General features: G+C 38.7%; 3 protein-coding genes across 3 annotated transcripts; all 3 read left to right on the top strand.

Moving 5' to 3' along the window:
• Window positions 1-4,678: 4,678 nt before the first annotated feature.
• On the top strand, window positions 4,679-5,629 carry LOC130869750 (vomeronasal type-1 receptor 4-like). The gene has a single exon (XM_057762165.1). It carries the CDS (start codon window positions 4,679-4,681, stop codon window positions 5,627-5,629), a length of 951 nt encoding a protein of 316 aa, XP_057618148.1.
• A 16,597-nt stretch (window positions 5,630-22,226) lies between these two features.
• LOC130869752 (vomeronasal type-1 receptor 2-like) lies at window positions 22,227-23,171 on the top strand. The gene has a single exon (XM_057762167.1). The coding sequence runs from the start codon at window positions 22,257-22,259 to the stop codon at window positions 23,169-23,171; it is 915 nt and encodes a 304-aa protein (XP_057618150.1). The 5' UTR covers window positions 22,227-22,256.
• Window positions 23,172-38,281: 15,110 nt separating this feature from the next.
• On the top strand, window positions 38,282-39,235 carry LOC130868242 (vomeronasal type-1 receptor 1-like). The gene has a single exon (XM_057760505.1). It carries the CDS (start codon window positions 38,282-38,284, stop codon window positions 39,233-39,235), a length of 954 nt encoding a protein of 317 aa, XP_057616488.1.
• The last annotated feature ends 32,854 nt before the right edge of the window (window positions 39,236-72,089 follow it).

Genomic DNA, 72,089 nt, shown 5'->3' with positions numbered 1-72,089 from the left:
GTGGAGCCTCATTGCCAAGGACAACACACACACAACTCATTGAACATGGAGAGGCATTCTGGTGCCTACATGGAGTTTTCAGCCCTACATTATAGTCTCTTTGGATGGGGAGGTAATCTGCAGCACACCAAAACAGAACCGTGGATGCCAACTAAGCCATTAATTCTTTGACCTGCAATCCATGATGCCTGCAAAATAAGCTAGGAAAATGGTGGCACAGACCTTCCGAGAATAGCCAATCAGTGTCTGATTTGACCTAAGGACCACTTCATCAGAAGGAACCCATACCTGACCCTGCTGGATAAACGAAGAACCAAAGACTTGATATTCCAGAGTCCTAAGGTAAAACCAAACTATGGGTCTTAAAACTCAATAAAATGATTATTCATGATATTCTGTTATGCTCATAGATTAGTGCCTTATCCAGTCATCATCAGAGAGGTTTCCTCCATTAGTAGTTGGAAAAGATGGAGAAATTCATACCCAAACATTATGTTGAGAGAGAGTCTAAATGGAGGTCTCCGTCATATCCTTCCCCATTCAGAGATCAAGGAACCCTATGGGAGACAAAAATATTGTAAGATCCAGAGATGATGGAGGACTCCAGTATAACAAGGCCCTCTGAATCAACTAAGTAAGCACATTTGAACTTAGAGACTAAAGCAACAAGCACAGAGTCTGCATGGGTCTACACCCTCTGTGTTTATGTTGTAACTATTACCATAGTACCTTTATGGGCCTCCTGAATATGTAAATGAGTGGGTCTGATTCTTGTACCTTCTCTTGGAGCTCTTTTAGTTATCTAGTAGCTTGGCTGTTCAAATTTGATAGGGTAATCTTCATTTTATCTTTTTATATTTTATCTTATTATGTTTTGTTTTTATCTCTTAGAATCCTGTTTTTTTCTAATGAAAGACAGAAAGAGAATTTATCTGGAAATGGGGCAACACAGAGGGTTAGAGGGAGGGGAACTATAATCAGGATATATTGTATGAGAAAGAATCTATTTTAATAAAAATACTTTTAAAAGTAAGATACAAAAGAACTGTGGAATATACAATTTTAATGACCTTGAATGCTAGTTACTAACTTTGGAAATCTCCCAAGATAATAGGTGTTAAAGAAAAGCTGCCATGTCTATCTAAACCCAGACAGAGCCATATAACAGATCTGTGCCCCACGCCACCCATTCCCTCCCCTGTGTGGGACTTGTGTGGCTCTCCTTGTAAAACCCAGTGTACTCTAAGGACTCACAGAAAAGTTTTTCTCATCTCTTTAATTGCTTATGTGGATTTGCTGTCTTAATCTGGGTTGTTTTCATTTACAACTAAGTGAGCACGGTTGTTGAGAAGGTATTCTTAATCCCCCATGCAGATGCTGTTATGAATGTAGAATTGAAAGTTATAGGTCCTGTGAGGAAGAAGACCAAAGAATTATAAACCTGTAAGTGAGGGACCTGAGTCTCATCTCATCAAGACAGACTCAATTGTGGACTACAATGCTATTTTAGTCTGGTTTCACAGAGCACACTGTAAGTACATTTTCTCTTTTTACTAAATCACAAGTGACCAGAGTATCTATAGTTAAAATAAAATAAGAAAAAGTCACAATTGCTAAGTATTATTGCCAAGTAAGATCCTGAAAAATGTTTTCACATGGAATGGGAACTATTTCTTGTTGGCAAAGGAGGGAGTGTCCTCTGCCTTTCCCACTCTGTGCAAACTGATGCCTCCAAAAGGCCCCTTCCTATCTTGTGATAGCAACACCACTCATTTCTATATAAAATATAAATATACATGCAAATGAAAATGAAAATGTCCAGATAGATAGAGAGATACACACATACATTTTTGATAGATGGAGAGAGGATGGATGAATGGATGGAAGGATGGATGGATGGATGGATGGATGGATGGATGATAGGTAAATACATGATAGGTAAAGAGAGATAAATACATACATGAAAGATATATATATTATGATAGATATATGATATATAGATAGGTAGATAGTAGATAGATAGATAGATAGATAGATAGATAGATAGATACATGATGTATGCGTGATACATCTTTCATAGATAGATATGTAGATTCATGGTGAATAGATAGATGGATAGATAGACAGACAGACAGATAGATACATAGATAGATAGATAAGTTGCTGGAGGGCTACAGGGATGGATAGATAGATAGATAGATAGATAGATAGATAGATAGATAATAGATGATTGATAGATAGATACACAGATACATAGATAGATAGAAACAAAGGTACACAGATACACAGGTAGATAGATAGACAAACGGACAGACAGACAGGCATGTAGATATATGAAATAGAGAATATAATGTATGTTTGTGGTATATTGCTTATTTATGCATACTGACCAGAGGAACAGTTGGATGTTCTTCTGTATCCCTCTCTGTTTATTTCTTTAAACAAGATCTCTATCTGAATCAAGAGTTTGTGTTCTTTCCTAAGCCGGTGGGCAACAATGCAGCAATGTCATGAAAGTTCTGTGATCTGAGCTCTGGTCCTCCTAACTCATGTGATAAACACTTTTACTCATTGTACCATCTACCCTGCCCCCATGTCATCCATATTGAATTCTGCTCTTTTTCGCCTCTTCTTTGGTTAAAAGCTATTAACACTTCTTTTCAATTTTATTTTCATTATTTTTAATTATATGTATACATGGAGAGACATGTGCACAAGTGTGTAGGGGAGCAAGCAGAGCCCAGAGGAACCAGATTTTTCTAGGAGCTTGAGTTCCTGGTAGTTGTGAGACACCCAGTGTAGGTTCTACAAAAAGACCCCAGATCCTCTTTAAGATCAGTAAGTGCTCTTAAGTACTACTGACCGTATCTTCAGCCCCCAAAGTTACCAAGCTTAAAATCAGAGGAGAGTATGTCAACACTGCCTTACTAAAATCATTTAGGTAACCCTAAGGGATATCCTTTCTTGAGTAAAGAAATTGCACTAAAACAGAAGCTTTTGTGTGACTGGAAGGACAGTGTGCATATTGAACAGCATGCCTCACACACAGTAGGACTGGCTCTTTCTTCCATTGCAGACTGAAACAGAAACCCTGTGTAAATTAACACACTAACAGAGAATTCTTCCAGTTAGTTTTGCAAAACTTTGAGGCAATAAATACCCTTGGCATCAGCTTAAGGGATGCAAAGAAAACACAGTTTCTATTATCCTCAGCTCCTCATAGTGAGAACTGTGAAAACTAGACTTGATTGAAAACTGATAAAAGGGAACCTTTGCTGATGTCGTCTGAAACTCAGGGGACTTGTAGAAAAATGAATTCAGGGTTCAAATAAAAAGGTTATAGAGAGTCCAGTCACTTCTAGAATCCCAAAAAGAGCATCATGGACTGGACCGTGCTCAAGCAAGGAGCACTGAGAGTGACACAGAGCAGGAAGGCATTCTGGGAACTGTTGCTTCTGAGTACTTCCCTCTGTATCTGAATCTTCTGCAGCTCCCTTGATGCCCAAGCTGAAAAACACTTTTCTGGTTTTGCAAAATGAAATTATGAAGAAGTTTTCTTGGAAGCATGTCAGGTAGACAACTAGCATTCAGTTTCGGGGCTGGGTCTTTTATCAAATTTTCTCCATGTTGTGAAGACATTTTGTACAAAGCCATCTGTCTACTGATGAACTTTTGTTTTAGATCTTTCATTTTTCTCTTTATATATTCCATTTCCCATTCTTTTGAATGAATTGCCTATTATAGACTGGTGAAATGACTAATCAGAGATATGGTATTTATCACAAAATCTACCTCATTAGAACTGTTTTGTTTGAATATGGTGTCTATTACCTTATTGGATTTTCCCACATTGCTCAATAGCCTTACAGTTGTTGCCCTGTAGAGCAATATATTTTGTCTTTTTCCCTTCTTCTTGTCTGATTTCATGCTAGTGTACTGTGTTACGTCTCTTGTTCTAAACAATGTATTTGATTGCTCTCTTGTTACCTCACAACAGCTCTTTACAACAGAAGGTCTATTAAGCACGTATGTGGATTAGAATAAACTTCTGTGGTGACAAGAAGAAAGAAGAACCACTAGGAATGTCTTCTGATACCAGGAGCATCTTCCTATACCAAAATCTTCTTCACGTGCATGTATTCATGACATTATGATGAGGAGATGTATTGAAAGCTGGACTGACAAGACTTCTCAAAAGATGGCACCAGTTCCCCTGGAATTGGAGATCCAGGCAGCTATAAAATATTATGTCATTTCTGGGAACCAAACTGGAGTCCTCCACAGTAACAGCAAATGACCTTAACTGTCAATCCGTCTCTCCAGGCCTGATGTACCACATTTTTAATATCCATTGATCTAATGATCAGCATCTAGGCTAACACAATCATTGATATTGTAATAAATGTACAAGCATCTCTTCAGATAATAATCTTCAAAATGAGACATGCAAAGACACCAATAATGAGCTATACGGATGTGATACAGTTTTATTTATGGAGAAGTTTGAAAACTTGAGGCACCTTAAGGGTATCTGTCATAAATTTTGCTATTACTTCATCAAAAGTGTGGCTGATCTCATTATAAATATGCATCAATGTATGAGTGTGAGATAGTGAGTGATACAATTTGAACCTTTAAATTTAATACATATTTAAATTTCCTCTTTCTGAATGTACTGATGAAGTTAAATTTGTTTATCTTGGGGAAAGAGAATATGGTTCCTGCAAATTTGCCAATGGGGATTTTGTTCTTTTCTCAGACCGCTGTGGGGATCTTGGGCAATTGGTTGATACTTCTTTCTTATGGTGTGTCTGAATTCACTGGAAAAAGTCTGATGCCCAAAGACCAGATTTTAAGGCATCTGACTTTAGCCAATTCCTTGGTTATTATCTCAAGAGTAATTCCTCACATAATGGTACAGCTGGGCTTGCAATATCTCCTGGATGACCTGTTATGTAAACTTACTCTCTACAGTAACCGGGTGTCCCGGGGCATTTCCCTGCACTGCACCTGCCTCTTGAGCTGTTTCCAAGCAATCACAATCAGCCCCAGCAACTCCAGGTGGATGAAGCTGAAACACTCAGTCTCCAAGTACGTGGTTCAGTCCTGCTCACTCAGCTGGTTTGTTCATATGCTTCTAAACAGCAAAACAGCTATAAATGTGATTGGATCTGGTACTAACAGAAACTTCACCAAGAAAATCAAGTTGGGGTACTGCTCAGCATTTGTTTCTGGCAATACTGTAACTGGACTATCTCTGTCCTTGCTGTGTTTCACTGATGGTCTGTGTTTGGGTCTCATGGTCTGGGCCAGTGTCTTCATGGTGAGAACCCTCCATAGGCACAAGAGTCAGCTACAGCATATCCATAGTGCCCAACATTCCCTCAGACTTTCCCCTGAAGACAGAGCAACAAAAACCATCTTGATCCTTGTGTGCACCTTTGTCCTCTCCTACTCAATGTCCTTCATATTAGTTATCTATACTGTGATAGTTGACAATCCAAGGCTGTGGATAATCAGCATATTTACATTACTAGACACGTGCTTCCCCACATTTTGCCCATTCATCCTTGTCCCTAATAACAAGTCTGCTCCCAAGAATCATTTTCCCTGCTGTAGAAGAAGGTAATTTAATGTGGTTACTTGTGTGTTGTGATGAATTCAAATATTCTTTTATCCATTATTAAATTTAGACTCACCCATGACTAGGTGTTATTAAGCAAATCAGTGACAGTTGACATTAAAAGTTGTGATAACTTTTGTCTAAACAGTTCTATGAGGTTAAGATACTTTTTTATTTTCATTACAAAAGCTATGAAATTAGGTATCACCATGTACTGAAGAGTATCTTAATCTTACAGGTGTTGAGATAAATTTTTCTGCAGGAATAGCCTGGACTCTTGTCCCACTGCTGCAACTTAATGAGAGAACAGATGGGCAAAGAAAAATCTAAGATCTGTGTCATACTGAGAATAAGATGTTTGTGTGATCAACGAAGCTGTATTTATTAATTTTTTGACTTCACTGATGCTCTGCATCCAATCTTATGGCCTGGGCTTTTAACTCCACTTTCAGATTCCTCTATGGAAAGAAAAATTAAGTGATGCCTATTTATGTGTCTCTTGTTTCCTCGATTGTCACTGGAAGCCAGAGACATCCCTAGCCACCCCAAACTTACCATGTACCATTGTCACCTCCTATTCAGTTGCTTCTACCCTAGTATTCTGTATGACAGCCTATGACAACCCAAGCCTATGGAGATTAACCTGTACATTTCTATAATCATGTCTCCATAGGCTATCTCATTGTATCTTTCTTCAGTATTGATTGAAGAGCCTCTAGGTTGTTTCCAGGTTATGGCTGTTAGAAATATTGCTGCTATGAACATAGCATTTTGATTTGCATTTCTTTGATGGCTAAGGATGTCAACAGTTCATTACGAGTCTTTAGGCCATTTGAGATTCTTATGTTAGAAATTCTCTGTCTAGTTCTGTACCCCATTTTTTCATTGAATTATTTGATACTTTGATGTCTAATTTCTTGAGTTCTTTATATATTTCAGAGATAAGTCCTGTGTATGATGTGGGGTTTGTGAAGATATTTTCTCATTCAGTAGGCTGCTTTTTTGTTTTGTTGACTGTATCCTCTATTTTATAGAAGCTTCTTAGTTTCAGAAGGTCCCATTTATTTATTGTTTCTCTCAGTGTCTGTACTACTGGTGTTTTATTTAGAAAGTAGTCTGCTGTGCCCATGCATTGTAAGCTACTTTCCACTATAAAAATGGCAATCCTACCAAAAGCATTCTACAGATTCAATGCAATCCCCACCAAAATCCCAACACAATTCTTCAGAGGCTTGAAAGAACAATATTCAACTTCATATGAAAAAGCAAAAAACCCAGGGTACCCAAAATAATTCTGTACAATAAAGAAGCTTTTGAAAGCATCACCATACCTGGCATCAAGCTCTATTACAGAGCTACAGTAATGATAACAGCTTGGTACTGGCATAAAAACAGACAGGTTGACTAATGGAATTGAATCAAATACATTGATATTAATCTACACACCTATGAATACCTATTTTTGACAAAGAAGCTAAAATTATACAATGAAAAAAAGAAAGCATCTTTAACAAATGGTACTGGCATAACTGGATGTCAACATGTAGAAGAATGCAAATAAATCCATATCTATCTATATATATATCCATGTATAAAACTCAAGTCCTAATGGATTAAAGATCTCCATATAAGTCTGACAAACTGAACCTAATGTTTTGTTTTGTTTTGTTGTTTTTCTGTAGGAGGGCTACAGATATTTTAATTAATCTTGTAATCTGCCACATTACCAAAGCTGTTTATCAGCTGTAGGAATTCCCATATATGCTATTAAATGATCTAAAAATAGTGAAAGTGTGACTTCTTCCTTTCAAATTTGTAGCCACTTGATCTACATTTGTTGTCTTATTGCTCTACCTAGAACATTAAGAACTAGGTTGAATAGATATGGAGAGAGTGGACAGCCTTGTCTTGTTCCTGATTTTAGTGGGATCACTTTGAGTTCCTCTCTATCTAGTTTGATGTTGGATGTTGGCTTGCTGTATATGACATTTATTATGTTAAACAAAGTTTTAACAATGACTCAAGGTTAAGTTAAGATGTTTTTGTTAATGAAGTTGAGGTACAACATCTTGGGGAACAATTTAAAGTTCAGAAAAACACACTTTTAATAGTTGAGCAAGGGTCTCATTGAGTTCAGGAAGCAAAACCAATGGCAACCTGGCTATTTCTGGCTGATGTACCTTTCTTGGTCATGGGTTGGTGATCAAAGGTGATGATAAATTCCTTATATTTATTTCTGCCCCCAGCTTCCTTACATGATTTAACAAAAAACTCTTGATGAATGTTAAGGTGTTTTATTTCTTTATAAGATTACTTTTTGAGATTAAATAATAAAGTGATAAGTCATTTCTTTGTAACAAAAAATGCAACCTACCAATAAAAGAACTGTCTGAGAAAAATACCTTGCTTGCTTACACTTAGTTAATTTATAACAAATTGCTTGTGCATGAATATATGTGTCTTCTTGGGGATAATTCGATTTTTACCCATAATACGTAAAATGTTTAATCATGTAACTGAAATGAGAAACATGTTGTTTTTCACCTGTATTCATTGTAATTATTCACTTGAAAGGTAGAGTATAACCACATTGCAATTTGTATAATACTTAAAAGATTTTGCTGGGATATAAAAGCAGTAAAGGAAAATATAAAGATAGTGAGATGATTGAGAGACCCTAAAGGTATGTGTGTGTGTTTCCCTTTTTGACCAGCCCCACAAAATTAAGTGTCCTCTTTCTGCTACCCAGACCCAGAGAGCCTACTGAGTGATTAGTCTGCAAATTTTGTTGCTCCCCTTCAGGTTCTGAGCTGCTACAGACTGGTCCTTTCAACAGCAGTAGATACATGAGAAAAAAGCACATAACCTTATCTGAAAAAAACCTTTTTCTCTTCTGAAATGAAGGAAATAAGAATTTAAACAAGGATCAAGTTCATTTAAATCCATAGTAATAAATTTTATCCAATATAAATTAAATGGTTTCCTACCATGATTTTACATTTTATACAATTCACATCTAATCATATATAAGTCTGAGCTAATGGGCCAATCATTTTATAGCTAATGTAGACCTCTGTGTGATTCCTTTTAGACTTAACGACTGTGGGAACTGGGCAGAACAGAAACCCCAACAACAATAGTTTTCCTTAGTTATTACAAAATATTAAGTAGATGTAAATATTGTAAGTGTAATTCTTGCTTGATACCTGTTTTGTTATATGTAATTTTACTATGTTAAAAATAAAACCATCCTCTGTATTTGAACAGAAAAAAGGAAATGGTGTGGGAAGTCCTTTTGTATAGGTGTTGCTTTTATTAGTTAATGAATAAATAGTTTCTTTGGCCTGTGATAGGGCAGAATAGAGCTAGGCAGGAAAACTAAACTGAATGCTAGGAGAAAGTAGGTGGAATCAGTGAGATGCCATATAACCACCAAAGGAGAAAGACATGAGCTGCCTGTCAAAACCACGAACCTCATGATAAGATAGAAAATAATAGAAATGGATTAATTTAAGATATAAGAGCTAGCAAGGAATACACTAGAGCTATTGGCCAAACAGTATTGGAATTAATATAGTTTCAGTGTGATTATTTTGGGTGTGGGCAGACAGGAACCTAATGAGCATTCTCCACCAACAATAGTATGCCTCCCATGTAAAATAGATGAAGAATATATAAATTGGATAGTTGTAAATTGTTGGGTTTTAGACAACCTGATACAAATTGGAGCCATTTCAGAGGAATGAGCCTCAGTTACAGAACCACCTCTGTAAGATTGTTCTTCAATCTACTCTGTGGGAATATTTTCTTGACTAAAGATTGATATGGATGGTCCTAGGCCATTCTAGAAAATTCTACACATGGGTGGTTGGTCCTGGGTTCTAGAAAAAAACTGACTGGGCAAGCCTTAGGAAACAAGCCAGAAAACATTATTTCTCCATGGTTTCTACCCCAGTTCCTGACTCCAGGTTCTTGCCCTGACTTCCTTTCATATTCATGATGTATTGTAATAGGAGAGTGTACTCTAAATAAAGAGTTTAATCCACTAACGAAAATAGAATGATTCCACAAAACTAAAATACAGAGCCACCATCTGAGAACATATGTTCAAAAGATAAGACTGCATACAATGTTACACAATAGAAATGCAATATTGTTCTTTTTAACTCTGATTTTAAACACTTGTTATTTCTATTACTTTCCATACAGTCCAGTTTTGGATAGCAAAAAAGCCCTGGAGATGTAGCTCAGTGGTAGTTTGTTGCTTGACCTTAGGGTCAATCCACAACTTGGGCAAACAACACCACTCAGTTACGTCTTGGGGATGCTTCTTGCATTCTCTCACCATTAAACAGTCTTCTCTCATCCCAGTAGCCTAAGTGACATACAATAAGAGTGTTAGAAATGGATAATTTCAATTCCTGCCTCTCACAGCCTCATATCTATACTTTGAACAACATCTCCAAATGAATTAAATATTCATTAAACATCTAAGGCAATCCTCATTAATGTTATATGACATGAAATCTCTCCAAGATGCAGAAATCAAAATTGATCTTGTAGAAGTCTTCAGCAACAGTCAGTCTAGCCAGTGATCACTGTAGAATAAGAATGTAAGTAGAAACCAGGAAATGAGGCAAATTCAACTTAAGAACTCTTTTAAGTAGAGAGGTTCTCAGCTCTTCTAGTATGGGTATCATGGTTACAAAGACTTATACAATATCATTGTTGACCAAATAGACCAAAGAATACAAATCAAGGAGGTGAAGTTTAGCTGAGAGACACATAAGGACACTATAATCATGAACAAGCAGGCTACCTTTTTCTCTAACCTTTTTCAATTTTGTGAGCTCCTAACTGTCATTTAGTTGGCCTATGTTTGTTTTATTCTTTATTTGTTTTGTCATTGAATTTATTGCATCATCTTCTCTTCTCACTTGATAGCTTATATTTTGTTTTGCACTGTTAGTAAGCCTATGTCTGTAGAGATGGCTCAGGTCATAAAAAGTTTGACACACAAGCATGAGGGTCTGAGTTTGGTCTCCAGAACTTTAAAATGACATCCAATTAAAATGATCCCCACTTTAAAATGCCAGGCAATCCAGACCCAAAAGAAAAAGTTACTTGGGACTCATTGGGTGTGCTGGCTAGTTTTATGACAATTCAACACAAGCTAGAATCATTTGAAAAGAAGGACCATGAACTAAGAAAATATCTTTTCCATGCTGGCTGCAAGCAAGATTATGATACATTTTCTTGGCTGATAATTGATATGAAAGGTTCCAGGGCACTGTGTGAACTGCTTCCCCTGGGCTTGTGGCTCTAAGTTAACAAGCCATGAGAGGAAGCCAATAATAAGCACTCATCCATGGCCTCTACATCAGCTCTTGTCTCTATGTTTCTGACCTGTTTGAGTTTCCTACCCAGACTTCCCACTATAATGCACAGTAATATAGATTGAAATAAATGTTTTTCACTCACCATGGCAGACAAAAGAACTTGGTGTAAAACAAACAAATGACTAGTCACTTTTAATTCCACAATTATCATCTAAGCCTCTAATATGTCCACTCTGAAGATTAAGGTCATTGGAATGAAGTTCAAGTACAACCACAGCTACTTTATCAGCTAACCTCAGCCTGGGATATATGAAATGGTGTCTTAGAAAACACTGCCATTCAGGAGGGACAGTGGGGCACACATCTTTAATCCCAGCACTCGGGAGGCAGAGGCAGACAGATCTCTGTGAGCTTGAGGAGGCCAGCCTGGTCTGTAAGAGCTAGTTCCAGGACAGGCTCCAAAGCTATGGAGAAAGCCTGTCTCAAACGACCAAAAAAACAACAAAAAAAAAAAAAAACAAAAAAACAAAAAAAAAAACTGCCCTGGGCCCCTTCAACTCATGCTGCAGGGGCTTCTTTGTTCCACACATCCATGCCTCCCCAAAGCCTGCCCTATTGTCTGTGAGGTCCTTGGCCCAGGAACAGTGCCTACTCCTGCACTGAGGCTATCAACCCAGAGGGGAAAAATTCCTGCTCCTACGCTGAGGAGATCCACCCAGAGTCAGTCACAGCATAAATTGGACCAAGATGCCAAAACTCTCCTGGCTGCATTTGAAGGAAGAGATGGACAGGTATCAATGCAAGAATTCCTCCAACAACCTGAAAGGAAACATGACATCACCAGATTCCAGGGATCATGCAACAAGAAGATTTGAACACCCTATTCCAGAAGAAGTAGAAGAAATCGACTTTAAAGGTAACATTATGAAAATAATAGAGGACCTTAAACAGGATGTGAAAAACTGCTGTAAGAAATGGAGAAGACAAACAAAAAGGTAGAAGAAATGAATAAATCTCTCAAAGATTCCCAAGAAAAATAAGATAAAGCAATCAAACAGGAAATGGAAACAGCTCAAGATGTTGGATGCCCCAATGTTACAGAAGAACTTTGGGTGACTGTCCAGGCAGTGAGATGTATCTGTCAATTTTAGAGTTTTGGAAGTTGCCTACAATATACTTCTTGTTAACTTAGGTAATATTGTATCCTTCTGGAGACTTTGATGGAGCTGAAGAATAGATCATTATAGTTTTCTTTAATTATGAAAAAAGATAAAGTAGATATAAATATTGTAATGATAATTCTTGCTTGATACCTGTTTTGTTATGCAATTTTACTATGTTAAAGTTAAAACCTTCCTTTTTATTTAAACACAAAAGGAGAAATGGTGTGGGGAGTCCTTTTGTATATGTGTTGCTTTTATTGGTTAATGAATAAAGCTGCTTTCAGCCAATGGTTTAACAGAATATAGTTGGCTGGAAGAGATATATAGAGAGAGCATAGGTGAAGTCAGTGAGACACCATGTAGCCACCAGAGGAGAAAGATGTGAGCCATCACCAGGAAACTTACCTGTAGACCATGGGCCTCATGGTAAAATATAAAATAATAGAAATTGGTTAATTTTAATGTAAGAGCTAGCTAGAAATATGCTATTGGCCACACAGTATTGTAAATAATATAGTTTCAATGTGATTGTTTTGAGTCTAGGTGGATGGGAAACAAATGAGCAGCCTCCTCCAATATATGAGGCTTCAGTTACCCTGATATTCAAACAATGTAAACACCCAAAAAAGAAAGAAAAAATTAAAGACCAATTTCCCTTATAAACATAGATACAAACATACTCAAAAAATTCTTGCAAACCAAATTCAAGAAAATATCAAAAAGATCATCCACAATGATCAAAGGTATTAAGCCATTTGGCCAAGCATAGATAAGAATAATTGGTTAATTTAAGTTGTAAGAGCTAGTTAATAATAAGTCTGAGCTTATAGGCCAAGCAGTTTATAACTAATATAAGCCTCTGTGTGTTTCTTTGGGACTGAACAGCTGCAGGACTAGGTGGGACAGAAATTTTCATCTAAACATAACCAACATCAACTTAAATGGAGAGAAACTCAAACTGGTTTTACAAAAATATCGAACAATCTCTCCATATTATTCATTGTAGTACTTGAAATCTTAACTAGAGCAATAAGATGCCCGCAGGAGATCAAGAAAATAAAATTGGAAATGAAGAAGTCAACATACCTTTATATACAGATGATATTAAGTGACTCTAAAAATTTCAGCAGAGAATTTCTCTATAGATGATCAACATTTTCAACAAAGTAGCTATATACAGAATGAACTCACAAAAATCAGTAGTCCTGCTATTGAAATGACAAATGGACTATAAAAGAAATCACAGAAGCAGCATCTTTCACAATAGCTTCAAATGATTAATCTTAGGGTAACTCTAACAAAGAAAGTAAAAGACTTATATGACAAAAACTTAAGTCTTTGAGGAAAGAAAATTGAAGAAGATATCAGAAATTGAAAATATCCCAAACACTGATATATCAGTAGGATTAACATAATAAAAATGATCATTGTATAGATAGCAATCTACAGATTCAATATCCTCCCCATCAAATTCCAACACATGAATTATTATCATCATAATTATTATTATAATTATTCTCTCATATATTACATCACAAAGACAGTTCCCAATCCATCTGCTCCTCCAAGTTCCTGCACTCTTTTCTTCCCCAAATTCACTCCCCCTTCATTTCCCTTCAGAAAAGAGCAGGCCTTCCAGGGATATCAACTGAACATGCCATATCAATTTATAGTAAGGCTAGGCACAAACCCTAAACCCTCATTTGAAGGGTGGATGAGGCAACCCAAGTAGGAAGAAAAGGTAACAAGAGAAGGCAAAAAAGCAAAGACACCCCCTATTACCACTGTTAGGAGTTTCACAGGAACACTAGGCTATAAAACATGAAATATTTGTGGAGCACAGATAGATGGAACTAGAAAAAACCATCCTGAGTGAGGTAACGTAGACTCAGAAAGATGAACATGATATGTACTCACTCAAAAGCAGATACTAGCTGTAAAACAAAGATAAGAAGGCTATAGTCCATGATCCTAGAGAAGCTAAATAGCAAGGTGAACCTTAAGAAAAACATACATAGATCCACCTGCAAAAAGAGATTAGATAAGATTTTCTGACAAAATTGGGAGCATGGGGGTGATGAAGAAGGGAGGGCAGATGGTGAAGAGGATGGGAAAACAAGAGGGGGAAGAGAACTTGAGGGAATGAGACAGACAAGATGGAAGGAGGACAGAGATGAGAGCAAGGGATGAGATATTTTGATTGAGAGATCCATTAAGGGTTAGCAAGAATTCTAGTACTTGAGAATTTCCCAGGAATTCACAAGGATGACCCCAGCTAAGACCCTAAGCAATAAAGGAGAGGATGTCTGAACTGGCCTTGCTCTGTAGTCAGATTGATGAATATCTTAAATGTCACCATAAAACTTTGTTCCACAAACTGATGGAATCAGAGCAGAGTCCCACAGCAGAGTACTGGGCTAAGCTCCCAAAATCCAGTTGAAGAGTTGGAGGAGTGAGACTATGAGCAAAGAGGTCAAGTCCATGATGGGTACACCCATTGAAACACTTTACTGAGCTCATGGGAGTTCGCCAACTACAGCTGGACCGGAAAAGAGCCAGCATAGGACCAAACTAGGCCCTCTGAATGTGAGTGACATTTATTTGATTGGGGAACACTGTGGGACACTGTTATTGAGATGAGGATTTATCCCTACTGCTTGTGCTGGCTTTTTGGGAACCCATTCTCTTTGGATGAATACCTTGCTCAGCCTAGATATAGTAGGGAGGGCCTTTGATCTTCCCCAAAGAAATGTGACTTACCCTCTCTGAGGAGTGGGTGGGGGTGGGGATAGATGGTAGAGGGAGGGAATGGGAGGAGGGGAGGGAATGGGAGGAGGGGAGGGAATGGGAGGAGGGGAGGAAATGGGAGGAGGGGAGGGAATGGTAACTGGGATTGGTATGTAAAATGAAAAAGATTGTTTTCTTTTAAAAAATAAAATTAACTGAAAAAAATATGCAGAGAATCTATTTCAATCTCATACAGGCTCAGACAGGAGAAGTCTGTACCGACTGTGAAAATGACAACCCTTACCTACACAAGGAATAGCAAAAAATCCAGAACAATCCTGAACAATAAAATGTCGGCTGGAGGTACTACCATTCCCAATTACAAGTCACAATACAAAGTTATGAAAGGAATCATGGCATTACCAAAAAAAAAAAAAAAAAAAAAAAAAAAAAAAACAGAAATGTTGATTATCAGTTAGAGAGCCAGACAGAAGTCTGCACAGTATGATCACATGATTTCCAAAAAGAAGCCAGAAATATACACTGGGAAAAGATTGCATCTTCAACACGTGGCTCTGGTCCAACTGGATGTCTGTACAAAGAATAAAAATAGATTCATACCTATCGTCCACTATAAAAGTCAGTTCCAAATGGATAAAAGACTAAAGGATAAAGCAAGACACATTGAATCTTATAGAAGAGAAAGTGAGGAATAGCCTAGAACACAGTGCTGCAAGAGAAGACTTTTTGCACACAGCAGTGTTAGCACAGGCACTAAAATCAACAATTAAATAATGAGACCTAATGATTCTGAAAAGGACACCATCATTCAGAAAAGTGGCAGCTTGCAGAATGAGCAATGGTTTTTACCAACTCCACATATGATAGAAGGTTAATATCAAAATACATGGAGAGAACATGAGAAACTAGATGTCAAAATACAAAATACTCAATTAAAATATGGGGTACAGATCTAAACAGAAAATTCTCAATAAAAGGAATTCAAATGACTAATAAACAATTAAAGAAATATTCAACATTCTCAGCTATAAGGAAAGGGGAAATCAAAACTAATTTGAGATTTTATCCTACTCATGACAATAAAGCTAATATCAATAACACAAGGGACAATTAATGCTGAAGAGAATGGGGAATAAGGGAAACACTTCTTCATTGCTGATTGGAGAGAAAATATGTACATCCACTATGAAAATCAATAGGAGAGTTCCTCAGAAACATGAAAATTTATTTACCTCAAGAAACAGTTGTATCACACGTGGGTATATACCAAAAGGACACTCCATTCAGCACAAGGACACTTGCTCAACTATGTTCATTGAGACTTTATTCATAATAGACAGAAATTAGAAAAAATAGATGTCCCCCAGCTGACAAATGGATAAAGAATATGTGGTACATCTATACAATGGAGTATTACCCAACACTTAAAAACAGTAATGAAATTTGCAGGCATGGATGGAACTAGAAAAAAAAGCCATCTGGAATGAGGCAATGAGACCCAGAAACACAATTATGGCATATATTCACTTATAAATGAATACTAGCCACTAAGTCCATTATAGCCAAGCTACAATCTGTAGACCCATAGAGGTTAGGTAAAGAGGAGATTATTAATGGGGGGAGGGGGCACATGGATCTCTCTGCAAATGGGCAATAGAATTGACTTTTCAGGCAGACTGGGAAAGGGTGGAACAAGAGTGAGGGGTACCAGATTGGAGGCAGCATGAAGTGTAGGGAGAGAGTGTGGAGAGAGACAGCTGGAATGAGGAGTATTTGGGGAGTGATGGAAACCTAGTGCAGTAGAAACTTTCTAGAATCTCTGAAGGTGATCCTAATAAAGACTCCTATTGATGGGTGATAAGGAATCTCAACAGACCATCTCTCACAGCCAGGGAGGCTTCAGGTGGCAGATCTGAGTAAAATTCAGCTGAGTTGTTGACCAAAGTGGTTCTATGGAAATTCCCAAACAACCCAAGCTGTTGTTAAGATAAAGAGTTGTAGCTCTTCAAACACTGACAGTGGAGCCTCATTGCCAAGGACAACACACACACAACTCATTGAACATGGAGAGGCATTCTGGTGCCTACATGGAGTTTTCAGCCCTACATTATAGTCTCTTTGGGTGGGGAGGTAATCTGCAGCACACCAAAACAGAACCGTGGATGCCAACTAAGCCATTAATTCTTTGACCTGCAATCCATGATGCCTGTAAAATAAGCTAGGGCAATGTGGCACAGACCTTCCGGGAATAACGAATCAATGTCTGATTTGACCTAAGACCCACTTCATCAGAAGGAACCCATACCTGACCCTGCTTGAGAAACCAAGAAGCAAAAACTTGATAGCTCAGAATTCTAAGGTAAAACCAAACACTATGGATCTTAAAAGCTCAATAGAATGATTATTCATGATATTCTGTTATGCTCATAGATTAGTGCCTTATCCAGTCATCATCAGAGAGGTTTCCTCCATTAGTAGATGGAAAAGATGGAGAAATTCACACCCAAACATTATGTTGAGAGAGAGTCTAAATGGAGGTCTCCGTCATATCCTTCCCCATTCAGAGATCAAGGAACCCTGTGGGAGACAAAAATATTGTAAGATCCAGAGATGATGAAGGACTCCAGTATAACAAGGCCCTCTGAATCAACTAAGTAAGGACATTTGAACTTAGAGACTAAAGCAACAAGCACAGAGTCTGCATGGGTCTACACCCTCTGTGTTTATGTTGTAACTATTACCATAGTACATTTATGGGCCTCCTGAATATGTAAATGAGTGGGTCTGATTCTTGTACCTTCTCTTGGAGCTCTTTTAGTTATCTAGTAGCTTGGCTGTTCAAATTTGATTGGGTAATCTTCATTTTATCTTTTTATATTTTATCTTATTATGTTTTGATTTTATCTCTTAGAATCCTGTTCTTTTCTAATGAAAGACAGAAAAAGAATTTATGTGGAAATGGGGCAACAGGGAGGGTTAGAGGGAGGGGAACTAAAATCAGGATATATTGTATGACAAAGAATCTATTTTTAATAAAAATACTTTAAAAAGTGAGATACAAAAGATCTGTGAAATCTCCTATTTTAGTGCCCTTGAATGCTAGTTACTAACTTTGGAAATCTCCCAAGATAATAGGTGTTAAAGAAAAGCTGCCATGTCTATCTAAACCCAGAGAGAATCTTGTGCCCCACCTCACCCATTCCCTCCCTCAGAATGGGACTCGTGTGGCTCTCCTTGTAAAAACCTGTATACTCTAAGGACTCACAGAATAGTTTTTCCTAACTCTTTATAATTGCTTCTGTGGATTTGAGGATTTGCTGTTTTAATCTGGGTGGTTTTCATTTACAACTAAGTGGAGCATGGTTGTTGAGAAGGTATTCTTAATCCCCCATGCAGATGCTGTTATTAATATAGAGCTGAAAGTTACAGGTCCTATGGGGAAGAAGACCAAGGAATTATAAACCTGTAAGTAAGGGACTTGAGTCTCATCTCATCAAGACAGACTGAGCTGCTCACTACAATACTCTTCTACTGTGGTTTCACAGAGCACACTGTAAGTACCTTTTCTCTTTTTACTAAGTCTCGAGTAACCAGAGTATCTATAGTTAAAAGGGAATAAGGGAAAGTCATGATTGCTAAGTATTATTGCTAAGTAAGATCCTGAAAATGTTTTCACATGAAATGGGAACTATTTCCTGCTGGCAAAGGAAGGACTGTCCTCTGCCTTTCCCACTCTGTGCAAATTGATGCCTCCAAGGAAGGGGTCCCTTCCTATCTTGTGATAGCAACACCACTCGTTTCTATATAAAATATAAATATACATGCAAATGAAAATGTCCAGATAGATAGAGAGATTCAGACATGCATATATTATAGATAGATGCACAATATATGTATGGGTGGATCAATGATATGTAGATACAAAATAGGAAAAGAGAGATATATCCATACATGATAGATATATAGATGAAAGATAGAAAGATAGATGATAGATATATGGTAGAGAGAGAGAGAGAGAGAGAGAGAGAGAGAGAGAAATATATTTGCAGACACAGCTTCTCCAGCTCCCCTGATGCCCAAGCTGAAAGGCACTTTTCTGGTTTTGCAAAATAGATTTATAAAGAAGTCTCCTTGGAAGTATGTCAGGTAGACAATTAGCATTCAATTTCTGGACTGGGTCTTTTATCAAATTTCCTCCATGTTGTTGAAGACATTTTGTATGGAACCATCTGTCTACTGATGAACTCTTTGTTTTTTGCTTTTTCATTTTCTCTTTATATATTCAATTTCCAATTTTTGAATGAATTGCCTATTGTAGACTGGTGAAATGACTAATCACAGATATGGTATTTATCACAAAATCTGAATCAATAGAACTGTTTTGTTTGAATATGGTGTCTATTACCTTATTGGATTTTCCCACATTGCTCAATAGCCTTACAGTTGTTGCCCTGTAGAGCAATATATTTTGTCTTTTTCCCTTCTTCTTGCCTGATTTCATGCTAGTGTACTGTGTTACGTCTCTTGTTCTAAACAATGTATTTGATTGCTCTCTTGTTACCTCACAACAGCTCTTTACAACAGAAGGTCTATTAAGCACGTATGTGGATTAGAATAAACTTTTGTGGTGACAAGAAGAAAGAAGAACCACTAGGAATGTCTTCTGATACCAGGAGCATCTTCCTATACCAAAATCTTCTTCACGTGCATGTATTCATGACATTATGATGAGGAGATGTATTGAGAGCTAAACTGGCTCAAGACTTCTCCAGAGCCCCACTGAAAGAGTAAAAGAAACCTAGCTCTGTGCAAATGAACAGACTTGGCAAGGCCAATCTGCAGCTGAGACCAGGGCCTAGAAAAGTTAAAGTTGTGGTTCCTGGGAACTTGGTTTTTCTTCCTGGAAAAAAAAGGGAATGATCAGTCTAGGGTAACTATGTGCCTGAAATGTGATGTTTTCGAGATAGTCTGTGCTCCCCTTTTACAACTCTGCCTGATCATCTTTCTTCTGATTTCATCCCCATTCTCCCCTGAATTAGCATATAAAATGGTGTACTTTACTTTTCAAGAAGTTTGCTTGGCACAAGACATAGCTTGCACAAGACCTCCTAATCCTACCGATTCTACCTTCTTATCTCTGATCCCATGGACTTTCCTCCTCAGGACCCTGTCAAGGAACAGCACCTGCTAGGTCAGGGCAGAGATGTTCTCTAGTTGGTTAGGGAGATGGTCTTGGATTGGCCTTGCAAAGACGTTACCTTGACACAACCTGACTCTCATAGTCTCGCTCTAGCCCTCTCCCTCCCTCCTTTTATTCCCCTCTTTCTCTGTTATATTTTTAAGTTGGCCCCTCAAAGACAGATTTGTTCAAGCATTGATACAGTATTAACCCTAATACTTGCAATACAGTTATTCACTCTGTCTCTTTAACTGACTGTTAGCTCTGTCTTGCTAACATTTTATGTTATTTTTTCACGTTGCAGAGACACTGAGATTATAATGTGCACCAGCAGATCATTGTAATAACTCCTCATGTGTGAGGCTCTGGATTCAGACAGACGCCAGCATCTGATGATATTGTGTGGAATATGTTAATGCTTTCCAGCTGGGTGACGACAACTTACTTATAAAGTTCATATTGTATATCTGCTGGAAAAAATGTCATAGACCTATAGGAAAGATAATCTTTTTCACCCTTACTATATTAATGAAATATGAACATAAAGGACTATATTCCTTAAAAAGCATTAAAAGTAAGCCTTTCTTTTTATCAAATTCAACTTTTTTCTTCACTCTCACAACTGGTTGACCACATGTTGGAACATGGTATGTATCTTGATGGATTATGTAACTTGAGATAAGACAGACATTTGGTCTTACTGATTTCTTTTTCTGGTAAAAATTCCACCAACGCTTGCACAGATATATGTGTTCACCTGTTATGTGTGGGACACACAAACAATAACTGAGGGTGAACAGTTGTGTTCACCACTTTTTAAAAGGATATAGGAGCATGTTTGGAATTCTCCATTTCTATCATCATTGCCACAATACAGGGTTTCAGCCACTCTCAAAATAAAATCTTTTAACAGGAACTGCTATTACTAACAGACCTCCAGACTACACACACACCACCATGAACAACAACATGCTAAGCTGTAGTATGATCTTTATGGTTTTCACCAACAGGAAGAAGACTACTTGATCTGTGACTGTCAATCATTTACCATTCACTGCCAGAAGCTTGTATCATTTCCATGTGATCATCATCCCTGTAGCACTCCATTGCGACAGCATGAAAGCTTCCTGTACAGACTAACCAGCATGCACTTGTGATGTTTTACAAAACTGTCATTAGCTTTGGATGGTTCTCGTCTCCCTCTCTGCATTCCCCTCCTGTACTCTTCTACCTTCAGAGACTGCTTTTCTGCTTTGACTTTACAGGTGTGTTCTACTGGCCAACCTTCACATCTACAACTCCTCTTTTCTTTCTCCTGAGATTATCTTTATAATTTCAAGCCTTATATCCACACTATCACAAACATACACACACACACACACACCTATACACATACACATATATTATATATTAATATAATATGTTAAAGCTGAGACCTGGTAATGAGAGAGATCATGTGGTATTTGTCTTCCTGAATCTGGGACACATTGTATAATATAATAAATTCCAAATCCAATAATTTCTTTACAAATTCATAATATCATTTCTATTAGCAGGTGAATAAAATTATGTTCTATATATGTGCTACTTTTTGCTTTTTATACATTTATTTATTTAATTTTGTGTGTATTGATGTTTTGCCAGAATGTGTCTGTGTATCAGGTGCATTCCTTATGCACTCAGAGATCAGAAGAGGGCACCAGATCCCCTGGAATTGGAGTTCCAGGCAGCTATAATGCACCATGTGGTTTCTAGGGACCAAGCTGGAATCCTCTGTAGAAGCAGCAAATGCTCTTAACTTCTGAGCCATCTCTCCAGGCCTGATGTACCACATTTTTAATATCCATTGATCTAATGATCAGCATCTAGGCTAACACAATCTAATTGATATTGTAATGAACGTACAAGCATCTCTTCAGATAATAATCTTCAAAAATGAGACATGCAAAGACACCAATAATGAACTATACATATGTGATACAGTTTTATTTGTGGAGAAGTTTGAAAACCTGAGGCATCTTAAGGGTATCTTTCATAAATTTTGCTCTCTATCCGTATCAAAAGTGTGACTGATCTTATTATAATCAATGTTTGAGAGTGAGATAGTGATACAGTTTGAACTATTAAAGTTTAATACATATTTGAATGTTCTATTTCTGAATGTACGGATAAAGTTAAATTTGTTTATCTTGGGTGGAGGGAACATGGTTCCAGAGAATTTGCCTATGAGGATTGTGTTTTTCTCTCAGACAGCTGTAGGGATCTTGGGCAATTGGTCGATTCTTCTTCCTTATGCTGTGTCTGAATTCACTGGGAAAAGTCTGATGCCCAAAGACCAGATTTTAAGGCATCTGAGTTTAGCCAATTCCTTGGTTATCATCTCAAGAGTAATTCCTCACATAATGGTACAACTGGGCTTGCAATTTCTCCTGGATGACCTGTTATGTAAACTTACTCTCTACAGTAACCGGGTGTCCAGGGGCATTTCTCTGCACTGCACCTGCCTCTTGAGCTGTTTCCAAGCAATCACAATCAGCCCCAGCAACTCCAGGTGGATGAAGCTGAAACACTCAGTCTCCAAGTACATGGTTCAGTCCTGCTCACTCAGCTGGCTTGTTCATATGCTTCTAAACACCAAAATAGCTATAGATGTGATTGGATCTGGTACTAACAAAAACTTCACCAAGAAAATCAAGTTGGGATACTGCTCAGCATTTGTTTCTGGCAATACTGTAACTGGACTATCTCTGTCCTTGTTTTGTGTCTCTGATGGTCTATGTTTGGGTCTCATGGTCTGGGCCAGTGTCTTCATGATGAGAACCCTCCATAGGCACAAGAGTCAGCTACAGCACATTCACAGCACTCAGCATTCCCTCAGAGTCTCCCCTGAAGACAGAGCAACAAAAACCATCTTGATCCTTGTGTGCACCTTTGTCCTCTCCTACTCAATGTCCTTCATATTAGTTATCTATACTGTGATAGTTGACAATCCAAGGCTGTGGATAATCAGCATATTTACATTGCTAGACACGTGCTTCCCCACATTTTGCCCCTTCATCCTTGTCCCTAATAACAAGTCTGCTCCCAAGAATCATTTTCCCTGCTGTAGGAGAAGGTAATTTAATGTGGTTACTTGTGTGTTATTATCAATTCAAATATTCTTTTATCCATTATTAAATTTAGACTCACCCATGTCTAAGTGTTATTAAGCAAATCAGTGACAATTGACATTGAAAGTTGTGACAACTTTTGTCTAAACAGTTCCATGAGATTAAGATACCTTTTTATTTTCATTATAAAAGCTATAAAATTAGGAATCCCCATGTCCTGAAGAGTATCTTAATCTTACAGATATCCAATCAGGTGTTGAGGTATAAATTTTTTCTGCAGGAATAGCCTGGACTCTTGTCCCACTGCTTCAACTTAATGAAAGAATAGATAGGCAAAGAAAAATCTAAGATCTGTGTCATATTGAGAATAAGATGTTTATGTGACCAATGATGCTGTATTTATTCATGTTTTTGCTTCACTGCTGTTCTGCATCTGATCTTATGGTCTGGGCTTTTGACTCCACTTTCAGGTTCCTCTATGGGAAGAAAAATTAAGTGATGCCTATTTACTGTGTTCATTGTTTCTTCGATTGTCACTGGAAACCAGAGACATCTTTAGCCACCCCAAACTTACCATGTACCATTGTGACCTCCTATTCAGTTGCTTCTACCCTGGTATTCTGTATGACAGCCTATGACAGCCCAAGCCTATGGAGATTAACCTGTACATTCTACAAATGCCTCCATAGGCTGTCTCATTGTACTCATTAATGTTTCTGACTTTGTCTCCACACTCTATTTTTCCATCCATAATAAAATATATTTTATCTATGTCACTAATTCTATTTATTCTTGTTCTTTAATATATTAATATGTTCTTCTATTCTATGTCCAAATCTAAGTCTCATTATTGACCAGACGGTATTAGGTAACATGATGGTCAACTGTGATAGTTCACTTGACAAGATCTAAAATCATCCAGGAAACAAACATCTGGACACATTTTGGAGGGAGTTTCTAAGTTGGGTTGATGGAGGAAGAGGACCCAATCTAATTCTGCATAGCCATCAATCCTCTAATTAGATTGCTGGACTAAATTAAATAAGGAAAGCAAGTTGAGAACTGGTATGTATCTCTCTTTGCTATCTGAATACAGATGCTGTGTGTTCAGCTGCATCAACCTCGTGATTGCATGATTTTTTTCCACAATGGACTGTGTGCTCAAACTGCAAGTTAAAATAAACCCTTCCCATCTTAAGTTGTTTTTCTCATTTTTGTCACAATACTTAGGAAACTACAACAAGTAATTCAATAGCATCCTAAGTAATAATTATATATATCATATGGATCATCATAGAGGAGCCGGCATATTTAAATAGGGCAAAATACTGAGGACATTTTTTTCTTTTAACATTTTTGTGACATGATGATTACAATGCTTGGTGGCAGATGACGTAAATAATGCAATTTGTGGGAGGCTTTCAACTCAGGCTAATCCCCAGGGCTTACAACATTAGGTGTCGTGGGGTAAATATTTTTCTAACTTAGGTGATGAGACAGGCTTAGAATTTCAGCATCGTATACTGTCAGCGACCATGTCAGAGGAGCAGCAGGCAGCATTTGAGCTGGTGGAGTTTGCTGTGCCAGAAAGCAAAGCACTGATGGGAAAATCTTGACTAGGCAAAGCCCCAAGGGCTTCAGCTCCAGAATGTCCCTTGTTACTGCGATGACTTTACATGTTTACCACTGCCATTTGGTAATCCTTTGGTTTACATCCAATATCCAGTTCTGAATGAATGAATACAAACCATGTTTGTCTTTCTTGGTCTGGGTTACCTCACTAAGTATTTTTTTTTTCTAATTTTATCCATTTGCCTGCAAATTTCTTGAGGTCATTGCTTTTTACCACTGAGTAACACTCTACTGTGTAAATGTACCACATTCTCTTTATCTATTCTTTGGTTGAAGAGCCTCTAGGTTGTTTCAGGGTTCTGACTATTACAAATAAAGCTGTTGTGAACATAGTTGAGCAAGTGTCCTTGTTGTACCATTGGACATCCTTTCAGTATATGCTCAAGAGTAGTATTGCTGGATCTTGAGTTAGATTGATACCCAATTTTCTGAGAAACTGCTATACTTATTTCCAGGGTGGTTGTATAAGTTTGCATTCCCACCAGCAATGGATGAGTGCCCCCTTACTCCACATACTCTCCAGCATAAACTATCATCAGTGTTTTTGATCTTAGCTATTCTTACAAGTGTAAGATGGTATCGCAGAGTTGTTTTAATTTGCATTTACCTGATGGCTAAGCATGTTGAGCAATTCCTTAAATGTCTTTCTGCCATTTGAGATTCTTCTGCTGAAAATCCTCTGTTTATACTTGTACCCCATTTTTAATTGGATTATTTGATATTTTGGTGTCTAGTTTCTTTTCTTTTTTTTTTTTTTTTTTTTTTTTTCGAGACAGGGTTTCTCCGTAGCTTTTGATTCCTGTCCTGGAACTAGCTCTTGTAGACCAGGCTGGCCTCGACTCACAGAGATCCGCCTGCCTCTGCCTCCTGAGTGCTGGGATTAAAGGCGTGCGCCACCACCGCCTGGCTTGGTGTCTAGTTTCTTGAGGTCTTTATATACACTGAAGATAATTGACATGAGAGATTCTAGGACACTGTGTGAATTGCTTCCACTGGGTTTGTGGTTCTAAGTGCTATAATAAAGCAAACTTAACAAGTCATGAGAGAAAGACAATAACAAGCACTCATCCATGGCCTCTATATCAGCTCTTGTCTCTATGTTTCTGACCTGCTTGAGTTTCCAACCATGACCTCACACTGTGATGGACAGTGGTGTTGAGTGTAAATTTAAATAAATGTTTTTCACCCACCACACCAGACAAAGGAACTTGGTGTAAAACTTAAATAAATGACTATTCACTTTTAATCCCCCAATTATCATCTAAGCCTCTAATATTTCCACTCTGAAGATTAAGGTCATTAGACTGAAGTTCAAGTACGTCCACAGCTACTTAATTAGCTCACCTCAGCTTGGGATATATGAAATGGTGTTTTTTAAAACACTGTCATTTAGGCCGGGCAGTGGTAGCACTCACCTTTAATCTCAGCACTCGGGAGGCAGAGACAGGAGGATCTTTGTGAGTTTGAGGCCAGCCTGGTCTATAAGAGCTAGTTCCAGAATAGGCTCCAAAGATACAGAGAAACTCTGTCTTGAAAAAACAAATAAAGGCACTGTTATTCAAGTCAGTAATTCCATGCTATGAATGAATGCATCTGTAATTCTAGATTTCAAGAGAAAATAGTAACATCCGGATTTGAAAGTCATTCTCAGTTATACATTGAATTCAAGCCCAATTTAAGCTATAGGAAACATTGTATCAAGAAAGAAGCAAAACAAACAAACAAAAATAGCCAAATTCAGCCATGCCACTATAATCCAGAGAATTGAAAGAAAGGATCTAAGAAGAGTTCAAAGGATTGTCCCAGTAGTCAGGAGTTGGAAACAACAGAAATGCCAAAGGATGGAAGAATAGAATAACAAGTTGGTATTCATGTAGAATGAATAGACTATTAATAAACTAAGGGTAATAAAAATATAGCTACATAACTTTATGTCTTCACAGTACATTAAACAAAGTGGTGAAGATAGAAAAATGAATAAATAAAGCAGTGGTTTTGAAAAGCAGAGACGATGGGGCAGTGGTAACACACACATTTAATCCCAGCATGAGGGAGGCAGAGGCATGCAGATTTCTGTGAGTTTGAGACCAGCCTGGTCTACCAAGCAAGTTCAAGGACAACAAGGCTACACAGAGAAACCCTATCTTGAAAACAAACGAACAAAAAAGGCAGGAAAGAACAGGGATTGGAACAGAGATGATGAATGGAGACAGCACCTTTACTGCATGACATAAAATTTCAGGGCTGGAGGGCTGTGAATACCCCACAGTAAAAAGAATGTGCTTAAAACAACTCAACTTGAATGAAATTGGCAAAGTATTACATTTCATGTTATCTATACTTTATACAATAAAAATGCCACCAATTAACAATAATTAACCAAAAGGTGACCGTAAACATCTGTTGGAGGGGGGCTTATCTCCTATTGACAGCACTATAGTGAGGAGCTTGGGAAGACCTTTCAATGCAAATGAAATCATTGTAACAACTCCATTACTGCAGAAACTGCTGCTGGCTTTTGTTCGCTCAATTTATTTTTCAAAATACCATTCATTCTATGTCTTCTATGAAGAAGGACACTGGAGAGGAGATAGAAGTCTCATTCTTTCCTTTGACTTTAACATTAAAAGGTCAGGACTCCTTCAATGTAGATGTGAGCAGGATCTGTGATAATGTGAACCTGCTCTTCTCCATTTCTCTTTATCCTGTCACCAATTTTCTATCATGTTTGGGTCTTCAATTTTGTTTATTGATCATTGATCTATTTCTCAGCTTTTATGCCAGCACCATGCAGATTTTCTGTTTTGTTTTTGATTTTTTTTACTATAGTTCTGTTGTATTGCTTGGCATCTTTAGTGGTAATCCCACAGTCATTGTTCTTTTTGCTCAGGATTTTGGCTCTTCAGGGAGTTTTGTGGTTCCATATGAATTTTGAACCTTTTTTCTATTTCTGTAAAGAATGTTGGAGAAATTTTAATTAGGATTTCATTGAAACTGTAACTTTATGTTGGTTGTAAGATTGTTTTCACATTATTTTTCTCTTAATCCATGATCACGGGAGAATTTACAGAAACAAGTCAAAGCTGGTAATCTAGGCCAAAGTAGGCCTGAGGCAAGGAACTCACCTTGGGCAACAAATTCCACAAGAGTGGGACTGAAACCACTACTTAGGACAGAGAGGGCCTGAAGAAGCAAGCTCCACCAGGAGCAGAAGCCAGGAGCAAATCCAGGTCCAGGAACCAACCAGTCCCAAGACACAGGTGGATCAGGATTGAGCTAGCAACCAGATCCAGAGTCAGCATTCTCCACCAGAACAGGTACAGGGGAGTAATTTATGAGCTAGTGAGCCAGAGCCAGAGACCGCCGAGGGTCCAGACATGAATCTGGGAGCTTGAAGAGGATAGACTTAGGCCAGGAACCCTGTGGGTCTGGGCGTGAGTCTAGGACCTCTCAGGATTAGGCCTGAGCCAGGACCTTTGCCAGTCTTGGCATGAGTGAACCCAGGACCTCTGAGAGAATAGGCAGGAACCAGAGATCTCTGAGGGGCCAGGTGTGAGTTTGGGGCCTCAGAGAGAGATTAGGCCTGAGACAGGACCTCTGTGGGTCTGGGCATTGGTCTGGGACATCAAAGGGAATAGGCAGGAACCTGGAACCTCTGCATGTGTGAGCATGAGTTTGGGACCTCTGAGAGAGTAAGCCTGAGCCAGGTCCTCTGCAGTTCTGGGTGCACCCAAGCCTGGAACTCTGAGGCAGTAGACCAGAGCCAGAAAACTTTGCAAGACCAACTCCAAGCCAGGGACTTCTGTAGAAGGACATCCAGACCAGGATTTACAGAAACAGGGCAAAGCTGGCAACCTAGCCCAAAGTAAGCCTGAGACAGCAAACTCCAAGGGAGCAGAGTAAAGCATGGGGGCCCTGAGTTATCTCCAGGAACACAGAGTAAACAATGGGGTAACTAGAACTGTGGTACTGACTATACCACAAGAAACAACCATCTGAGCTTTGGATTCACTGGCACCTAGAAGATTATTTAACAGAATCTCAGGCAGCCCCAACTACACTTATTAGAGGAAAAGATGAGTAGAAAAGGTAAGAACACATGTAATACCATAAAGAGCAACACAACACCAGTAAAGCCTACAGACCCTACAACAGCAAGACCTGAACAACCAAACATGGATGAAGCAGAAAAGAATGACCTAAAAATAACTTAAAGAGGTTTGAAATTCTTAAAGAGGAAATGAGAAATTCTCTTAAAGAGATGGGGAGAAAGAAAAACAAAAAAATGGAAGACATCAGCAAATCACTTAAAGAACCAAGAAAAAGAAATCAAACATATAAAAGAAACTATTCAGGACTTGAAAACTGAAAGAGAGACAATAAAGAAAACACAAGACAAGTGAATTATAGAAACAGAAATCATGAGAAAATGATCAGGAACCATAAATGCAAGCTTAAACAGCAGAATAAAAGAGATGGAAAAGAGAATCTCAAACACTGAAGATACAATAGAGGAAATAGACTCATCAGTAAAATAAAACATTAAATCTAACAAAAGCTTAACCCCAAATATCCAGGAAATATGGGATACCATGAGAAGGCCAAATCTAAGAAAATAGGTATAGAAGAAGGAGAAGAAGTTTAACTCAAAAGCACAGAAAACATATTTAACAAAATCATAGAAGAAAAGTTTTCCAACATAAAGAAAGATATGCCTATGAAGATACAAGAAGCTTACATAACACCAAACAGACTGGATCCAAAAAAAAGTTCTCTTGCCACATAATAATCAAAACACTAAACATACAAAGCAAAGAAAGAATATTAAGAGCTGCAAAGGAAAAAGGTCAAGTAACATAAAAAGGTAGATCTATCAGAATTACATGTGACTTCTCATTGAAGACAATGAAAGCCAGAAGGTCATGGTCAAGCATTATGCAGACATTAAGAGACCATGGATGCCAGCCCAAACTACTATACCCAGCAAAACTTTCATTCACCATAGAAGGACAGAACAAGAAATTCCATGACAAAACCAGATTTCACCAATACCTAGCCACAAACCCAGCCCTACACAAAATACTAAAAGGAAACCTCCAACCCAAGGAAGTTGGCTACACCAACAAAAACATAGACAATTAATGGTCTCATAGCAGCAAATCCCAAAGAAGGGGGAAATGCACAAATTAACATCACCAACAATTAAAACTTAATTAAAAGGAGATAGCAATCACTAATCACTAATATCTCTTCATGTAAATGTACTCAACTCACCTATAAAAAGGCACAGGCTAACAGATTGAATATGAAAACAGTATCCATCCTTCTTCTGCATACAAGAAACACATCTCAACCTCAAAGACAGACATCGTCTCAGAGTAAAGGGTTGGGAAAAATATATCAATCAAATGGACCTAAGAAACAAGCAGATGTAGCTATCCTAATATCTAACATAATAGATTTCAAGCTAAAATAAATCGAAAGAGACAAAGAAGGTCATTTCATATTAGTCACAGGAAAAATCCATCAAGAGGAAATCTCAATACTGAACATCTATGCCCCAAATACAAGGGTATCCTCATATGTAGAAGAAACACTTCTAACCTTAAATCATACATTAAATTCCACATACTAATAGTGGGAGACTTCAACATTCTCCTCTCACCACTGGACAGGTCAGTCAGACAAAAAAACTGAACAGAGAAATAAGAGAGCTTACAGATGTTATGACTCAAATGGACTTAACAGACATCTATAGAATATTCCATCCAAACAGAAAAAAAAGATACCTTCTTCTCAGCACCTCTTGGAACATTCTCAAAAATAGACCACATACTCAGTAACAAAAAAATACCTCAACAAATACGAAAAAATTGGAATAACCCAATGTGCATTATCCGATCACCATGGTTTAAAATTATAAGTCAACAGCAATACTAATTCCAGAAAACCCACAAACACATGGAAAATAAACAATGCTCACCTGAATCATCAATGTGTCAAGGAAGAAATAAAGGAAAAAATTAAAGACCCCCTATAATTCAATGAAAATGACCACACAACATACACAAATTTATGGGACACAATGAAAGTAATGTAAAGAGGAAAGTTCATGGCACTAAATGCCTACATAAAGAAGCTGGAAAAATCCCACACTAGTGAATTAACCGAACATTTGAAAACTTTAGAACAAAAAGAAGCAAACTAACCTAAGAGAACTAGATGGCAGGAAATAATCAAATTGAGAGCTGAAATCAACAAAATAGAAACAAAGAAAACAATATAAAGAATCAATGAGACAAAGAGTTGGTTCTTCAAAAAAATCAACAAAATAGACAAACCTTTACCCAAACCAACCGAAAGGCAAAGAGAGAATATCGAAATTAACAAAATCCAAAATGAAAAGGGGGACATAACAACAGACACAGATGAAATCCAGAGAATCATCAGGTCATTGGAAAACTTAAAGGAAATGATCAACTTTCTGAATAAATATCACTTACTAAAATTAAATCAAAACCAGATAAGCAAATTAAACAGACCTAAAACTGCTGAAGAAATAGAAACAGTCATCAAAAAAAAGCCCAGAACCAGATGGTTTCATCTCATAATTCTACAAGATCTTCAAACAAGAACTAATACCAACACTCCTCAAATTATTCCACACAAAAGAAAAAGAAGGAACATTGCCAAACTCTTTTCATGAGGCTACAATTACCCTGATACCCAAACCATAGAAAGACATTACTAAGAAAGAGAATTACAGACCAATCTTACTCATGAACATTGATACAAAAATACTAAATAAAATACTGGCAAATCGAATCCAAGAACACATCAGAACCATCATCCACCATGATCAAGTCGGCTTCATCCCAAAGATTCAGGGATGGTTCAACATACAAAACTCTGTCCACATAATCCACCATATAAACAAGCTGAAAAATAAAAACCCCATGATCCTCTCTTTAGATGCCAAAAAAACTTTTGACAAAATACAGCATTCCTTTATTATAGAGGTCTTGGAGACAGCAGAGATACAAGGAACATACTTAAAGATAATAAAGGCAATATACAGCAAACCAACAGTCAACATCAAACTAAATGGATATAAACTCCAGTGATTCCACTGAAATCAGGAACAAGACAAGGTTGTCCACTCTCTCCATATCTATTCAATACAGTTCTTGAGGTCCTAGTTAGAGCAATAAGACACCAAAAGGAGATCAAGGGAATACAAATAGGAAAAGAAGAAGTCTAAATCTCACTGTTTGCTAATGATATGATAGTTAACATGAGCAATCCTAAAAATTCTACCAAGGCACTTCTGCAACTCATAAACACTTTCAATAATGTAGCAGGATGCAAAATTAACTCAAAAAAAAAATCAGTAGCTTTCCTGTACACACACACACAGAGAAACAACACCCTTCACAATAGCCACACATAGCATAAAATATCTTGGAGTAACTCTAACCAAACAAGTGGAAGGCTTGTATGACAAGAACTTTAAATCTTTAAAGAAAGAAATTAAAGACACCAGAAAGTGGAAAGATCTCTCATGCTCTTAGGTAGGCAGAATTAACATAGTAAAATGGCAATCTTACCAAAAGTAATCTACAGATTCAATGTAATGCCCATCAAAATCCCAGCAAAATTCTTCAAAGATCTTGAAAGAATGGGACTCAACTTCAAATGTTAAAGCAAAAAACCCAGGATAGCCAAAACAATCCTGTACAATAAAGGAACTTCTGGAGGCATTACAATCCCTAACATCAAACTCTACTACAGAGCTACAGTACTGAAAACAGCCTGGTATTGGCAAAAGAACTTGAGGTGGACCAATGGAACTGAATAGAAGATGTGGATATTTATCCACACACCTTCGAACACCTGATTTTTGACAAAGAAGCAAAAAATAACAAATGGAAAAAGGAAAGCATATTTAACAAATGGTGCTGGCATAACTGGTTGTTGACATGTGAAAAAATGAAAATAGACCCATATCTATCACCATGCACAAAACTCAAGTACAAATGGATCAAAGACCTCAACATAAAACTAGTCACACTAAATCTCATAGAAGAGATAGTTGGAAGTACACTTAAACACATTGACACAGGAAACCACTTTCTAAATATAATGCCAGCAGCATAGACACTGAGAAAAACAATTAATAAATGGGACCTCCTGAAACTGAAAAGCTTCTGTAAAACAAACGACACAGTCAACAAGACAAAATGACAACCTACAGAATAAGAAAAGTTATTCACTAACCCCACATCAGACAGATGTTTTATTTCCAAAATATACAAAGAACTCAAGAAATTGGTCACCAAAAGAGCACATAATGTAATAAAAAGATGGAGTACAAACTTAAACAGAGAACTCTAAACAGAGGAATCTAAAATGGCTAAAGACAATTAAGGAAATGTTCAACATCCTTAGCCATCAGAGAAATACAAATCAAAACAACTCTGAGATTCCATCTTACACCTGTAAGAATGGCCAAGATCAAAAACAATGATGACAACTTATGTTGGAGAGGTTGTGGGGAAAAGGGAACACTTCAGCATTGCTGGTAGGAATGCAAGATTGTACAACCCCTTTGGATGTCAGTGTGGCATTTTCTCAGAAAATTAGGAAACAATCTTCCTCAAGACCCAGTAATACCACTTTTGATTATATATCCAAGGGATGCTCAATTGTGCCACAAGGACATATGCTCAACTATGTTCATAGCAGCTTTGTTTGTCATAGCCAGGACCTGGAAAAAAACTAAAAGCCCCTTGACCAAAGATTTGATAAGGAAAATGTGGTACATTTACACAATGGTACATTTACAGCAAACAAAAATAACGACATCTTGAATTTTGCAGGAAAATGGATGGAGCTAGAAATCATTATTTTGAATGAGGTGACCCAGACACAGAAAGATAATTATCACATATCCTCACTTATAGGTGGCTTTTAAACATAAAGTGAAGAAAACCAGCCTGCAAACCACAATCCCAGAGAACTTAGACAACAATTAAGACACTAAGAGACACTTCCATAGATCTAATCTACATGGGAAATAGAAAAAGACAAGATCTCTGAGTAAATTGGGAACATGGGACCCTTGGGGGATGATTGAAGAGGAGAGGAAAGGCAAGAAGAAATGTAGAGCTCAATAAAAATCAATTAAAAAATAACACCCAACCATTTTTGAAGAAGTGACCCTGGAATGTTGTCATGGGTACAAACATATAGCTTGATTTGGTTGTCTTTAGGAGCCTCAGGAGTTCCTTTAACTTCTCAGGCTGACCTGAGATTTTTGGTGGTAGGGCTGAAAGGAATTTTTGGGCAGGTTAATATTATAGAGACAACTTTTATGTAAGCATGAGAGCTAGAAGGAAATATGCTCAAAACTATGATAGGTACTTCAGAGATAAGGAAGCAAAGGTGAGAGAACAAGAAGAGTTAGAAGTCACTTTAGGAGTCATCTTTAGTTTTGACATAAGTGTCCACCTGGTCAGCCATCTCCCCACACTAGAGTTTTCTTGATGCATCCCGCACACCACAGAGATCATGTAACACTCATTAAAGTCTGTGACTGACAATTCCTACAAATTCACTTCTGACAATCAAAGCATCACTTTTTGTCCTTTTAACTAAGACCAAATGTCATGACCAGCTGCTCACTCCTACCCCTCCTCCTCTTTTCCCTTCTAGTTATTCATGGTACAAATTTCTCAGGATGTAAAAGTAACAACCCAAAAAGTACAGCCCTCAAATTGGCAAGATACACAGCCAAACTTATTCTCACACCCTTACCTTAGTGCCCTCATCTCCCTTGCCATTTCTACCTGGTGGTTTTCAGCCATCTCTTATGGTGTTTACCTTTGTAATCCCCCTGCCACACTCTGGTCTGTCACTAATAACTCTAATCCCTTTCAGGAATTTGAACACAGTGCAGGTGTTTTTCTGAGAAAGTTTCTAATCTCCATGCAGACACTGTCACTACACTAAAGAGTGAAATGATAATCACCTCCCAGCAGGATGACATCACTGTGTGCCAAGTCTTTATCTCAGGAATGAAATGTCTTCCTGTGCACACGCTGAGTGTGACCAAGGTGTCTGCCACCCCAGTGGACATACTTGGTAAGTTGTTCCTTTCTTTTCTGATAATTTGTTTTTCTTATGGAAATGTCTTAAGAAATATGGCATAGATACACAAATTTTTTGAGACATGTTCTAGGAATGTTGGCCAGAACTAACCAGGAACCAAAGAGCTAATATGATTCATTTGTTTTAGCCTATATGTGTGCATGACTAGCTAGGATAACTAAAACATTTGTGGTAGCATGCTGTCCTCAGCTGGCTCTGTGAACATGCCTCTGAGTGTTTTCTGTAGCACCCACACTACTATACACTCTCCCTTTATTATTGGTCTTTAGCAGCAGAATGAATCACATTATTTCATTAATTTTATTTTATGTACTCTTTCACAAATGTGATAAAAAAAAATAGTAAAAAAAAAATCTGACCAAAACATTTCCAAGATTCTGGGGCAAGAAGAATTAAGGTCCTCAGATACATTACCTGTGATTCTAACGTGTTACGAGAGTGACAGTGCCTTGATAGCTCTCCATCCACTATATCCACCTCCTGTCCAGTGGGTTTCCAAGGCTGCCACCCAATCCAGTGTCCAGGCAGTGGAAACAGAGTCTGCTCCCGACCAGCAGACCTGAGAAGGAACATTTTCCTGTTCTTATTCTAGAAGATGTGTCCAGTTTATTCCTGGCTTGTGTCTCCACAGGGAATATTTTAACACAGAAAAGGGGGGATGTATTCGTGCTTCTAGGAGTGATTGCAGTTATTAAATGACACAGGGATCTGGGATCTTAGCAGGTCCCGAATTGAGATGCTGTCTGTTTTGGTGTGTTGTTCTAGTGCCCATACTTCATTCCTCAGAACATCTTGACAACATTGTTGTGTTGTGTTATTCTAGTGCCCAGACTTTGTTCTTTGGGATATTGTGCCAAGATATTTGTACACATGCTGAAGTGTTCTTTTCTTTCTCATCCTCCCCTTTTACCCCAAAGTCTGTAGCACTGGAAATAATCTGTTGTTTAGGTTATGGGAAGTAGTTTTTTGACAATACCAGAAATTGATCTTGGAGCCTCATGTAGGCTGGATAAGCATCCTATCATCTAGCTACATGCGTAGCCCTTTAAGAAATTCTGTCACAAACATATTTTATTTTCAGAATATTCTGTTTTATCTCCTCTATCCTTTATCCAGATTGTAGCATTTTCCAAAACTTAATGATAGTTATGTAGGTTATTTGTATAATACCAGTAATTTTTAAACACATAAAAAAATTTTACAAAATACTGTTTTTTAAAGTTTTGGATTTTTTATTTTATTTTCTGTAAAAGTGTCTGAGTACCTTGTATGTGCTGGGTATCATGAGATAACTGAAGTCTCTGGACGGTTGTGACCCCACTGTTCGGGATATGAAGTTGTAGCCCCTGCAGAGACAACAGAGCGTTTAACTGCTGGACTGTCTCCTTGATTTCTAACTACAGTTCTTTCTTTTTGAAAAAGATGTTTACTTTTCAGATTTTAGTTTAATTATAACATTTCTTCCTTTCCATTCCTCCTTCCCAACCCTCCTATGTGCCCTCAACACTCTCCTTCAACTCAAGAACTTTTTCAGTCTTGTCTTGATGAATATGAATTTAGAAAAAAATGCATTTTAGATTATCTTTATACCATTTTTTTCTTTTGTGGGGGGTGTATGTTGTTTTGATTGTTTATTTGTTTTGAGACATGGACTCATTGTATAATCTTGGATAGCCAGAAGCTGCTGTGTATCGTAGGCTAGCATTCATCTCAGAGATTCACTTGCCTCTGCCTCCTGAGTGCTGGATTAAAGGTGCTCCTCTTTATGCCTGGCTGCTTACTTTTTAAAGTAATCCTTTACGTTTATGAGTTAGATTCTATACAAAGTTTAGTATTATGTGTTTAAGAAAAATCTACATTTTGCATTTTAATGTTCTTATTTCTTGAAATTTGTGTTTGTGTCCATTTGTATGTATCTTTGTGTGAATTTGAAGCTGAAAGTTCAGTGCCAGTGAAACCCAGAAGAGTGCATTTGACCCGTGGGAGCTAGAGTCACAGGAGGTTGTGAACTGCATAAGGTGGGTACTGGAAACCGAACCTGGATCCTCTGGTTGAGGATCCACTGAGAAATCCCTCCAGTCACATTTAAACACTATAAGTTTATTTGTGTTCATGTGTGTATGTATGCAGTTGACATGTTTTGAATATGGAGACCAGAAGAAAACTTGGAAGAATTTGTCCTCTTTTGCCACTATATGGGTCCCATAGAATAAACAGTCTTCCTAAATATGCTTCTAATCTAAACAAGAAGTAAGATGGGCTGTGGTGGTCTGGCTTTATGATGACTCCTTTGCATGGTTCACAGATTCACACAGGGATTTTTGATTTAAGTTTATTTATTTATTTTTATTCGTGTGATGCATGCTTACCGGCATGAGGTTGTGTACACCATGTGCATTCAGGAGTCCATGGAGGTCCGAAGAGGAAGTTGAATCTCCTGGAACTGGAGTTACAGGCAGTTGTGAGACACCATGTGGGTACTGGACATCAAACCCAGACCCTCTGCTTGAGCAGTCACTTCTCTTAGCCTCTTCTCAAGGCCCTAGCAAGAACTAATTTTACAGGTTATGGTTTATTCTGACTTTTGAAAGATACACATACAGAGGGGCCTACTTCAAATCTGTCGTTTCTCTCATTAGTCAATAATGGTGTTTCCTCAAAGGGAGGCAGCAAACAGGACTTCCTCCTCAGGCAATGCAGACTGAACACAGTTCCCTCAGTCTTTCTGTGACTGAGGTAGAGAACTGCCAGTTTTCCTGTCTATAAATAATGCAGTAAGAAGTCCTTCACATTTACAAATGATGTGTTCATAATTCATATCTAAGATGGGTTTTATGAGAAAAGACATTTCTAGTAGTCTTAAGACAGCATATCAGTTACTTTTCTGTTTCCATGATAAAATACCATGATTAGATGCAATTCAGAGGAAGAAGGTGTTTAGTTTGAATTATAGGTCCAGAGGAATAGAGTCTCTCATGGGATGGAGGGTAGAACCATGGTAACAGTCAGGAAAGCAAGTAGGAAGAAAAAAATGATTGATCACATGTTCATACACACAGGAAGAAGAGAGAGAACAGCAAGTGGGAACAGCTTATTCACAGTCAATGTTGGCTTCTCCCTCCCAGTGATGGGCTTCATCTAGTAAAACTCCATCTCTTAAATGTTGCATAAGCTTCCCAAACAGTGCCACCAATCAGGATGAAACATACAAATACCATAATCTACAGAGGACATTTCTCCTTCAAACAACCACAAGTAACAATCCATTTCTGAATTGCTCTGGTTCAAATAAAGCAAACAAATAGTGTCTCTTAGAAATGGATGCATTAGTTTCCATTAACTCAAACTGGGGAATAATGTTCATCATTCAGACCACTGTTGGAATCCTAGCCAATTCCTTCCTCTTTCATCTGTATAACTTTCCATTGTTCACTCCACAAGTGGTGAGACCCATGAACTTGATTCTCAATCAGTTAGTCATATCAAACACTCTGGTTCTCTTCTCCAAAGGGATTCCTCAGACAGTGGCCACCTTTGGGTTGACATCTTTCCTGGGAGAGGCTGGGTGCAAACTTCTCCTCTATTTGTACAGAGTGGCCAGAGGGGTCTCCCTCAGCACCACCTCCCTCCTCAGTGGCTTTCAGGCCATTAAACTTCAACCCAAATTGTCTGGGTGGCTGAAACTCAGGACTAGATCCTCAAAGTGCATTGTCACCTGCTGTTTCCTTTGCTGGATCCCACAGCTTCTGCTCAATATCCCTGTTTCTATGATCAAACCTGGTCCAAAGAATAGCAATAACCTGAGTGATAAAGGAATACATAGATACTGTTCCTTAACTATGCCTGAGAAATTAACTTTCTTAATAAAAGCAGTGATTATATCCGTAAGTGATATTATGTGTCTGGTCCTCATGGCCTGGGCCAGTGGCTGCATGATCCTTGTCCTGCATAAGCACAAGCATCGAATCCAGCACATCCATAGCCACAGCCTCTCCCAAAGGCCTTCCCACGAAGACAGAGCCACACGAACCATCCTGATCCTGGTGACCATGTTTCTGTCCTTTTACTCTCTAGCTTCCATTTTATCATTTTGTATAACCCAGACTGTGAACCCGAGTCCTTGGCTGCTGAACACCTCTGTGCTGCTGTCATTGAGCTTCCCAACACTCAGTCCCCTTGTATTCAATTTCAGTAATATATGTGTCCTTCATTTCTGCTGTGTCTTTTGGATAAAGAAAACAAACAGTCCAACTGTGGTCTCTGATGTTTGAATTCCCTCCAGGACATGTCAACTTTAATGTGCTGCTTTTTCCTAATATTTGTAGGTGCAGATGCTTGTTATCTATCATGCATCTTTCTCTGTAACAAACTTATGATTTGGTATTAATAAAAATGATAATTAATGTTTCATCTTTTTTGCTAAACTATCAAAAAGAATACATAGTGCAAAATGCAAACAAATGACTATTTTTTTAATCCCATATAATTGCCCTCTAAATCTCTAATGTTTGCACTCTGAAGACTCAGGTCTTTGGGTTTGGCGCTCAAGTAAACCTTCAGCTACTCAGCTAATTAGATCTTAGCCTAGGCTACATGAAACACTGTTTTTAAAAAACATTGCCATTCATTTCAGTAATTCCTTTCTGTGATGGCATGTACCTAATAATTCCATCTTTCAAGAAAAAGCAACAGGAATATCAGGAATTCAAGGTCATTCTAAGCTACACTTTGAGTTTAGGCCCAAATTAGGGTACAAAAACACTATCTCAAGAAACAAGCAAGCAACCAAATCAGAACAATTTCCAATTTGAGCTGTTACATTTTAAGCCAGAGAATTAAAAGAAAGGACCCAAACAAAATTCATAGGATTGTCCCAGTAGCCAGAAGTTGGAAACAACATAAATGCTAAAGGATAGAAGAATAGAATAACTGATGTGGGAGTGTCATCTATCTATCTGTTGCTTTCACTGGTTAATTAATAAACTGCTTGGCCTTTGATAGGCCAGCCCTTAGGTGGGTGGAGTAGACAGAACAGAATGCTGGGAGAAAGAAAGCTGAGTCAGGCAGTCGCCATAGCTCTCCTCTCCAAGATGGACGCAGGTTAAGAATATTCCTGGTATGCTACCACCTTGTGGTGCCACACAGATTATTAGAAATGGGTTAATCAAGATGTGAGAGTTAGCCAGTAAGAGGCTAGAGCTAATGGGCCAAGCAGTGTTTAAAAGAATACAATTTGTATTTGTGTGTAATTATTTTGGGTGTAAAGCTAGCCGGGTGGCGGGATGCAGCCCGCCGTCCTTAAAACAATTAACAAATTAATATTCACATAGAATGCATGACTGACTTTAATCTAGGTGTAATAAGCCTGACCAAAGTTAACTACATAACTCTATGGACATAGTCACTTAAAATGTAATTATCGAGACAAAATATAAATAAATCAGTGGATCAACAGAGCTGAGAGGAATAGGGATTAGAACATCAGTGTTTAGTGAATACATTTCCTTTTCTACTTGATGTAAAATTTCAGGTCTGAATGGCTGTGATGACCTGACAGTACAAACAATATTCTTTGAATGCAATTGGAAAAGTACAACACTTCACATTATGTATATTTTACTACAATACATATGCCACCAATTCATAATAATAAATTAAAGGGTGACTGTGGTCATCTGTTGGTAAAAGGCTCATCTCCTGTTGACAGAATATAGTGAGACACTTGGGAAGACCTTTCAATGCAAATGAAATCATTGTCGCCACCCCATTTCTGTCACTCAACTTATTGTTCAAAACACAGTTTATTCTAGTTCTTAGATGAAGAAAGACACTGGAGAAGAGATAGAAATCTCATTCTGTCCTTTGACTTCCACATTCCTCAAAGGTCAGGACTCCTTCAGTGCAGATGTGAGCACCACCTGTGGTGATGCAAACCCGCCATTCTCTGTTCCTCTTTAATCTGCCAGCAGTTTTCTCTCACGTTTGGGTCTTGTATTTTGTTCATTGTATATTGTTGACCTACGTGCCTGCTTTTGTGCCAGCATCATGCTGTTTTATTTCTTTCTTAAATGACTCTGTAAGTTTGACATCTTTAGTGGTAATTCCCCCAGCACTGTTCTTTTTGCTCAGGATTATTCTGGTAATTCAGGAACTTTTGTGGTTCCATCTGAACTTTAGATTGTTTTCCTGTTTCTGTGAAGAGTGTTGTGCAGATTTTTATTAGGATTGCATTGAGCCTGTAACTTTATTTGGAAGGAGGGTCATTTTCACAATGTATTTTTACTAATCCGTGACCATAGGAGGTTTTCTCATCTTCTTGTGTCTTTTTCTACCTCTTTCATCAGAGGCTTTCACTTCCTTGTTAGGATTACTCCTACAATAATAGCAGCAGTAGAGCACAGAAGCCATGTTTAGTAGAATGGATCAGTCAAAAGAAAGAGAAAACCAACATCAATTCTTTTTTTAAAACCAATATTTTACATACCAACCACAGTTCCCCCTCCCTCCCTCCTTCCACTCTGCCTTCCCATGCGCATTTACTCCTCAGAGAGGATATGGCCTCCCATGTGGAGTCAATTAAGACTTGAGGGACCAAGTCCCTCTCCATTGCATCAAGGTTGAACAAGGAATCCCACCATAGGGAATGGGTCTAAAAAGTCAGTTCATGCACCAATCCTTGTCTCACTACCATAGGCCCCACAAACAGATGAAACCACAAAATTATCACCTACATTCAGAGGGTCTCATTCTGCCCCTTGCATGCTCTCCAGCTGTCAGTCCAGAGTCCATGAGCTCTCACTAGCTCAGATCAACTGTCTCTGTGGCTTACACATCATGACCTTGACCCCGCCCCCTGCTCCTATAATCCCTCCCCACTCTCTTTGACGGGACCCCAGGAGTTCAGCCCAGTGCTTTGCTGTGGATCTCTACATCTGTTTCCACCAGTTACTGGATAGAGGTTGTCTGCTGCCAATTAGGGTAGTCAGCAATATGATTACAGGAGAAGGCCAGTTCAGGCACCACTTCTATTATTGTTAAGAATCTTGGCTGGGGTCATGCTTGTGGGTACTGGAGTTTTCCCTAGCACCAGTTTTCTCCCTAACGCCATACTGGTTCCTTCTATCAACATGTCTCTTTCATTTATCTCTCTCTCAGTCTCTCCCCAACTCAACCATCCCATGCCCTAGTGTTTTCATCCCCTTTTCCCCTTGCATTCAGGTTACCCAGGAGATCAATCTACTTCCCCTTCCTAGGGCAAACCATAGGTGTGTCCTCCTTGTTACCTAGCTTCTATGGGGCTGTGGATTGTAGCCTGGTTAACATTTGTGAGCATCTAATATCCAGTTATGAGTGAGTACTTACTTTGCTTGTCTTTCTGGAATCTTGGTTACCTCACTCAGGATGATTTTTTTATTACTCCAACCAATAGCCTGCTAATTTCTTGATGTCATTGTCCACCAGATCCGACTAATATTCCATTGTGTAAATATACCACATTTTCTTCATCTATTCTTCAGTTGAGAGGCATCTAGGTTTTTTCCAGGTTCTGGCTATTATGAATAATTCTACTATCGACATACCTGATTAAGTGTCCTTGTAGTGTGATTGAGCATCCTTTGGGTATATGCCCAAGAGTGGTATTGCTGAGTCTTGAGGTAGATTGATTCCCAGTTTTCTGAGAAACTGTTACACTGATTTCCAAAGTGGCTGTACAAGTTTTTACTCTCATCAGCAGTAGAGGAATGTTCCCCTTACATAAGCTGCCATTTCAATGTTTTTTATCTTAGCCATTCTGACTGCTGTAAGATGGTATCTCAGAGTCCTTTTGAGTTGCATTTTTCTGATTCCTAAGGATGTTGAACAATTCCTTAGGTATCTTTTGGTCATTTGAAATTCTTGTGCTTAGAATTCTCTGTTTAGGGCTGGAGAGATGGCTCAGAGGTTAAGAGCACTGACTGTTCTTCCAGAGGTCCTGAGTTCAATTCCCAGCAACCACATGGTGGCTCACAACCATCTGTAATGAGATCTGGTGCCCTCTACTGGCCTATAGGATATATGTAGGCAGAATACTGTATACATAATAAATAAATCTTATTTTTTTAAAAAAAGAATTCTCTGTTTAGATATATATACCCAATTTTTTGTCAGCATCATTTTTATTGTTTTATAAATAATATCATTCAAAATTTCCACTTCCTCCCCTCCTCCCATTTCCCACTGGCTCCCACTTCCTCCCTCTTCCCACCCAGTCCCTCTCTCCCCCTCCCTCCTCCCGCTCCAGTCCTAACAGAGGGCAGGATACCCTGCCCTGTGGGAAGTCCAAGGCCCTCCCCACTCCATCGAGGCTTGGGAAGGGATGCAAACAGACTAGAATCCCAAAAAGTCAGTACATGCAGTAGAGACAGACCCCAGGGCCATTATCATTGGCTTATCAGTCAGCCCCCATTGTCAGTCACAATCAGAGAGTCCAGTTTGATTACATGCTCATTCAGTTCCTGTCCAGCTGGCTTTGGTGAGCTCCCAGTAGATCAGGCACACTGTCTCAGTGGGTGGACGCACCCCTCGTGGTCCTGACTTTTTTGCTCATCTTCTCCTTCCTTCTGCTTTTCAACTGGATCTTGGGAGCTCAGTCCGTTGCTCTGATGAGGGTCTCTGTCTCTGTCTCCACCCTTTAACGGACGAAGATTCTATGGTGATATTCGAGATAATCATCAGTGTGATAGTGGGACAAAGCCGGTTCAGGCTCCCTCTCCTCTGCTGCCCAAGGACCTAGCTGGGGACATCCCCGTGGACACCTGGGAACCCCTCTAGAGCCAAGTTTTTTCCAACCCTAAAATGGCTCCCTTAATTAAGATCTCTTCTTTCCTGCTCCCATATCCACCCTTCCTCCATCTCAACCATCCTACTCCCCCAAGCTCTCTCTAATCCTCCCCTTCTCCCTTCTCTCTCCTCCTCTCCCCTTCTCCCCACCCTACCCCCACCCCCATGTTCCCAACTTTTGCCTGGCAATCTTGTCTGCTTCCAGTTTTCAGGAAGATAACTATATATGTTTTTCTTTGGGATCATCTTATTGTTTAGCTTCTCTAGGATCGTGAACTATAGGCTCAATGTCCTTTGTTTATGGCTAAAATCCACTAATGAGTGAGTACATATCATATTCATCTTTGGGTCTGTGTTACCTCACTCAGGATAGTGTTTTCTATTTCCATCCATTTGCATGCATAATTCAAGATGTCATTGTTTTTTTACCACTGAGTAGTACTCTAATGTGTATATGTGCCACACTTTCTTTATCCATTCTTCCATTGAAGAGCATCTAGGTTGTTTCCAGGTTCTGGCTATTACAAATAATGCTGCTATGAACATAGTTGAACAAATGCTTTTGTAGTATGATTGGGCATCTCTTGGGTATATTCTCAAGAGTGGCATTGCTGGATCCTGGGGTAGGTTGATCCAGAATTACCTGAGAAATGGTTGCACAAGTTTGCATTACCACCAGCAATGGATGAGTGTTCCCCTTACTCCACATCCTCTCCATCATAGATTATCATTGATGTTTTTGATTTTAACCATTCTGACAGGTGTAACATGGTATCTCAAAGTTGTTTTGATTTGCATTTACCTGATGGCTAAGGAAGTTGAACATGACCTTAAGTATCTTTTAGTCATTTGAACTTCTTCCGTTAAGAATTCTATGTTCAGTTCAGTACCCCATTTTTAATTGGGTTATTTAGAATTTTAATGTCTAGTTTCTTGAGTTCTTTATATATTTTGGAGATCAGACCTTTGTCTCAGTAGATTGCTTTTTTGTCTTAATGACAGTGTCCTTTGCTTTACAGAAGCTTCTCAGTTTCAGGAGGTCCCATTTATTCACTGTTGCTCTAATTGTCTGTGCTACTGGGACTATACAGAAAGTGGTTTCCTGCGCCCATGTGTTGCAGGCTACTTCCCACTTTCTCTTCTATCAGGTTCAGTGTGGTCAGATTTATATTGAGGTCTTTAATCCATTTGGGCTTGAGTTTTGTACATGGTGATAAATATGGATCTATTTTTATTTTTCTACAGAATGACAACCAGTTATGCCAGCACCATTTGTTAAAGATGCTTTCTTTCTTCCATTATATAATTTTAGTTCCTTTGTTGAAAATCAGGTACTCATAAATTTGTGGGTTAATATCTGGGTCTTAAATTCGATTCCATTGGTCAACATCTCTGTTTTTATGCCAATACCAAGCTGTTTTCATTACTGTGCTTTGTAGTAGAGTTTGAAGTCAGGGATGGTAATGCCTCCAGAAGTTCCTTTATTGTATAGGAATTTTTTGGCTATCCTGGGTCTTTTGTTTTTCCATATAAAGTTGATTATTGTTCTCTGAAGGTCTGTGAAAATTTTTGTTGAGATTTTGATTGGGATTGCATTGAATCTATAGATTGCCTTTGGTAGAATTGCCATTTTTATGATGTTGATTCTACAATCCAGGAGCATGGAAGATACTTCTATTTTCTGGTATCCTCTTTAATTTCTTTCTTCAAAGCTTTAAAGTTCTTGTCAAATAGATCTTTCACTTCCTTGGTTAGTGTTACCCCAAGATACTATATGCTATTTGTGCCTATCGTGAGAGGTGATGTTTCTCTGATTGCCCTCTCTGCTTCTTTATCCTTTGTGTTTAGGAGGGCTACTGATTTTTTTTGAGTTGATATTGTATCCTGCCACATCACTGAAGGTATTTATTAGCTGTAGGAGTTCTTTGGTAGAGTTTTGAGAGTCACTTATGTACACTGCCATATCATCTGCAAATAATGCAAGTTTGACTTCTTCCTTTCCAATTTGAATCCCAAGGTGAATATCATTTCACCCTTTAGAGCAGTGAAAGTGTCTTCATAGAGATTAGAAATCATCTCAGAAAAACACATGAACCATGTTCAATCCCCAAATGGGATTAGAGTTATTAGTGACAGACCAGGCTAGGGCAGAGTGGTTACAGAGGTAAACACCATCTGAATTGGCTGAAAACACCAGATGTATGTGACAAGAGTCCTAAGGTTAAGAACTGAGAGGAAGTTTGGTTGGGTGTCTTACCTTCTTGGGGACTTTACCACTTAGATGATTATTGTTCCATCCTGAGAAATTACACTATGGATAACTAGAAGGAGGAACATGAGGACTTGATGGGAATGACCTATTGGGTATGACATTTGGTCTTAGCTAAAAGGACAAGAAGTGTCTGACCATCAGAAGTGAATTAGGAGTAACTGTCAGCCACAGATGCTAATGAGTATGCATATATTGGATGAATCAAGAAAACTCTAGTGTGGAGAGATGATTTACCAGGTGAACATTTATATCAAAATCACCTTAATCAGTCCTAAAGTTTCTTTCATCCTAGTTCTGCTGAGTAGGGGTCCCTTAAGGGAACTCCTCAGGCTGTTAATAATAATCAAATGAAGCTACACCTTTGTCCTCTTGACAACATTCCTAGGGATACATACTGAGGTTCATCTTCAAGAATTGTTGGTCAGTCGACTTCCTGTTGCCTGCCAAAGTAGGACACTTGGCTATTTCTCTAATACCATACCTGCCTGAATGCCACCATGCTCCCTGCCATGATGGTCTAAACCTTTGAACTGAAACTGGCAACAAGAAACCAATAGAAGACTAGCTAGCCAGCAGGCAAGTCTCCTGCAGGTAGGCTGCTCCACCACCCACCTCCACCAATTAGACCCTATAAACTATAAGTCCCACTCTGACCCCAAACCCACCCATACCCTTCTAATTCAGAGGGTCTCTGACCACAGAATATGACTGTACAGAGCAGACCAAGCGTTAAGTGACCTTCCCTCAAGCTGAACAGCCCCATCTCTAGTCCCTAGGCCCCAGGGAAAAAACCCGGGTCCCTCCCACACCCTGCTCAGCTTCACTAGCCAGCCAGCAGGCAAGCAAGCCTCTTGCAGGTAGGCTGCTCCAAACCCCTCCCATCGATCAGACCCTGAAACCTCCAAGTCTCACTCAGCTCCCAAACCCACCAATCACCCATGACCTCAGAGGATCACTGATGCACACGGAAACTGCACAGAGGACACCAAGAGGTGAGTGAGCAGCCACTCAGCTGAACAACCTAATCTTTAGGCCCTAGGTCCCAGGGCAAAACACCCAAGCCCTCCCATACCTGACTCAGCTTCACTAACAGGCCAGCAGGCAAGTCTCCTGCAGGTAGGCTGTTCCACCTCACATTGATCAGACCCTGTAACCTACAAGCCCCACCTCACCATCCACCCATCCCCAGAGACCTCAGCATCTTCTTGAGCCACTGCAGCAGCTGCAGCTAACAAGATCTACTCCCTAAGACACAGACAGCAACTACAAGTGGTTCAAGAGAGGACACCTGAAACACAGACTCAAACTGCAAACTCTGCACTAAGAGGCAAAGACACTGCCTGCATCATTTGGAGGAATGGAAGGGTAGGTGCCAATGCAAGAATACATTCAACAACCTAAAAAGCAACATGGTAACATCAGAATCCAGTGATCATACAACAGAAAGACCTGAGCACCTAACCCAGAAGAAGTAAAAGGAAACTACCTTAAATATGACTTTACGAAGATGATAGAGAATCAGAGAAAATGAAAAAACAAATCCCTTAAAGAATGTAGAAAAAGACAAGCAAAAAAATTGGAAGAAATCAATAAATCTCCTAAAGAAACACAAAAAAAAAAAACAAGAAAAAAACAATCAAATGGGTGAAGCAAACAATTCAAACAGTTTAAGACGTGAAAACTGAAATAGAGGCAATAAACAAAGCACAAACTGAGGGTGTTCTGGAAATGGAAAATCTGGGTTAACAAACATGAACTACAGATGCGAGCATAACCAACATAATAGAGTTTATTTATTTATGACTCAAATGGGCTTAACAGACATCTATAGAACATTCCACCCAAACACAAATTGATCACATACTTAGTCACAAACAAATCTCAATAGATAATTTAAAAAATTAGAATAATCCCTCTGTATCTTGTTGGATCACCATGGCTTAAAGCTACAAAACAATAACAACACAAACTGCAAAAAACATACAAACTCATGGAAACTAAATTAATACTCATTTGAATCACCACTTGGTCAAGGTGATAGTTCACATCTTTAATCCCAGAATCTGGGAAGCAGAGGCAGGAGGTTCTCTGTGACTTCAAGGCTAGCCTGGTCTACAGAGCAAGTGTCCAGACAGACTCCAAAGCTACACAGAGAAATGCTGTGTCGAAAAAGGAAAAAGAAAAGGAAGAAAGGAAAGAAGGAAGCAAGAGAGGAAAGAAGGGACGGAAGGAGGGAGGGAGGGAGGAAAGGAGGGAGGGAGGGAGGGAGGGAGGGAGGGAGGGAGCGAGGGAGGGAGGGAGGGAGCGAGGGAGGGAAGGAGGGAGGAAGATGTCCTAGAATTAAATGAAAATGAATACACAACATATGCAAACTTATGGAACATTATGAAAGCAAGGCTAAGAGAAAAGTTCATAGCACTAAATGCCTACATAAAGAATTTGGAGAAATCTCACACTGGCGACTTAGCAGAACATCTGATAGTTCTTGAGCAATGAAAGCAAGCCCAAACATAAGGTGTAGACAACAGGAAATAATCAAATTGAGGACTGAAATCAATGAAATATAAACAAAGAGAACAATACAAAGAATCAATGAAATAAAGAGAGGGTTCTTCAAGAAATCAACAACTTAGACAAACCCTTATCCAAAATAAACAAAAGGCAAAGAAAGAATATCCTAATTAACAAAATCAAAAATAAAAATGGGAACATAACAGCAGGCATTGAAGAAATGCAGAGAATCTTCAAGTCATACTCAAAAAAAAAAAAAACTTGTACTCCACAAAACTGGAAAATCTAAAAGAAATGGACAGTTTTCTGGATAGGTAATACATACCAAAATTAAATCAAGACCAGATAAACAATTTAAATAGAACTATAACACCTAAAGAAATAGAAGCAGTCACTAAAAATTTCTCAAATTAAAAAAGAAAAACCTAAGGCCAGATAGTTTCAGCACAGAATTCTACGAGAACTGAAAAGAACAATTAATACCAATACTCCTCAAATTGTTCCACACAATAAAAACAGAGAAACATTGCCAAACTCTTCTTAAGAGGCAACAGTTACCCTGATACCCAAACCACACAAACACTTAACTAAGAAAGAGAATTGCAGGCCAATTTCCCTCAAAATCATTGAAGCAAAAATACTCAATAATATACTGACAAATTGAATCCAAGAACATATCAAGACAATCATCTACTGTGATCAAGTTGGCTTCATCCCAGAGATGCAGGGATGGTTAAGCATATGAAATCTGTCAATGTAATCCACCATATAAACAAAACAAACAAAAAAAGTAATCATCTCATTAGATAATGAAAAAGTCTTTAACAAAATCTAGCACAAATCATGACAAAGGTCTTGGAAGATCAGAGACAAGAAAAATATCTAAACATAATAAAAGCAATTTATAGCAAGCTGACAGCCAACATCAAATTAAATGGAGAGAAACTTAAAGCAAAGTCTCTAAAATCAGGAACAAAACAAGGCTGTCCACTCTCTCCATATCTGTTCAATATAGTACTCAAAGTTTTAGCTAGATAAATAAGACAACAAAAGGAGATAAAAACTTGAAAGGAAAAAGTCAAGCTTCTACTATTTGCAGATGATATGATAGTATACATAAGTTACCCCAAAAATTCTACCACGGGATACCTACAGCTGAAAAACACCTTCAGTAATATGATGAGATACAGAATTAACTCAAAAAACATCAGTAGCTTTCCTATACACAAATGATAACCTGACTAAGAAAGAAATCAGAACTCAAGAAACTAGACACCAACATACAAAATAATCAATTTTAAAAGTGGGATATAGATCTAAACAGAGAATTCTCAACAGAAAAATATCAAATGACTGAAAGACATTTAAGAAATTGCTCAACATTCAGGAAAATGCAACTCAAAGTGACTCTGAGATACCATCTTGCACCTGTCATAATGGCTAAGATCAAAAATGCTGAGGACAGGTAATGCTGGAGAGGAACATCCCTCCATTGCTGGTGGTTGTGCAAACTTGCACAGCCACTTTGGAAAACAGTATGTCATTTTTTCAAAAAAAATAAAAAACTGTGAATTAATCTATACCTCTCTATACCAGCAATACCTCTCTTGGGCATATACCCAAAAGATGCTCAATCATACCACAAGGACACTTGCTCAACTATGTTCATAGCAGCATTATTTTAATATTCAGAACCTGGAAACAACCTAGATGTCCCTCAACTGAAGAATGGATATGAAAATGTGTTACATTATACTAAGAAGCTGTAAAAAATTAATTAATTAATTAATTAATTACAAAAACAATGATACCATGAAATTTGCAGGCAAATGGATGAAATTTAAAAAAAAAATCATCCTGACTGAGGTAACCCAGATTTCAGAAAGACAAACTAGGTATGTAATCATTCATAAGTGGATATTAGATGTAAAACAAAGGATGACTATAGCTGAATATTTAGGGGGCCAGCCCTCAGAACTCAGCACCAGGGTATGCAAAGAAAATCCACAAATGCAGTGGCGACTAGACTTTTCTACCTGAGGGGTAAATAAGGAAACACACACTTTCTTCTGGTAACCTAAGAAAAAAGGAACAAGTACACACTTTCCTTTACTATAACTTAAATAGTCTCTCTTTCTTGAGAATCTCTTTTTACAAACAAAGGTTTCTCTCCTGCCCAGTTACACATTTCAGTATTCAGTTACATCTCTTCTCACATGGCTACACAACTTCCCTCTGTATACACTTCTCCTCTACATCTGGTCTATACAGCCCCATCTTTCTTGCCTCCACCCAGTTACAAATCTCCACACAGCCACAGCTACCCGTCTCATTTACATATCCACTCACCGTATAGCACTTCCCACCATTCCCAGGCACAGCTCCTCTGTGTGGCGGCAGCTCTTTCATACAGCTTTCTCACACTCATGCACACCATACTTCTACATCCATCATTTATTCTTTGCTCACTCACTTTCACTCACTCATTCTCTCATAGTTCTCTCATGCTTTTCCTCCTCCTCCTTCCTCTTCTTCATCTTTCTCACTTCTCTCTTCCACAGCAGCCTCTCCCAAACCTGCCACTCCTCTCTGCTGCCTCTGGCACTCTTTCTCTGTTTGGCCTCTCTGCTCTGCTGCTCTTACCCTCTGCTCTCTGCCTCACTGCATCTCTGCCCTTGGCTGCCTCTGCCGTCTCACTCCCTGCCTTGCTGCCTTCTCTCTGCTGTCTCTCCCTTTACAGTCAAACTTTGGACAATTGTAGGTTGTTTTACAGAACACTACTCAAACTCAAAATATAAGTTAAGTCACGTAGTTTGTCTCAGATTAGGAACGTCACAATGTCCCACTCAAATAGTTCTTATTGGTGAGCGTTGCCAGACAGAAAATGACATTGGAAATCAAGACTTAGCAATAACAATTAGTTAGTAGGACCTTGAACCTGAGACTGGGACTACGGGCAGACTAAAATTACCAAGTTGGCTTTGAATCAACAAAACAACACCTGGGATATTGATCTTGTATATTTGTCTCTAGGGGCAACAAGATAATATCCCTAGGGACAACCAGCCTGCTTTGAATCTGCTGAAGTCTTAGCTAAATGTGCAAAGGCTGCTTTAGCAGCTGAGAAATCTCCTATGTCAGACTGAGTTATGTCTAGTATTATTTCCTAGTATTATTTATGTTCATCAACATTATATAACTTAAGCAGAATCATCCTCTATATCATGCACAACTGTATGTGTGCCAAATAGATGGGATATGTACATGAAATAAACACTTAAGCAGTGGAAATACATGAAAAGCTGCTTTTAGGGAAAAAATAAAGTTCCTAAGGGAGAAATGAAGTAACCCATGAGAGAAATTACAGACAGGAGTGAGTGGTTTCCACAATCAGTGACCCCCACAGCTTTTCCAGGTGAGGCTCCCCACCAGGGAATCATGTGTCCAATGGGTTGACTATTTGTCACCTGCCGTATACTCCCATGGCAACACTTTACAGATAACCAGGCTACAATCCACAGTCCTATAGAAGCTCGGTAACAAGGAGGACCCTCGGGATAGATATGGATTCCCCAAAGAAGGGGAAATAGATTAGATCTCCTGGGTAAACTGGGTGAGGTAGGAAGGGGTACAATGGGAGGTTAGAACATGAGGGAAGAGGATGGTCAAGTTGGGGTAGGGAATGAGAGGGAGGGCAATGAAAGAGACTTGTTGATAGAGGGAACCATTATGGGGTTAGGAAGAAACCTGGTGCTAAAGGAAATAACAGGAATCCATAAGAATGACCCAAGCTAAGACTCCGAGCAAAAGTGGAGAGGGTGCCTGAACTGGCCTTCTCCTGTAATCAGATTGGTGATACCTAATTGGCATCAAAGAACCTTCTTCATTCAGTAACTTGTGGAAACAGATGCAGAGTTCCACATTTAAGCACTGTGCCAAGTTCCCAGGTCTAGTCAAAGGGAGGGAGGAATGATTATATGAACAAGACAAGGGGGTCAATATCATAATAGGGAAACCCACAGAAACAGCTCACCCGAGCTAGTGAGAGCTCATGTACTCTGGACTGACAGCTGGGGAGCATGAATGGGACTGAATGAGACCTTCTGAATGTGGGTGACAGTTTTGTGGCTTGAGCTGTTTGTGGGACCTGTGGTAGTGGGACCAGGATTTATCCAATCCTAAGATAGTGTGAGCAGGTAGTGAGACCAAGTAGTGGTACCAGGATTTATTCAAAACTGGCTTTTTTCCCTATGGTGGGATAACTTGCTCAACTTTAATGCAGTGGGGAGGGATTTGATCCTGCCTCAATGTGATATTTAGGCTTAATTGACTCCCCATGGGAGCCCTTACCCTCTCTGAGGAATGCATGGGCATGGGAGGGAGAACTGTGGTTGGTATGTAAAATAATGTTTAAAAAAGAAAAAATTGTTGGTTTTCCCTTTCTTTTGACTGATCCATCCTGCTGAACATGGCTTCCGTGCTCTACTGTTGCTATTATTGTAGGAGTAATCCTAACAAGGAAGTGAAAGGCCTCTAACCGTGACATTTTAAATCTCTGATGAAAGAGGTAGAAAAAGACACAAGAAGATGAGAAAACCTCCTATGGTCACGGATTAGTAAAAATATATTGTGAAAATGACCCTCCTTCCAAATAAAGTTACAGGCTCAATGCAATCCTAATAAAATAAAATAAAAAAAAAAACCTCCACAACACTCTTCACAGAAACAGGAAAACAATCTAAAATTCAGATGGAACCACAAAAGTTCCTGAATTACCAGAATAATCCTGAGCAAAAAGAACAGTGCTGGGGGAATTACCACTAAAGATGTCAAACTTACAGAGTCATTTAAGAAAGAAATAAAACAGCATGATGCTGGCACAAAAGCAGGCACGTAGGTCAACAATATACAATGAACAAAATACAAGACCCAAACGTGAGAGAAAACTGCTGGCAGATTAAAGAGGAACAGAGAATGGCGGGTTTGCATCACCACAGTTGGTGCTCACATCTGCACTGAAGGAGTCCTGACCTTTGAGGAATGTGGAAGTCAAAGGACAGAATGAGATTTCTATCTCTTCTCCAGTGTCTTTCTTCATCTAAGAACTAGAATAAACTGTGTTTTGAACAATAAGTTGAGTGACAGAAATGGGGTGGCGACAATGATTTCATTTGCATTGAAAGGTCTTCCCAAGTGTCTCACTATATTCTGTCAACAGGAGATGAGGCCCTCTCAAAGAGATGATTCCATTCAATTTTCAATAAGTTATTAATTGGTGGCATTTTTACTGTGGTCAAATATACAGAACTTAAAGTGCAATATTTTGCCAATGTCATTCAAATTGTGCTGCTTTAGGCACATTCTTTGTGCTGTGGGATCTTCACAGCCCTCCAGCCCTGAAATTTTACATCATGCAGAACTCCACTGAGTTATCTAGTTAGCTTTTATCAGGATTGTTGCCCTTAGAATAATATCAGTTCATGCATTCTATATGAATACAATTTGTTGTTCTATTATTCCATCCTTTGGCATTTCTGTTGTTTCCTGCTCCTGGCTACAGGGAAAACCCTATGAACTCTGCTTGGGTTTCTTTAAATTCTCTGAATTAGAGTTGGACTGCTGGATTTGGCTATTTTTGTTTGTTTGCTTGTTTGTCTCTTGAGATAGTGTTTCCTTACCCTAAATTGGGCTTGCATTCTGTGCCTAGCTTAGAAAGACCTTGAATTCCTGCTGTCCTGTTGCTTTCTCTTGAGAGTTGGAAGTATAGATGCCTGCCATCACAGCGAGGAATTACTGAAATGAATGGCAATTTTTTTTTACTTATTTATTTATTAAAGATTTCTGCCTTCTCCCCACCACCACCTCCCATTTCCCTCCCCCTCCCCTATCAAGTCCCCCTCCCTCATCATCCCTAAGAGTAATCCGGGTTCCCTGCCCTGTGGGAAGTCCAAGGACCACCCACCTCCATCCAGGTCTAGTAAGGTGAGCATCCAAACTGCCTAGGCTCCCACAAAGCCAGTACGTGCAGTAGGATCAAAAACCCATTGCCATCGTTCTTGAGTTCTCAGTAGTCCTCATTGTCCGTTATGTTCAGCAAGTCCGGTTTTATCCCATGCTTTTTCAGACCCAGGCCAGCTGGCCTTGGTGAGTTCCTGATAGAACATCCCCATTGTCTCAGTGGGTGGGTGCACCCCTCGCGGTCCTGTGTTCCTTGCTCGTGCTCTGTCTCATGCTCTTGACTTGGACCTTGAGATTTCAGTCCAGTGCTCCAATGTGGGTCTTTGTCTCTGTCTCCTTTCATCGTCTAAATGTTTTTCTTTGGGTTCACCTTCTTAATTAGCTTCTCTAGGATCACGCATAATAAGCTCAACGTCCCCTATTCATGGCTAGAAACCAAATATGAGTGAGTACATCCCATGTTCCTCTTTTTGGGTCTGGCTCACCTCACTCAGGATAGTGTTTTCTATTTCCGTCCAGAATGGCAACTTTTTTAAAGGCAGTGTTTTATGTAGACTACCCTGAGATCAAACTGACTAAGTAGCTAAGGATGTACTTGAACTCCAATTCCAATAGCCTGAGTCTTTGGAGTGCAAACATTAGAGATTATTTATAGAGAGGGTAATTATATAAGATTAAAAAATGAATAGTCATTTGTTTATCTTTTATACCATGTTCAGTTTTTGATAGTCTAGCAAGAAAGATTAAGCAATAATTATCATTTTTACTAACACTAAATCTCCAATTTTTTACAGAGAAACAATCATGATAACAAACATATATGCCTATAAATACTGAGAAAAAGTAAGTACATTAAAGTTGGCATGCCCTGGAGGGAATTCAAACATCAGAGACCACAGTTGGACTGTTTGTTTTCTTTATCCAAAAGACACAGCAGAAATGAGGGACACATATGTTACTGAAATTGAACACAAGGGGACTGAGTGTTGGGAAGCTCAATGACAGCAGCACAGAGGTGTTCAGCAGCCAAGGGCTTGGGTTCACAATCCGGGTTATACAAAATGATAAGATGGAAGCTAGAGAGTAAAAGGACAGAAACATGGTCACCAGGATCAGGATGGTTCGTGTGGCTCTGTCCTCGTGGGAAGGCCTTTGGGAGAGGCTGTGGCTATGGATGTGCTGGACTCGATGCTTGTGCTTATACAGGACAAGGACCATGCAGCCACTGGCCCAGGCCATGAGAACCAGACACATAATATCACTTAGGGATAGAATCACTGCTTTTATTAAGAAAGTTAATCTCTCAGGCACAGTTGAGGAACAGTATCTGTGTATTCCTTTAGTGCTCAGGTTTTTGTTAGTCTTTGGGCCAGATTTGAGCATAGAAACAGGGATATTGAGCAGAAGCTGTGGGATCCAGCAAAGGAAACAGCAAGTGACCAGGCACTTTGAGGATCTAGTTCTGAGGTTCAGCCACCGCAAAATATTGGGTTGAAGTTTAATGGCTTGAAAGCCACTGAGGAGGGAGGTGGTGCTGAGGGAGACCCCTCTGGCCACTCTGTACAAATAGAGGAGAAGTTTGCACCAAGCCTCCCCCAGGAAAGATGTCAACCCCAAAGTGGCCACTGTCTGAGGAATCCCTTTGGAGAAAAGAACCAGAGTGTTTGATATGACCAACTGATTGAGAATCAAGTTCATGGGTCTCACCACTTGTGGAGTGAACCATGGAAAGTTATACAGATGAAAGAGGAAGGAATTGGCTAGGATTCCAACAGTGGTCTGAATGAGGAACATCATTCCCCAGTTTAAGTCAATGTGAACTAATGCATCCATTTCTAGGAGAGGTTGGAGTTTTGCTTTATTTGATTCAGTGAAATTTGGACATGGATTTTAACTTGAGGTTCTTTGAATGGGAAATGTCCTCCATAGACTTACGGTATTTGGGCGGTTCCTCTCTAGTTAGTGACTGTTGATGACTTCCTGAGTCCTTTAGGAAATGGAGCCTTGCTGGAAGAAGTCCATCACTGGGATGGAGTGAGGGAGTCTTGAGTGCAGGTGGCCTGGCCCCACTTATTGTTGTTTCTCTTGTTAGTCTTTAGTCATCCAGTTCCTTTCCCTCCCTCCCTTCTGTCTCTCACTGTTTTCGTACCTTACTCCTCATGGTATATTACACGCCTGGAGCCATAGGAAAAATAAGCTCCTTTCTCCTCTCAGCTGCTTTCTGTTATAACATACCACAACCACGCACAGCAGCTAGAGTTACTCCTCTCACATCTCGAAATGTCTTTTCTACCAAAGCCAGTTTTTGTTGTGAATATGAGCATTAAAAGGTCTTTTGTCAGTGCACAGTGACTTCCAACCACACTGTTTGTAGCCGCTCACTCGAAGCTCTCCACTCTAGTCTCTGGAAGATTCAGTGGATTGGCACTGCCCTGACAGAGTTCTGTGCAGCTATGGACCTGCTGAGGAAGTCCTGTTGACTGCTTCTCTTTGAGGAAACACCAGGATTTACAAAACAAAAAATAATAGATTACACAGGCAATCTCTCCTTTTATCTTAGAAAAGTGAAAGTAAATCACTAATTCTAAAATTAGCCTTTGTGAGGGCCAGCATCAAGGCAGAGAAGACAGCATGGAAGCAGGCTGCCACAGAGTATCTTACTTTGTGTTTGCATTTAGAAGCAGGTGGCTTAGTGGATAAAGTTGTTGCCAAGCCTGACAACCTGAGTTTGATCCATGGGACCTATGTGATGGAAGAACAGGACAAAGTTGCTGCAAGTCGTCCCCTGCCCTCCAAATGAACAACATGACATATGCACTCACAACCATGTATATTAACAATGTAAAATGGGACTTGGAGTTTAAGAGCACTTCAGAGTTTTTCAGAGGACCCTAGTTTAGTTCCCAGTGCATACCTTGTTAAGTTCCTGCAATTATGGCTACAAGAATTTGTACGTTTGAATGTCTCTTCTGGACTCTGTAGGCACTACACTCAGGTATACAAATGTGTGCATGCATGCACACACACACGCACAAATAAGAAGAGTATAAATACATCTGTTAAAAGAAATAAATGTAGATGTGTACTTTTTCTTAAACATGTATAATGCCAAAACTTGTGTCAAGAATAAGTCATAGCCGGGTGGTGGTGGCGCACACCTTTAATCCCAGCACTCAGGAGGCAGAGGCAGGCGGATCTCTGTGAGTTCGAGGCTAGCCTGGTCTACAAGAGCTAGATCCAGGACAGGAACCAAAAACTACGGAGAAACCCTGTCTGGAAAAAAATCAACCCTGTCTAGAAAAAAATCAAAAAATAAAAAATAAAAAAAGAATAAGTCATAAACATAAAACGAATCTTAAAAAAATAAGAATTAACCAGGCATAGTTCAATTCCAGCACTCAGGAGACAGAGAGAAGCAGATGTCTGTGAGTTTGAGGCTAGCCTGATCTGTATAATGAACTCCAAGATAGCCATGGCTACATAGTGAGACCCTGTCTCAAAAACTAATAAAATAAAGAAGCAAGCCTAACTTATCGAAGAATTCCATATTAATCTAGTGATGAGAAGTTGTTTGCATTGAGTTTAAGCAGAATTAGTTTAACATAGTTCCACAGAATTCAATAATTGAATAAAATAAAAGTAAAATTTTAGGTGATAATACTGTAAAGTATTTTGCAAGTACATGCTATATATCCCATCTATATCATATAAATACATATCTTTTAAATACCTTCTCTTTTGGTTTTTAGATTTTGAGCCTAGGTCCTACTCTATAGCCTAGGCTGGCCCTGAGCTCCTGAGTAATCTGTCTCTACGTCCGGAGCACTGGGATTACAGGTGTGGGCAACCACGCTCAGCTCAAATACCCATCTTACTAAAAGCAATCAGAACTTCTGAAATATAAAAAAGATCTGGCTGAACATCTAAGGAGGTGGAGGAATAAATCCAGAACCTCTGCAGGGAAACCAGATGCACACAAAGAGCACTGTACATGTGTGAATGAAAAAATCAGCACAGAGGGATCCCCATAGCAGAAGATGAGGTGTTTATAGTACTAATACATTAAAATAAATCAATATTATATTAATATTTAATATATATTAGAAGAAATTAATACATGTGCACTACACATTTGATGCTATTAAGCAGACACCCAGGGCTGGAATGTAGCTCAGTAATTGAGCACTTGCTTAGATACACAAGGACCTGGATTATTATCCTCATTATCATAAAAACCTCTACAAACCCTGAGTGACACAAACAAAGTTAAGACACCAACATTGAAAGAGTCAAAAGGAAAAAATAATGGCAAATCATGATCTCTCTTGGTAGCAGAACTGTACCTCCGCCAAGGCTTTACAGTCTGTGTTGTACAGCAAGTTCATCTTTTGTGTTAACATATGAGACAAAATGAAAGGATTTAGTTAGGCCTGTTCAGCTGGCATTATTTAAAGCTAAACTAGATCAATTTAGCAAATTTAATGTACAATATGTATATAATATAATATGATGCTAAATATATGATGTCATTAAAATAAAAACTTGGCTGGGTGGAGTGGAATCCACCTTTACTTCACGCATTCCTGAGGCAGAGAGCTCAAGGCTGCCCTGATTGACACAAGGAGTTTCAGGCCAGTCAGGGCTGCACTCTGAGAGCCTGCTTCAAACTAACAATTCCCACCCAAATAAGTAATAGAAAAAAATCATTTAAAACACAATGGGTTTCCCCCAACTTAAAGCTAGGATCCATCAAAACAAGAATTGTCGTTCTTTCATTTGTTTAAAATATAATGCTATTACATTATAATCAGTTACATAACAAACATCAAAATTTGGAAAATATTGAATATAGATAAATTACATGTGCGTAAAGAAAAGGAAATGCTAAATATTGAAATTTTCTTAATGGCCTAGGTATGTACCTCAGTGGTAGAATGTCAGGGACCTGTGGTGACAAAAATACCTCTCTCCAGGGTAGAGGCATGAGGATTAGAAATATAGTAAAGAATATGAAGACCCAAATGAAAATAATAAAATGGAAAAATTCTACTCTATGGTAGAATTGGGAGGGAATTTCCGTGAGTACTGAAAATTTGCCCCAATTTAATTTCCAACTGCTTTAAATGCCACTTGCCCTGTAGTCAGACTGATGAATATCTTAAATATCACCATAGAACCTTCATCCAGCAACTGATGGAAACAGAGGCAGAGACCCATATCGGAGCACTGGACTGAGCTGCCAAAGTCCAGTTGAAGAGTGGAAGGAGTGAGAATATGAGCAAAGAGGTCAAGACCATGATGGGTTCATTCACTGACACAGTCTACCTGAGCTAATGGGAGATATGAAGGCACAGTCACTCTGGTGACATGTTAGAGTCACAGGTAATATATCTTAGGACCTTAATTCTTCCTGCCCCAGAATCTTGGAAATGTCTTGGTCAATTTTTAATAACATTTTATTACATTTATGAAGGATGCATTTACCTTTATCACAAGGATCCGAGAAAGTTACCATAGAAACAGAATCAGGGATATAAGGTTCACCTTGCTCCCCAGAGCCAGTAAGAGTGGGAGATGTATGGCTGTGTGGATGTTACAGAAAATGGTCTGAGGAGAATTCTCAGACTTAGGGAAACATGCTCCGTCAGGTTTTAAAGGGACACTTGCAGGCAGAATGAAGCAGATCATTTCAAACCAATAGTTCCTGGCTAGTTATGAACAATTTTGTTACGGCCTATCTCAAAAAGTTTGTATAATCATGGTATATTCTTAAAGATTTCCAGAGAAACCAAACTTACCAAGTTTGTTCACTAGGGTAGAAGGGGGACAGCTTACCAAGTATGTTCATTACAGCAGTAGCCACTTTGGCCACACTCAGAGCATCTGTAGAGGAGGGTGTTTCATCCCTGAGATAAAGGCTTGGCACACAGTGAGGTCATCCTACTGGGAGGTGATTATCATTTCATCCTTTAGTGCAGTGGCAGTGTCTGCATGGAGATTAGAAACCTCTAAAAAACACCTGCTCTGTGTTCAAATCCCTGAAAGGGATTAGAGTTATTAGGGGACAGATCAGGCTAAAGGAAGGGGCTAAGGGAGGAAAACAGCATCTGAGATTGTTGAAAAACACAAGGTGGAAATGACAAGGGAGATGAGGGAACTGAGGTCTAAGAAGTGAGAAGTTTGATTGTGTATCTTGCCAACTTGAGAGCTTAACTTCTTGTGTAATTATTTTTCAGTCCCAAGAAATTTACACTATGGCTACCTAGAAGAGGGAAGAGGAGACCGAGTGGGTAGGAGTGAACTGTTGGGTGTGACAATTGGCTTAGTCAAAAAGACAAGAAGTGACTGATGGCTTGACTGTCAGAAATGAACTTAAAGAAGCTTTTATTTACTTCTTCTGTGGGCATGATTAGCCACATAATGTGTGTTTCATTGTCGCTCTGGGTTTACAAGATGCAGCAAGAAAAAGGCTGGCCCAAGGGAGATGGCTCAACAGGTAAAACTACTTGCCTCCAACACTGACAACCTGAGTTTATTCCCTGCAAGCCATGGGGTCAAAGGCAAGAACAGGCTCACACAAGTTGCACTTTAATCTCCACACATGAGCTGTGACATAAGCACACACATAGTAAATGAATAAGCAACTAAGTAAATTCAAAAATTTTTAAAGCTGGCAAAGACTCTGCCTCCTCTCTTATGGATGGCATAATCAAGAAAGACGGATAATGACAAGTAATGTGCAAGATGTAAAAGTACTGCAGGACAGTAAGTGCTTTACATGAAAAGGCATCATATTAGAGGAGCAGGAGGGCATGGAGGAAGACTCTAGTGTAACCTGGGTGGGAGTGGGGGACCCTCTTTCAGCAGCAATTATTTCAGACTAGAAGAGAACATTGGACCACCTAGATTTGGAGTTCCAGGAATTGTGAGCTGTCTGGTGTAGACGCTAGGAACTGAAATCAAATCCTCAGACAAAGAACAGATGGGATACTAAAGTCATCCATGCTGTTGCAAGAGGATCAACATGTGATACAAGCTGTAGTCGTGTTTCTTTTATGAACTGGATGCCCTCGTGTTTGGTGCACAAATGTTCTGATTCCTTATATCCTGTTGGTGGGTTTTGTTTTGTTTTGTTTTTTTAAGAAGTACGTAGTGTCTTTCCCTATCTGTTCTGATAAGCTTTTGTTTGAAGTCTACTTTGTTAGATATTAAAATAGCTTCCTCTGCTTGTTTCTTGATTGCATTTGTTTGGAATAATTTTTCCAGCCTTTTAAATAAGATGATGCCTGTCTTTGATGGATAAATGTGTTTCTTGGATGCAGCAGTGTTTTCTAATCTAATGTTAATCATGTCTTTCAGGGAGAGTTGAGACTATTAATATTGGGAGTTGTAAATGTGCAGTGTTGATTCATTGTTGTTTTGTTATTTTGGTGTGAGGTTTCTTCCCTTCTTTTGACTAACTTCTTGGATTATTTAATCCTTGTATCCTCTTGGCTGTGGTTAGCCTCTTCAGACTGATGTTTTCCTTCTAGTACCTTCTGGAGAACTGGAATGGTAGAAGAAATACTTAAATATTTTCATCATAAATGTTTTTCTTAATGTTATAGTCATTGAAAGGTTTGTGGGTATAGTAATCTTGACTGGCTTCTGTGGTCTCTTGGAGCTTGTAGAACTTTGTTAAGAGTCTGACATACCACCCATGACAAACCAACAATCTAGGCCACCAACATGTGAAATAATGTCCAGCACTGCTAAGGGGAATCCTCTCTTCTAAAACAATGTTTCTCTCTGAATATTTACTGACTAAATTGGCATTGCTACCAGCATGGTGCTCCAATGTCAGAACTCGAACACACCACATGAACACTGAGAAGAGTCTAGAGCCCACGATATATTTATTCTCCCTGATGAGAAGTAATGGTTTCACCAGAAGAAAAGCAGCAGCACAGCAAGGACTGAAGAGTATCTCTGGAAAACAGTGGTGCCCTGACTGAGGGAGTTAGTAGCCTCAAGGGTTGTCTAGGGAGGATGACACAAATATCAAGAAAAGTATTTGATAACCCTAAGAATGTGAGTCTCAACTGGAGAACAAAATTTTATGTGAGAGAATCTGATTCAGGCCAGTGTATGTTTGAAACTCTACTAACATCCATCTAATGTACGTGGTCACTTTGTGATATTTATTCTTATTTTTTCTTTTTCTTGAAAATGGGGTTTTTCTCACATACTATATCCTCGTTATGATTTCCCATCTCACTGCTCGTACGAGTTCATCTACCTTTCCCCTCCATTCAGGTCCATTCCCTTTCTGTCTCTCATTAGAAATCAAACAGGCTTCTACGGGATAATAATTTTTAAAATAGCAAAAAAAACCAAATAAAATAAAATAAGGAGGAAACAAAAACTATCACATTGGGGTTGGATAAGACAGACCAACAGAAGAAAAAGAGCCTGAGGCTCAGGAATCAGAGACCCACTGTTCACACACTAGGGAATCCTATAAAACACACTAAACTGGAAACCATAAAATACACCCGGAAGACCTTGAATCAACCCCCATAATCCCTATATGAGTGCATATGAGCCTTCAACACGTTGATTTAGAGAACCTTGTTTTCTTTGTGCCCTCCATTCTCTCTGGGTCTTACACTCTTCTCATCTCCTCTTCTGCATGGCTCCCTGAACCCTGAACAGAAGAATTTAATGGAGACATCACATTTAGGGCTGAGTGTTCCAAAGTCTTTCACTCTCTATATAATGCCTGTCTATGGGTCTCTGTATTTGTTCCTATCATCAACAGAAGGAAGTTTCTCTGATGATGGCTAACCAAGGCAATGATTGATGAATATAAAAAGAATAACGTCATGAGGAGTCATTTTATTGTTACTTTTGTAGAACAGTAGTATTTGGTTTTACCCTAGGTCCCTGGGCTATATAGTCTCTGGTCCTTATGGAGTGTGCCTTAAGTCAAATTAGGTATTGATTGGTACCAAGAGATGGACTCTGTCTCCTCCATTTTTTTTTTGGTAATTTCATTTAGATCATCTTTGTATATGCATGAATTTTAGGAAGCATCTACTTATTAGGCTTCCATACTAACCCTCAAGTGCCCCCTTAATTTCAGTTGTCTCTCCCCATATTTTCTCCTTCATCACCCTCTTGCCTCCTCTTCCTATTTTATACTCTATTCCACCAACCTCCATTCATCCACAAGGACATATTCTATTCCCCTTTCCTTTTTTTTTTATTAGCATATTTTGATTTTTTTTATTTATTTATTTTTTTATTGAAAAAAAAATTTTCCGCCTCCTCCCCGCCTCCCATTTCCCTCCCCGCCTCCAATTTCCCTCCCCCTCCTCCCGCCCCTCTCCCCCTCCCCCCACTCCTCTTCTCCTCCCTCTCCAGTCCCAGGAGCAGTCAGGGTTCCCTGCCCTGTGGAAAGTCCAAGGTCCTCCCCCCTCCATCCAGGTCTAGGAAGGTGAACATCCAAACTGTCTAGGCTCCCACAAAGCCAGAACATGAAGTAGGATCAAAACCCCGTGCCATTGTCCTTGGCCTCTCGTCAGCTCTCATTGTCCGCCATGTTCAGAGAGTCCAGTTTTATCCCATGCTTTTCATATTTTGATTTTTATAGTTAAATATAGCTGAGATTTTAAATTTTAGATTCTAGTCCAGGTGATGGCAGGACACGCCTTTAATTTCAGCACTGGGTAAGCAAAGGCCGCTGGATCTCAGTGAGTTCAAGACCAGCCTGGTCTACAAAGTGAGTTCCAGGACAGCCAAAACTACACAGAAAAATTGTCTCAAAAAAAAAAAATAAAACAAACAAACAAAAAATTCAAATTCTAAAGTTTTTAAGTACAGGTTTCTTTTTCTTTGTCTTTTACTTTTAAATTTTTCTTTACTATTTCTTTTTTGAGTTTTTTTTCAGTTTTTTTTTTAATTGTGGAATATATACACATTAAAGTACTACTCTGCAGTAAAAAACAATGACTTCTCGAATTTTGCATGCAAATGGATGGAAATAGAAAATACTATCCTGAGTGAGGTAACCCAGACCCAAAAAGAAGATCATGGGATGTACTCACTCATAATTGGTTTCTAGCTATGGATAGGGGGCCTCTGAGTCTATAATATGTGGTCCTAAAGAAGCTAAACAAGAGGGCAAACCCAAGGAAAAACATATAGTTATCCTCCTGGCTATGAGAAGTAGACAAGAGTGCCGGGCAAAAAACTGGAATCTTGGGGGTAGGGTGGGATGGGGGTAAGGGGAGATGGAGAAAGAAAAGTGTGAAGGAGAGGATGAGGGGAACTTGGGGAAACGGGATGATTGGGGATATAGGAAGGTTGGATAGGGGAGCAGGGAAACTCATATCTTAGTTAAGGGAACCACCTAAGGGTTGGCAAGAGACTTGAACTTGGGGTGGCTACCAGATGCCCAGGGCAATGTCCCCAGTTAGTTCATTGGGCACCTGAGGATAGGGAACCTGAAATGAACCTATCCTATAGCCATACTGATGAATATCTTGCATATCACCATAGAACCTTCATCTGGCGATGGATGGAGATAGAGACAGAGACCCACACTGGAGCACCGGACTGAGCTCCCAAGGTCCTAATGAGGAGCAGAAGGAGGGAGAACATGTACAACGAAGTCAGGACCACGAGGGGTGCACCCACCCACTGAGACAGTCGGACCGATCTATTGGGAGCTCACCAAGGCCAGCTGGACTGTGACTGAAAAAGCATGGGATAAAACCGGACTCTCTGAACATGGCGGACAATGAGAGCTGCCAAGAGGCCAAGGACAATGGCACGGGGTGTTGATCCTACTTCAGGTTCTGGCTTTGTGGGAGCCTAGACAGTTTGGATGTTCAACTTCCTAGATCTGGATGGAGGGGGGAGGACCTTGGACTTTCCACAGGGCAGGGAACCCTGACTGCTCCTGGGACTGGAGAGGGAGGAGAAGAGGAGTGGGGGGAGGGGGAGAGGGGCGGGAGGAGGGGGAGGGAAATGGGAGGCGGGGAGGAGGCAGAAAATTTTTTTTTCTATTTCCCTTTCCTAATGAGATCTGTCTTTATCCACTAGTCCTTTACTCTAAACAAAGCCTCTGTGATGCTACCAGCTATAGCTTGATAATCACCAACTTAACAGGTAATATCCACAGATAAGCAAATGCATATATACCTTTCTGCATCTTGGATACTTCACTCAGGATGATTTTTTTCTAGTTCCATCCATTTGCCTGTGAAATTCATGACGTTGTTTTTAGCAACTAAGTAATATTCCATTGTGTAAATACGTCACATTTTCTGTATCCATTTTTTTTGTTGAGGGACATCTAGGTTGTTTCCAATTTCTGGCTATTATTATTAGAGCAGAAATTAACATGGTTGAGCAAGTGTCTTGGTAGTAGAATGAAACATCCTTTAGGCTTATTCCTAAGAGTGATATAACTGGATCTTGGGGTGATTGTACAAGGTTGAGCTCCCACCAGCCATTCATGAGTATTGCCCTCACACTACATACTCACTAATATGAGCTGTCACTTGTTATTCTGACAGGTATAAGAGGAAATCTTAAAATAGTTTTGATTTGCATTTTCCTGATGGTTAAGGTTGTTGAACATTTCTTTAAGTGTTTCTCAGTTATCTGAATTTCCTCTTTGGAGAATTCTATCTAGATCTGTATTTCTGTTTTTTCAATTTTTAATTGGGTGGGTTGTTATCTTGATATGTAATTTTTGAGTTCTTTATATGTTGTGGATATTAGCCCCCTATTGGATATATAATTGGTTAAAAATGAAAAACTATTTTCCCATGCCATAAGCTGCTACTTTGTCCAAATAACAATGTTCTTTGCCATTCAGAAGTTTCTTCATTTCATGTGGTCCCATTTATTAATTTTGATCTTAGTGTCTGCATTAAAGATGTTCATTTCAGAAAATCTCCTGTGCTTGTGAGTTCAAGGTTACTCTCCACTTTCTCTTCTATCAGGTTCAGTGTACATGGTTTTATACAGAGGTCTTTGATTTATTTGCAGTTGACTTTTTGTACAGGTTTTTAAGTAGGTAAATATTTATATTCTTCTACAAGCATAGATCCAGTTTGACCATTTGTTGAAGATGCTACATTTTTTTAAAGTGTATGTTTTTGTTTCTTTATCAAAACCTCAAGTGTCCATAAGTATGAATTTGTGTCTGGATCTTCAGTTCAATTCCATTGATCAATATGTCTGTCTTTGTGCTAATGCCATACTAGGGGTTTTTTATTACTATAACACTGTATTACAACTTGAAATCATGGATAGTGATACTTCCTGAAGTTCTTTTACTGTTCAATATTGTTTTAGATAATCTGGCTTTTTTGTGTTTACATATGAAGCTGAAAAATTATCCTGTTGAAATCTGTAAACAATTGTGTTGGAATTTTTATAGGGGTTCCATTGAATCTATAGATTGCTTTTGGTAGGATGGCCATTTATACTACATTAATCCTATCAACCCATGAACACAGACTTTTCCATCTTCTGAAAACCTGTTAAATTTCTTTCTTCAAAGACTGGAAGAAAATATTTTGTCATACAAGTCTTTCATTTGCTTGGTTAGGGTTTCCACCAAATTATTTTATATTATTTGTGGCTATTGTGAAAGATGATGTTTCCATGATATCTTTCTTAGCATTTGTCATTTGTATATAGGAGGGTTACTGAATTTTATGAGATAACTCTGTATCCAGCTACTTTACTGAAAGTGTTTATCAGCTGAAGGAGATTCCCACTAAAATGTCTTAGGGTCACTTATATATACTATCATATCATCTGCAAATGAAGATACTGTGACTTCTTCCTTTACAATTTGTGTCCCTTTGATCAACTTCAGTTGCCTATTGTTCTAGCTAGGAATTCAAATACTGTATTGAATAGGTACAGAGAAAGTGGACAGCCTTGTTTCTATTGCTGATTTTAATAAAACTGCTTTGAGTTTCTCTCTGCTTAAATTGATATTGGCTATGGGCTTACTATAAACTGTTTTTATTATGTTGATATATGTCCCTTGTATCCGTAATCCCTTCCAGACTTTTAACATGATGAAGTGTTGAATTTTGTCAAAGGTTTTCTCTGTATCTAATGATGTGGTTTTCATTTTCATTTTGTTTATATAGTGGATTATATTTGTTGATATGCATATGTTGAACCATCTCTTCATCTCTGAGATGAAGTCTACATGATCATGGTGGATGATCTTTTGAATGTATTCTTGGATTTGGTTTGCAAGAATTTTATTGAGAATTTTGGCATCTATGTTCATAAGAGAAATTAGTCTGTAATTTTCTTTCAGGGTCTTGATATGGTTTTAATGTAGTAGGGAGGGGAGAAAAAAGCAGAGTCAGTGAGAAGCCATATAGCCCTGTTGGAGACAGATGCCAAAACTTTACCTGGTAAGCCACAGTCTCATGGCAATACACAGATTAATAGAAATGGGTTAAATTAAGGTATAAGAATTAGCTAATAAGAAACTAGAGCTAATGGGCCAAGCAGTGATTTAATTAATACAGTTTCTGTGTGGTTATTTTGGGGCTGAGCAGCCGGGAACAAACAAGCGGCCCTCTTAAAACAAATTGGCACTCCAACATGGTCAACTAAAATTCATTTAAAAGCTGAAAGAGTTTGAGAAGAAATTCTAGACACACACACAAAAAAAACAGAGTTAAGCATGGCTTAATGCTGTGGCTCCTTTAAGAGAGGTTTTCCTGATTCTGGTAGCAGAAAAAAAGCTGTGTGACTTTAAAATGGTGGCTTCCTGGGCTATGCTGCCAGCACCAACTCTGGCTCTTCCAGGAAGTCCAGCTATGGAGCATTTAAATGGGTTCCGTGAGCAGAGTGCTACATCTTGCTTAATGGCAACATAGACTCATTGCATTCCTAAAAATGGATCAATGTACATGGCTCTCAGAGGCAGTGAACAGACCTCTGCCATGTTGGATTGGGCAGAGCCAAAAGACAAAGCAACCTTAATACTAGTCAAGCCGTTTAACATTTTAAGAAACCATACTGGTCAGATAAACAATAATGATAGATTCAGACATAAAAGACCTCTAAATGAGATACAGTGTGTTTAAAAATGTACATAGGCTTCGGAGAGAGAAGAAAAAGAGTAAAGAGACAGTCAAAGTAATATATAGACAGTCATAGATTAAAGAGTAAAGATAATAAAATAAATATTAAATTTGTACAAAAAGTAATAGAGTAAGAAAAATAAGGCATGTAAAGGTGGAATATGCACAGAGAGTCTGGATTGTATATATTATGGTTTTTTTTTATATATTTTTTGACTGTGAAGGAGCTAAATACAGAGAGACATTTTATTGTACAGGTTGCTAAGCTAAACCAACACATATATCTTAAAGGTGTCTTGACTTCAAAATATGGGTCTAAACTAAGGATTTGTTGCTTTGGAAAAGAGGTTCTTTTGTTTCCACAGAAGATGAGAACCTATGGATTCCTTTCAGACTAATGTGGTTTGATAAACCAAGACCCCCAAAAGGTCACCGTGAAACCCCAAAAATATTCTGCCCAACAAATAGCAGGAAGTAGTTTGGAGAGGACTATGCTCATTTTCCCAAATATTGTCAGTAAATTTTTGTTTACATTTAAAAGGGGATATGCTATAGAGATTTGCATTGGTATGGATCTTGATTTATTGATACATATTTAAGGTCAATTTTGTGATATGTGTATTTCTGCTCTTGATTAAGGTATTGTGTTTGTACAGCTCATTTAAAAATGTAATGTATAATTAAGAAATACAAGAATAGATAATCATCTAGAATAGTCAAGCTTGCAGTCATGTTAGTTAGGTCTTCTAGATGTACAGAGATATATTTCAGATGGATAAGTATTCTTCAAATCTTTCAGATACCTTCAGAATATGACATTTAAGGTGTTCAAGAACTTAGGATTTTTCATAACAGTGGTACACATATGCTCCTGACCGCACCAATTGTTTCAAGAGGAGGGTGGGTATCAAAGACTCTCCTTATGGAGTTTGCTAGCCGTTTAGGCAAGAAACTACTCTTGCCTGGACTGCTTGATGTTATGCTCTATGAACTGGACATGCAGGACTCACAGAAAACTGACTGCTGAACTTGCCTAAAGGAATCCTTTGGGATTCCTGCTTCATGAAAGAGTCTACCAGATGTTCTGTAGGTCACAGAAGAAAGCAACTGATGGACTTTGCCATTACAAGGCAGAAGAGATCTTCAAATTGCCTGCTTCATGGAAAAGTTGTTGGATACTATGGGGCCTATAGACTGAAGATTGGATGCACAAATGGTATAGAACTTTGGGTGACTGTCCAGGCAGTGAGATATCTCTATCAATTCTAGAGTTTTGGAAGTTGATTACAATGGACTTGCCATTTACTTAGGTAATATTATATCCTTCTGAAATCTTTGATGGAATTAAAGAATAGATAGTAATAATATTAGTTTTCCTTAGTTATGATAAAAGATAAAATAGATATAAATATTTTAACTGTAATTCTTGTTTGATACTTGTTTTTTATGTGTAATTTTTCTGTGTTAAAATTAAAAGCTTCTTTTTATTTAAACAAAATGGGGAGATGATGTGGGATTCCCCCTGTATACTGTGAATACCATTGGTTAATAAAGAAACTGTCTTAGGCCTGTGAAGGGCAGAATATAGGTAGTCAGGGAAAACTAAAATAAATTCTGGGAGAAAAAGAGCAGAGTCAGTGAGAAGCCATGTAGCCCTGCTGGAGACAGATTCTAGAACTTTACCCGGTAAGTCACAGCTTCATGGTGATATACAGATTAATAGAAATGGGTTAAATTAAGATGTAAGAGTTAGCCAATAAGAAACTAGAGCTAATGGGCCAAGCAGTAATTTAATTAATACAGTATCAGTGTGGTTGTGTCAGGACTGAGCAGCTGGGAACAAGTGGCCCTCCTACAACATTTGAGTATCAGGGTGACTATGGAATCATTTAATTAATAGGTCAATGTTTGTTCTGTTACTATTTCATGGAATAATCTGAAGGGAATTGTCATTAACCCTTCTTTGAAAGTATGGTAGAATTCCACAATAAAGCCATCTGCTTCTGGACTTTATTTTTTGGTTGGAAGATTTTAATGACTACTTCTATTTAATTAGGGGGTTGTAAGTCTATTTACATTGCTTATCTGATCTTGATTTAACTTTAGTAAGTAGTATGTATCAAGAAAAGTATCCATTTCTTTTATATTTTCCAATTTAGCAGAATACAGGTTTTTTAAAATATTTATTTGTTTATTATGTATACAATATTCTTTCTATGTGTATGCCTGCAGGCCAGAAGAGGGCACCAGACCTCATTACAGATGGTTGTGAGCCACCATGTGGTTGCCGGGAATGGAACTCAGGACCTTTGGAAGAGCAGCCAGTACTCTTAGCTGCTGAGCCATCTCTCCAGCCCTGGAATATGGGTTTATAAAGTATGTCCTTATCATTCTCTAGATTTCCTTGATGTCTCTTTTTATGCTCCCTCTTCATTTCAGATTTTGTAAATTTGGATATTCCCCCTCCACCTTTAAGCTAATTTGAATAAGGGCATGTCAATCTTATTGACTTTCTCAAAGAACCAAGTCTTTGTTTTATTAATTCTTTATTTTGTTTTGTTTCTATTTTATTGATTTCAGCCATGAGTTTGATTATGTCTTATCTCTACTCCTTTTGGGTGCAATTTCTTCTTTTTGTTCTAGAGCTTTCAGGTGTGCTGTTAAGTTACTAGTATAAAATCCCTTTGATTTATTATTATATAGGTACTTAAATGCTACAATTTTGCTTCTTAGAACAGCTTTGATTTTGTAACATACATTTGTATATTGACTTTCATTCTCTTGTATTCTGTTGGTTTTTCTGGCATCTGTGGTTCCTGTTTATTTACACAGATTTTCCATTTCCAGTATTTCCTCAGTTTGTGTTTTCTTTATTGATTCTATTACAATTTTCAAGTCTTGAACTGTTTGGACTGTTTTTCTCACCTGTTTAATTGCTTTTTCATGGTTTTATTGACTTTCTTTAAGAGGTTTACTGATTTCTTCAAATTTTTTGTCTTTTCCTCTATTTCTTTAAGGGAATTGTATATTCCTTCTTTAAGGGTCTCTATCATCTTCAGAAAGTTATATTAAAGTACATTTTCTTCTGCTTCTTCTGGGTTAGAATGTTCAGGCCTTCCTTTTGTAGGACCATTAGGTTCAGGTGTTGCCATATTGTTCTTTAGGTTACCGAATGTATTCTTGCCTTGGTGCCTACCTATCTCTTCCTCCAAGGGGTGCAGTTGGAGCCCATGCTTCAGAAAGTCTCTCTTCCTCCAATTGGTGGAGGTGAGGACTGTGGTTTGTGTTTACTGTTTCTCTTGGTGCAAGCAAGGCTATGCCTCAGGTAGTCACTGATGTGGCTCTGGGTCCTCCTCGCCAAATGCAGTCAGAGCTAAGGCTCCAATGGTCGTAGGTGCAGTGGGGCATGGTTGCAGGTGTGTGGAGGCTGCTCTGGGGTTTCAGGTT

The sequence above is a fragment of the Chionomys nivalis genome, chromosome 2 (assembly GCF_950005125.1).
Source record: "Chionomys nivalis chromosome 2, mChiNiv1.1, whole genome shotgun sequence".
Lineage (NCBI taxonomy): Eukaryota > Metazoa > Chordata > Mammalia > Rodentia > Cricetidae > Chionomys > Chionomys nivalis.
Note: the sequence above shows the minus strand (reverse complement) of the source record. Positions and strands in the feature narration are given on the sequence as shown.

Coding starts and splice junctions, on each gene's coding strand:
- LOC130869750 (XM_057762165.1), top strand. CDS start 4,679: ATGAAGTTAAATTTGTTTATCTTGGGGAAAGAGAATATGGTTCCTGCA.
- LOC130869752 (XM_057762167.1), top strand. CDS start 22,257: ATGGTTCCAGAGAATTTGCCTATGAGGATTGTGTTTTTCTCTCAGACA.
- LOC130868242 (XM_057760505.1), top strand. CDS start 38,282: ATGGATGCATTAGTTTCCATTAACTCAAACTGGGGAATAATGTTCATC.